The 59,737-nt window shown below is 47.7% G+C and overlaps 1 protein-coding gene across 3 annotated transcripts; it reads left to right on the top strand.

Moving 5' to 3' along the window:
* The first annotated feature begins 10,819 nt into the window (after positions 1-10,819).
* Positions 10,820-36,353, top strand: LRIG2 (leucine rich repeats and immunoglobulin like domains 2). 3 transcript variants are annotated; one of them, XR_008966515.1, is made up of 22 exons: positions 10,820-11,001; positions 12,493-12,564; positions 13,043-13,117; positions 13,574-13,708; positions 14,228-14,371; positions 14,501-14,644; positions 15,415-15,558; positions 15,792-15,935; positions 18,533-18,613; positions 19,429-19,500; positions 19,640-19,708; positions 21,100-21,263; positions 22,505-22,825; positions 23,868-24,149; positions 25,386-25,835; positions 26,311-26,460; positions 27,335-27,616; positions 28,498-29,112; positions 31,791-32,048; positions 33,874-34,066; positions 34,679-35,096; positions 35,378-36,353. XR_008966515.1 is itself a non-coding variant. In XM_057384653.1 (18 exons), exons 3-18 carry the CDS (start codon positions 13,047-13,049, stop codon positions 28,722-28,724), a joined length of 2,880 nt encoding a protein of 959 aa, XP_057240636.1. In that variant the 5' UTR covers positions 10,820-11,001; positions 12,493-12,564; positions 13,043-13,046; the 3' UTR covers positions 28,725-30,592. The 3 variants fall into 3 exon arrangements, 1 of the variants encoding a protein (XP_057240636.1); XR_008966514.1 differs by lacking the exons at positions 31,791-32,048; positions 33,874-34,066; positions 34,679-35,096; positions 35,378-36,353 and adding an exon at positions 30,626-31,762; XM_057384653.1 differs by lacking the exons at positions 31,791-32,048; positions 33,874-34,066; positions 34,679-35,096; positions 35,378-36,353 and having other exon boundaries at positions 28,498-30,592.
* The last annotated feature ends 23,384 nt before the right edge of the window (positions 36,354-59,737 follow it).

Here is a 59,737-nt window from a genome sequence, read left to right as displayed (position 1 = left end):
AAAAACACTCAAAAAGCTTGTTTTTGATTAAGCCTGTTGCTGCCGGGTAAAAATGCTTATTTTTTTAGTGGAAGTTCATTAGGGCACAAGCACCAAACATGATTAATCACACAGTGCCCAGTGTCATGGCTTGGGTGGTGGCAGCTCTCAATGCTGCCCTGTGATTTTCACTTCCCATCCTGAACTGGAGGGATGAGGGAGGAGGAAGAGGATGATCCCACCCTCTGTCTCGGGAGATTCAGGCACCAGCCCGGGCGGGCTGAGGTCTCAGACCCCTGCACTGGCTGCTCTTCTCTCCTGGCTGCACCAGCCCTGAGTCCCTGAGCCATCCCAGGGCAGGGACACAGGAATGATCTCCTTCATCTTCATCTTGTTGGGGATGCGGCAGGAAGCTGCGGTCAAGGCTGTTTGTCTGCCCTGGCTCATCTGCTATTCTTACACACCTCACGGGGGTGAGCTGTTTTCACTGCCTCAGAGACAGGATTTGTTTCTGTTATGCCTTGGAAAAGCAGCCAACTGTGGTGCAGGGAGTGGGAGGGGGAGGCACGTGGTCTGGGCTCGCAGGAGATATTTGTCACAGGGCTAGCAGCAGCTACAGACCCAGCATCCCAGCCCCCTCTGCCCTGTGGGATGCCCTGACCATGCTCCTCTAAGATGCCCAGAGCTCAGGTCTTCCAGGGTGGAGAACCTCCCTCTGCGGGTCTGAGCTCTGTCAGAGCCAGCCCAGCACCTCTGCAGCATTCCGAGCTGCGGGGCTGCCTCTTGCCTCTGCCCCAGGAGCCCGTGCCAGGGGCAAGACCCCAGAAATGGCCACGCTGTCCCCTGTCAGTGATCCTCTTGCACCCAGGGCTCTGTCACAAAGCCAAGGCACCATGTCCCAGCCTCTTGAGTGCCTTGGATAACACCAGGTCCCAGCTGTCACCAGCCACCCTTGACTAACTGACCCCTCCTCTGCAGCCTGGTCTCAGACCAAGCGTCAGCAAAGGTACATCCTGGGCAGGTCCTCATGTGTCAACAGCCATGGGCACAATAGGGCTGCGTGTGCACATGGCTGTGTAATGTCCTAACGAGATTACACTGCGACATGATGGCTGTGAAATAATCCACAGTATCATTCAGTAAATCCTGGGATCCAATTACCATTCCACATGACACCCCTTCCTGGGCATGGGGAGGCMGAAAGGCAGCAGTCCAATGCCCTGCCCCTCCAACAACCTCCTGCTCAGCTCCTCCACTCCCCTRCACCTCTCTGCCTCTGTGTCATTTAAGATTATCGAAGTTTGTGTTTCTCTGCAGGAGCTCCAACCCTCTGCCAGGCACTTTTCCATTTTCTCAGCTGGCTGTTTGCTCCTCAGCACCRCGCAAACCCCCCTACCCAGCCAGCTGCGGCTCCCTCACCACCCCACCAGCACCCATCCCGGCTGAGCTGCTGCTCAGCTGCCTCAGGCACTGATACCAGCCTGCTCAAGGGCCAGTCTGGCTGGCTGCAGTCCAGGGGAGGCAGGAATGCTGAGCACACAGAGTTGTTGCACCCAGAGAGCTCCAGCATCCACCCTGCTTTCCACAGCAGTAGTGTTGTTTGCAAACATGTCTTTTCCAGGCCACTTTCCATGTCCTGGCATAGCTGCTCCTGGGAGACAGAAGATCCCTTCCTGTGAGAATAAAGCTTGGGGCACAGGTACAGCCACACTCGGTGGCCTGGCAGCGGTGCCAGGGCATGCACGATGCCCCGCGGCCAGCTCGGCRCGCTCTGTTGCGGGCGCCACAGTCGCTCCTGGCCCTGGCAGGTGTTCAGACACCAGTGCTGCTGCCAAGTCAGGCAGGGAGTGTGGCCAGCTGCAAATTTCGSCTTGGTTTTTGGAGCCTTTGAATCACTGGCCAGCTGCCAGGGTTGTTATTTGTTAGTCTAAGTATTTTTTTCCCAAGTGAATATCAAGTTGGCGAGTGGAGTCAGGCAGCAGGAACTTGACAGGGGGGCCCTCAGTATCCTCAGTGCAGGGGGAGCTATGACAAAGGCAAGATACTGTGGAGTGGTCCGCCCTGCCTAAAAGACCCCAGGCAGCAGGAYAGTGGGCTGCATCAGTGCTGGCAGAGCCTTCACACCAGGAAACCTTCACTTACCTTATGGGGGGAATTCAGATGCAACTCCCACTTRCAGGGCAGAATCCATGGAGCAGCCTGTTTGGAGCAGAGTCTGCGTCCCTGTACATCCCTAAGACTGCATGGGTCTTGGTGAGGTGTCAGCGGCTGTGACCCCAGACACGGACCCCTGGGATGAGCARGGGATTCATATCACCCATTTCTGCCTAAAAAAACAGAATCCAACCTGAGCCAAGGCTGAGGCCATGCTGAGGCTGGGGCTGTGTCCCATRTGGATACTGGAGCCCAGGAGCCCCAACCCTGGCCCTGCTCTCTGCTCCAATGCTGTACACCCGCCCTCTGGCATGGGGGGCTGCTCTGAGCTGCAGCAGCATCCTTGGCCAGCTTGCACTTGCTGAGCCCAGGGGTGCAGGTAGCTCCCTGGGAAGGGCACCCAGCTCCCGCACCCATCCATGCAAAGGTTTGGACAGAGCTCACGGGGCACTCACACTTGCTGAGGTGGCCCAGAGGGACCCATCACAGCACCTGTGCTGCCCCAGGGACAGCAGCCCCAGCTTCCAAGGCTATGTGAAGAGGGTCAGGAAACAAGACAGGGGCAATTTTCAGGGGAAGAAATTGCCTTTCCACCTTGGAAACCTGAGCCTCAGATCCAATGGCTTCCTGAGAAGGCAAACAAAGACTTTGAGAGGGAAGGGCTGGCGGCTCCTTGGGAGAACAGAGTGGTGGAGCAGGGAGCTGTGGGACGGGGAGCTGTGGCACAGGGATGAGACTGTGACCAGAGGCAAGCGCCAGCAGGAGGGAGCCTGCTGGGCTATGGCAGGGGCAGGGTACAGGCAACTGGAGTGTGTCCTATTACTCCCCCCCACACTTCCCATCTCCCCTCCACCTTCCCAGCCATTGTTCAGCAGCCTCAGGTTTGAAACACAGCATGGAGAGAGGCTACCTTTTCTCCCTTACTGCCCCTCCACTTCTGCTCCCACCACCTTGCAGGTGATGTCTGAGCCCTTCTACCAGGCCCCATGCCACCAGCTCCTCCAGAATGTGGGTCTGGGGCACCCTCTGCTCTTTCTGCTCCGACACCCCACCACTGTGGGCAACAGCAGCTGGCTTATTCCAGTGTGGCAGCAACCAGCACCTTGCAAGGAGCCAGTGCCTGGCCAGAATCCAGCTGTACACAGCCAGGGACACCCACAGCAGTTAGAGGCCTCTCTGGTTAGATGGATGAATCTTCTAGGATTCCACCTACAGGCAAAGCCATTTCTGTCATGCTGCCTCATTCTCCTGACATTACCGTGGGGGATTTTTTTAAGGGACCTTTCTGCCGAGTAGTCTGAATGTCTTTTCTGTGGCTCAGCAGCGGCTGCTCGCTGGCCACTGCAGCCACATCAACTCATCTCTCCCAATGGCAATCCCAGCCCACCTGATGGTAGACTCAAAGGCTATTCCTGCTGATGGAGTGGACAAATGTCAGTGCCCACCCAGTATAAGGCACAATGTCTGGCAGCTCTGTGCTGTGGCAACAGTCCAGACCCCTGGAGATCCGTCCGTGTGCAGGGACCCCACTGACTCTTCCCAGCACAGAGCTGGCAGCCCACAAAGCCTTCTGCAGCCGACAGCACTGGGGGCACATGAGAGCCCCCAGTGCCACAGCTGCAAGTCCCACACGAGCCTGAAAGATCAATGACCTTTTTCCAGTGTTTACTTTAGGCAGAGGCTCGTGCTCCAGGGCTTTGCTCAGATAAGGGTCTGGTATGAGAATAAGCTCCCCTGGTGAGGTGCAATTTGGAGAACTTGAATGGGGGCACCAAAACTAGTTGCAAATAAAGAGATTAAGATCAGTATTTGTCCTTTTCTTTTCCTTTTTCCTTTGTAGGGGAACAAAAATATTCCTGTTTATTGCTATAAACCCTTGGGGGCTGTGTGGTAAACTCCCAGCGGGAATTACTGTCTCAAGAGATCAGAGATCCCGAGAACATCCCCTTGCCAAATTTACAGTTACCACTAGATCTAATTAGCCTTGTTTATTTCTCCCTGCAGTGTATTTGGGGAACTAGCTTAGGTCAAACACAGGGCASTTCCCTTAATGTTACCAGATATCCCAAATCTTCCTTCAGGCTACACCAAATCGTCACAGTGTGGACACCTTTCTCAGGCCTTTCCTGGAGCCTGGCTCTGGGCTCCTGCATGTCTGAGAAAAGGAGTAAATGGCTACTGGGAAAAGGCCAGGGGTGAAGGAGACCCCATTATCCCAACCCCAGCACAGCTCCCGCAGTCCCCAGCCACCCCAGCCGCTCAGCTGCGATGCCTGTGTGCTCACACCCTCCCTGCTCTATATTCTTCCTAAGAAAATAAAGCATCACTGTCCTATTAATTATGTGAGTTCTGGAGCAATATTTTTCCCAGAGTCACCTACTGGTTCACATATTCATTTTCCAGGCAGCTTAGCCAGTAGCCTGGCAACACAGTGACCTTATGCTCTGCTCAGCTATGAGCGTTTTATTAGCCACACTGGACTCTCTCCACTGCTCCATATTGCCGAGCCCCTCATTAGTACAATTAATAAGCTGCTTCTGTCAATGCAATCAAATGCCAGGCTCGACAGCAGGAGAAAGCTTTGGCAGATCAAGTAGGGGAGACTCTGGGTAGCACTGGGAAATTGTAGGAAACCTTTCATCTCCCCCAAGGAGCTGAACAAGAATGGAATTGTGGGATTGGGATTCTCTCAGGTCATGTTTATTTATCGCTGGCTCGTTAGTATAATAAATCAGGTCCCCTGTCACTTTGAATGAAGTCATAGGTTTGCTGGAAGGAACTTGGCAGAACACCTTGATATTATTAGTGATGGTGTGGACAAAGCCCCATGAAAGGCGATGCCCTGGCTGGGGTGCACAGGCACCTCACACGCACCCAACTGGGCCCCGCAGCCCACCAGGGCCTGGCACGGTCATCCCAGGAGACTGGGATTGTCTTGGGACACACCACGCAGTATGTCCCAGGTACCCGATAGCCCAGGAATGAGTGCTTCTCCCTACTCCTGTGCCTGCTTCAGGAGACATGCATGGTGGGATACATCCCTGTCCTGGCCCCATGTGTGTTGCCAGTGCAGAGCACTGGGCAGACAGTGTGGGCGGCATCCTGCACTGGCAGTCACGTGGATCAGGCACATGTGACAGCACTTTATCTTTCACACCTCTCCATGTCCTGCCAGACTTTGTCCTGGCTCTGCTGTCGGTGTGCTCTTTGGATCCCACGCTGGCTCCACGAGCTCCTGCCACAGCAGTGCAGCGCAAGATGGGTGGCAGGCGAGGGCCTGGTGCTCACCCCAGTGCTCACTGGCTGCATGCTTGTGGCTCCTGAGCCTGACCCCTGTGTCCTCTAAGTGGGACCCACCAGCTTTGAGCAACCAGGACGTGGCTTTTGCATTTCACCTCCACCTGAGCTGGGCACGTCGAGTGGTCTGCTGGAGATGCTGTAGAAGTTACAGTCTCCTTGCCTGGTTCCAGATTTTCCACACCAGAGAATAGATGTGCAGGCTGGTTCCTGCATTGGAAATAATGCTGAGTGACAAGAAAGAAGAGTTGTGGCTGGTGTCATGGTCTGAATGCCCCAAATAGAGCAGCATGGCAGGTCTATGTACCAAAAACATTCATCAAGTAAATTCCCCAAGAAATCCTTTTACAATGGTCTGAAAGTGAGATCATAAATCTGAACAAAGTCAGATTTTTTTAAGATTAATTTGCATTTAGTTTAAACATAGCTTAAAGATTACAAAACATTATTATTTCACTGTTTAATATAACAGAGTGTTTGGCCTCCATGCTGAAATAAATATGAAATTGTTCCTAATTTTCTTTTCATAGACCTTCACTATGAAGACCTTCACCATTCACTTTCACCATGAGTCAATTCCATCATTTCTGAACTGGACCTGCACCAGCCTTGAAATGCAGGGATTCCCAAATCAGCTGTGTGCTGTTGGAGTATTCCTTATCCAACCCCATCCCATAATGGCCTGGGAAGTGCCTGGGGCCATGCTCCTGCTCATTAGCTCTCTTGACTCCAGCTGACCTATAAATGTTGAAAGGAAACAAAACAAACTGCGGGGAGGAAGGGCTGTAGGTGTTGGCCTCATGTCAGTGGAGCCAAGCTGGGCTCCATCTGTAGATGCTATTGTGTTGCAGCGATTTCCCTGGAAAAACAGTCCTGGAAATCTCCTTACTGTTCCTGGGAAGCACTTGATGACCARGAGGGTGTAGATTTGAGGCACCTGGAAGGCTGTGGAGATGTTTTGTGTTTTGACAACATTGCGAATGTGGCCCTGAGCAGACATGACTGCAAACCTGCAGCCCTGGATGGATGAGGCACCAATGCCCAGCTCCAGCACACATGGCTGGCAGTGCTAAGGCTTGGCTCCAGCTCCCTACCAGACAAAGGGTGTCTGCAAAGACGTGCAATTGCTGCACTAGGAGAACTCCAGGACACTGGCACAGCAACTTCTCGGCTGCTGCCCATCAGCAGATAGCAGAGTGGTGGTCTACTGGCCACCAAACCAATGGACTAGGAGCCAGGAAGGAGATTGTGGCAGTGGGGTGCCTCCCAYGTGTGCTCCAAGCAAAATCTGTGAGCCCTGGCCAGGCCAGCAAAGGCTGCTGTTCTTTGGACTCCGTCACCCCTTTGAAGTTCAAAGTCCGAAGTCCAATCCTGGTTTGTTGGCAGAGTGGATGTGGGGAGTTTAGCGTCCCGTGCCTGGAGCAGGTGCACAGCAGACTGCTGCATCACAGTGGTGCCTGGGGCAGACAGCAGTGCCACCAGTTCCCTGGCACTCATCCCTTCCTCCCAGACAAGTGTAGAGCCCTAGATACAGGGACCATGGGCAGACACCACAAGGACGGTCCATTTGTATCCCACCCCTTGGGACTGGGATGGTGCAGACACCCTGGGAATGGACTGGAGGAGACAGGGACATTCCAAGAACCCCAGCCAGAGCTCAGCCAGCTCTGTGCCATGAGGAGGGTCTGTGGGTGATAGAATTCTCCCCACAGTGCCAGGCATCTCCAAAGCTTCTCAGGCAAATCACTTCCATCTTTTTCAACATCTGGCCTAAACCATCACCTGAGCACCCCATGCATCCCCAGTCACAGCCCACGCTCAGCATGGTGCATGAAAGGCTGTCTGGGGACACAATGTTGTCCCCCTCTTGCACCACGGGGGAACCTCCTGCATCCGCCACCCCTGAACAGCTTGTAAATGCCCCCTCCCTCCTTATCTTTCCTTGAGCAGCAGGGGTCCTGGCATCTCCTTAGCCCCGATTTCCTCTTCCAGCTCCTGTTGACACAGTGGCCGTGGGAGAACAATGGGGCCAAGGGCAGCAGAGAGACAACCTGTCCCTTCCTTTGGCTGCYTGCTCACCTTTCTAGGCACAGCCAGGCCACAGGGACCTCATAGCTGATGAGGTGGCAGCACCAGGGGGGAAGCCAGAGCAGGGTGACCCCACAGGGGAGCCGCAGCCTGGGCAGTCTAGCACTGTGCCAATCCCAGCACCACAGCACTGGGCATCCCACAGCATAAGGCCACCCTGCACTGCCTGCATGCTGGTGCAGACATCCCGGTGAGGAAWGGAATGCAGAGGTGCCTCTGTGCTGATGAGTGTACAGGGCTGAGAGGGTGACAGGGACAGATAGAAAAGGGGCTCATCAGGGATTTTGGGGAGCGAGTAGTTTTTATTGTGAGTCATTTGCCAGGCTGGCAGCCTCTGCCTTCCAGCAGAGTCGTTGGCACAAAGGACAATACTAAATAAAGAGCTCGTTTCAGTTCGTGCTGGTCAAGGCCAGCAGGTTTAAAAACCTCCCTGAATTTCCAGCCTGTGAGGAGCAGGGAGGTAAGCTCACTCTTATCTGGAGGGAGTGCTGATCAGGAAGAAAATTTGCGTGCTCTGGAGGAGCAGCTGGACACCCAGCCAAAGGTGCAGCCGATACTGTTCAGCCAAGGTCAGAGTCCCACTCCAGTCCAGTCAGCAGTAGTCCCGAGGGTGGCATGGAGGCAGCAGAGCCGAGGGGCTGAGAGCCCAGCACCTGGTTCACTTGCTGGCACCCCCGCAGCCCTCAGCACCCCCGACACCGCCAGCCCGCAGCCCACAGCGCTTTGGTCAGCACCCCGAGACCAGCCAGGCTCCTCTGCTGGGGCTCGTGTGCCATCCAGTGGCGAAGACCCGGCTCCAGCACAGCCCGAGCCTTCCCACGCTGCGACTCAGTCCCGCAAGGAGGGAACTGTGCTGGGCTGGAGCCTCGCCGGGAAGGACCCACAGTGGAAGCTGCAGACAGCAATGGGATGCGCTGAGTCTCCATTGTGACTCAGCCAAGGAGACGTGCCCAGACCAGGGGTGCTTCTGGCAAGGGCGGGGGCCTGCTGCTGTAGCAGGATCCCAGGTTTTCCCTCGGCATTCTCAGGGAAGCAGTCCAGGTGTTGGGAGACGAGAGTGGCTAGAGGAGCAGGGCTGGGCTGCAGCAAAGCCTCCTGCCCCTGCCCTGCGATGCAGGATCGACCTGTGCTGGGGAGAGGGGAGACTCCTCATCTCAGGGAGGTGTTCAAGTCCTTTGGTGGCGAGTCCCTGACCAGTCCATCCCTCTGGTCCCAGCCAGAGACAGGAACGGGATCGAGTGCCTCCTCTATGTTAAACCACACTGGTGCAGCTGGCTGGGCTGGAATTATCTCCAGTAGGGTCGTTTCAGTTGTAACCCTGAGTGTGCCACTGCTTCATGCTCTGCAAGTGCTTGTGCCCATTTTAGCACAGTCAGTGGAACYGGGATTTGAAGCATCTGGAGGGAATTGTGGGCAAGCCTGGGCAGACAGGAGGTGTTCTGTGTATAGCACTAGCCCTCCATGGGCAAATGGATCCCAGAGGCATCATCCCAGAGGAACCCCAGAGGGATGTCACATCTAAATGGATACTGGGGGCAACTGCACAGATCTTGGAGCTGCGCTGGCCTGGGACTGGCAGAAGGAGGAGAGAGAGCTTTAAGGAATTGACTGAGAAGGCAGGGCCCCTGCAGTGGCAGCTGTAGCTCGGTGAATCACAGCAGGCTCCTTTCTGCCCCAAGATATTAGAAGCAGCTCAGCAACTAAGAAGGTCTACTATTAATATGCAAATTTCTGCTGCCATGGCAATAATCTTATAAATGCAAATTGCATTGGGAACTATTGTTGGAGAGACCTGTGCTGAGCCCTGGATTCCTAATTCTCCTAACTGAGCTCCCTCTGARCCTGTGGCCCAGGTCAGCTGGGGAAAGCACTGCCAGAGGCCACCCTGATGCAAGCAGCAGATTCCCACCTGGCAACATCCCTGTCCTTGCTTGGGCCTTTTTGCACAGATTGTAAAGAATATCCTGAGTTGGAAGGGAGCCACAATGGAAGGATCATTGAGTCCAACTCCTGCTTTGCACAAACACCCCAGCAATCCCACCCTTTGCCTGACAGCGTTGTCCAAACACTCTTTGAGCTCTGGCAGCCTTGGTGACCACTGCCCTGGAGAGCCCATTCCAGTGCCCAACCACCCTCTTGGGGGAAGAACCTTTTCCCAATATCCAGCCTAACCTTCCCCTGACAAAGCTCCATACATTCCCTTGGTTCCTGTCACTGGTCGCATAGAGCAGAGATTGGAGTTACGCCTCTGCTTGGTCTCACGGGGGAAGCTGCAGACCCCAGAGATCTGACTTCAAGCTCTTCTTTTCTGGGCTGAACAAACCAAGTGATCTCAGCCAGTCGTCATATGGCCCCTCCAGATCTTGCATCGTCTTCATAGCCCTCCTTTGGACACTCACTAATGGTTTTATATCCTTGCCAATGTACGAGCAGCAACAGGCTGCAGTTCCACATCCCTGCTCCAGCAGGATCCTCCCAGAGCACATGGCATAGGACTGAGTCCAGACGGTTCTGGATATCTCCAGTGCGGAAGATTCCACACCCGCTCTGGGCAATCTGTTCCCATATAGCAGAGAAGTTCTTCCTCACGTTCGGGGCGATTTTGTTGTGCATCAATTTCTGCCCGGGGCCTCTGTTCCCATTGCCGGGCACCACAGACCAGAGCCAGCTCCATCCTCTGACTTCTCCCGGAGATACCGGCACCCATTGACAGAACGGACGTTGCTAACGCATGAAGCGAAGGTCCCAATAACCCCCACCTTCACCCTCTGTAAGCTAAGGTTGTCATCGGGGCCAGGTGGAGCTTGTGCTCACCCCATCCTCTCCCGGCCCCGCCGCTCGCCCTTTCGAACTGCAGTTGTGGGCGGGGCAGGGCTGCTGGTGGCCCCGCCCACTGTTGGTTCCGCCCCTCGCCGCCCGCCAGCCGAGGGGCGATCGGGGTGGGGCGGGGCTGCGGCGACTCCGCCCCCTCGCTCGCGGTGACCCCGCCCCTTTCCCCGCCCCCGAGAGGGCTCCGCCTTGCGGGTGCGGTCGGTGCTGGGCGGGGCTTGAGGTGGCCTCGCGTTCTCCTGGCCCCGCCCCCCGCTGGCTGCAAGGCCGACTGACCGCCGCGAATCGGGCGTGGCCCGCGATGGCTCCTCCCCCTTGGCCCCGCCCCCACGTCCATTGGCGTGGCCCCGCCCCTCGCCGCCTGCGCGCTGCGGTGGCTCCGGGCGGGGCGGCGCGGCCGGGCCTGGCCGGGCCGGGCCGGGGGATGCGGGGAGCGGGGCCGGCCGCGCGGGCCGGCCGCTGGGCGCTGCCCCGGGTACTGCCGCTGGCGTTGCTGCTAGCGGCGGCAACGCTGTGTGCTCGGCCAGGCGCCGCCGAGCCCTGCGCCGCGCCCTGCTCGTGCCGCCGCGGCCTGCTGGACTGCAGCCGGCAGCGCCTGCCCAGCGGGCCGGGCCCACGGAGGATCCCGCCGCTGCCCGCCGGCACCACGGGGCTGTGAGTGAGCGCGGCGGGGTTGCGGGGCCGAACGGGCGGCGGGCTGTGCGGACGTCTCGGCCTGGCGCGGACGAGGGTGCGGGATCGGGCCCGGCGGCGGGGGCGGTGCGAGGCCCGGGCTGAACGGGCCGGCGGGGCTGGGGCTCGGTGTCCTTATGCCTCTAACAGCCTGACAGGAGAGTGCAGYCAGGTGGGGGTCGGGCTCTGCTCCCAGATAACAAACGACAAAAGGACGAGAGGACATAATGGTAAATTGCGCCAGGGGAGATTCAGGTTAGACATCTAATTTCTTCACAGAAAGGATGATTAGACATTGGACGGGACTGCCCAGGGAGGTGGTGGAGTCCCAGTCCCAGGAGGTGTTCAAGAAACTGGACGTGGCACTCAGTGCCATGGTCTGATTGACAAGTCATTGTTTGGTCATCGGTTGGACTCAATTATCTCGGAGGTCTTTTCCACTCTRATTGATTTGGTCCGCGGGACATTGCACGGAGCCTCGAGCGCTGCGGGCAGAGCAGCCCCGGCAGTGGCGTTTGGCTCGTTCAGGTGCAGCGGCCGGGSCGAAGCGGCTGCAGCGGCACCACGGAGAGAAAGAGGGTTTGGCCCTGCCGGCTCCGTGTGCCGGGGTCCCAGGCGCAGTTTCACATTTGTCTTGCCCTACTTTGTGATGGCAACAAGTGAGAGAAAACACGGGCAGGTTGCGGTTAATAAGTCACTTACTAATGCCATTCAATCCAGGACTTAACGTTATTTGAAGTCGGGCTTTAGAACATGGTCCTKTAGGATTGTGCTTCGAAGTGTTCCTTCAAGCACCAACCTCAGCTGTATTGTGGTACTTCCTGTTGCTTCTGGTTTCCTCAGCATCCCACTGCTGCCGTGCAACTCAGTGACACTCTCCTTTTCCCTCAGTTAAATCACTGTGGACTCCCCGTGACATTTGCTGTCATTGTTTATCCATAAAAACCTCACAAAGCAATTGAAAGCCGGAGACCCTTAGTCTCTGCTCCCAAGTGTTTAATAAGACAATGTGCTAAATAGTGTTCRCACAGGTCTCTGACACAGCTCCAGCTATTCCCTTGGATCTTGTCACTGTTCAGAGAGAGCAGAGATCAGAGCTGCCCCTTGGGGCAGCATTTTTGTAAGAAATTGCTCTCATGTCTCTGCAAAGTTTTTTCATCTTGTAAAGGACAAGTGTTGTTTATAAAGCTCTGGGTTAAAGGAAAAATTTTCTGGCTAAGTACAATCTTCCTTTCAAGAAGCTTTAACAAAAAGCTTTTTGGTTCAAACAGAAATAGAACTATGTAGGTTTTTATTGTGAGTGGCCACTGCCACTAGAGCAAGCTCTTTTCTGTAGTGAAGGAGCAATTGTGTAACATACATAAATACAGTTTTAAAGTTCAGATTGTATAAAGCATACTTGGTTTAAGCTTGTTGGTTTTGTTTTTTTTTTATTATTCCAGGAGCTAAACAACTTTTTTCTCTGTTATCTAGAGATTTAAGTCATAATCATTTGTTATCATCTAACTGGAGCATTGGTTTGTCTGTCCATACTCTGCAAGAAGTGTAAGTTGTTCATGCGGATAAAGTCAAAAGATATTCTACCTAATTCTAATTAGAATGTTTCATTGCATGTCAAGATAGTTGGTCTGACTTGCAGAAATATTCTGTGCAAGTTAATTAAAAATAGATGTTGACAGCAGATTTTATATATAAAACTGTTGCGTTGTGAGCAGTAATCTTTTTCATGAAAGATCAAATGACGGATATTTTTAAAGAGAAATAAGATGTGTTTGTTTTGGCTATAGCTGATTTTATTGAAAGAGAAGTAACAGTATCCATGAAAATGACAGAAGCACATTTCACTGTTTATATTGTTCAAAGTATTAGTATTTAAGTTCTTGGGAAATCTGTTATGTCTGCTACTAAGTGTTATTAATACAGTAAAATTGTTAAATGCATTAATATCRATTATTTCTACTGTGTATAGAAGGGGTTTTCTTCTCTTTGAAGTGTCAGTAATTTTCTTTCCCCTCTATTTAAGGAAAATGAATTACAATGAGCTAAGTGAAATTCCGTATTTTGGAGAAACAACTTCCAATATAACCCTTCTCTCATTGTAAGTAATACAATCTGCCTTTTTCTTGTTTAACAAATGGGAGAGCTGTGAGATCCAATTGTAAGAAAACATCTCTTTTCTTGAAATACTGCTCATGTAAAGTGCATCAGGGAATATGTAAGCACTCTTCAAAGAAATACAGATCAGTTATACAATCAAATCACCCTAACTTACTAATAAAATGCACRGAGGTTGCTTTGAAGGGGAGGGATTCAGTCTGGAAAAGACACTTCCAACRAAAATCCACTCAGTTGTAGGCCTCAGAATTTCAATCTATTCATATGTCAAAGTGCCAAATAGCTCTTGGATTTGCACTATTGCTTTAGGAGTTAGCACTTTTGAAAGTGTGTTGTGTATGTCCTATTCAGGAGGCTCACTGATACTGTTGCTGTTTCAGCTGTGCAACTGGAAGGATGACATGTTTTGATTATCATGTTTATTGCTGATCTTTTTCAGGGTGCACAATACCATTCCAGAAATAAATGCTGAGCAACTCCAGGTCTACCTTTCATTGGAAAATCTAGATCTTAGTTCTAATCTTATCTCAGAAATTAAAGCCTCTTCTTTTCCACGAATGCAACTGAAGTACCTGTAAGTATGAGTGGGCTACTGGTCTGGCATTCCTGGCTCTATAATGATAATGTTGGAGACCTCATCTGCTCTTAAGTTAGTGTCTTAAAGTTGGCGTCCTTACACAGCTTTGAACTGGTAGCAGTGCATAATGGAGCTACAGATGTCCTTGAAATAAAATACTTTTCAATCTGTATTGTATTTTCCCAAATAACATAGAAAATAACAACTGCTGTTGTCAAAGTGCAGGTGCATAAGCCATCAGTGATGGGATAATTTCTGCCCCGTTTGAGTAGATCACTCTGGACATTGTGTTAGCCATATCTTAAGTGAAACATGGGCGTGCAGTAAAAATCAGCTCCTCACACTGATTCCTTAGGGAAAAAGGATTTCACTTGGTATCCCAGAATTCACGTTTCTCATGTGACTATGCAAGGACCTTGGGTTCTGTTAGTCAGTGGTTCCTCTGAGCTGCTTGTGCTATTGTGTTCATCGAATGCTCTATGTTCTGAATGGCCTCTTTCTCTCTTCCTTCCTTAGGAATCTGAGTAACAACAGAATAACTACTCTGGAAGCAGGTTGCCTTGATAATTTATCTAGCTCACTAATGGTGATAAAACTGAACAGAAATAGGATTAGTGTGATTCCACCAAAGATCTTCAGATTGCCTCATGTGCAGTTTCTGTAAGTAACAGTCTTGAAAATGTCAAAACATCATTTACAGCTGAGCTGTTAATCTCACAAGTTCTTGACTTTCACACAGTGGTGCTTGTTGCAAGGTGTCTTAATATTTGAATGTTATCTTTATAAAAGGGAATTGAAAAGGAACCGGATTAAAATAGTGGAAAGTCTTACATTCCAAGGACTGGAATCCTTAAAATCCTTGAAAATGCAGCGCAATGGGATTAGCAGACTAATGGATGGAGCATTCTTTGGCCTGGGTAATATAGAGGAATTGTGAGTATGCCTAGTTGTGGAATTTGTTTAGCAAAAAGAAAATGGCTCTGGAGGGTTGTGTCCTGTATGGCTTCCCTTACATCGAGTCTATGCTTAGATTTTTGTGAAACCATGGGAAAAGAGTATTTTCCTACTATTTTTATGTCATGTCTGGTTACTTCAAAAGTTGAAAGATACAATTCCCCATTCCTGGAAGTGTTCAAGGCCGGGTTCAATGAGGCTTAGAGCAACCTGGTCTAGTGAAAGGTGTCCCTACCCATGGCAGGGAGTTGGATAATCTTTGAGGTCCATTTCCACACAGACCAGTCTTGGCATTCCATTATATTGGTCCTTTTTTTCCCAGCTTCTTCCCACTTAGTGATCAAGAATGTTTGCCTCTGCAGTCATTTTTTGCTAGTTTTCGTTTGCAGTCCCCATAACATGGGATTGTTCTTTCCTTTGTGACTTTGACAGAATGAGCACAAGTAGGTTATGCAGTGTTAGCAAAGTACTTAATTTTAAAAAAGTTATTTTTGAGACTAGAGATTATAGTTTTGTTTCTGCCAGTGGATCTGTGCAGCTGGTGCTGTGTTACCCAGTTCTTCATATACTTTAATTCACTATTTTATTTCAGTGGGATTGAAAGAATCACGATTTTGTATGATTTGTATGTATTGCCTAAGGCTTAAAGTTAGTAAATCGTTTTGAGATCCATGGGGTGAAATTTTGTATTTACGAAGATGTTTCATTGATTATCTATTTGACAAATGTCTTTGCTTCTAATTCATTAGAGAACTGGAACATAATAACTTAACAGAAGTTAACAAGGGCTGGTTGTATGGGCTGCGGACATTGCAACAACTCTATGTTAGCCAGAATTCCATCACCAGGATCAGTCCAGATGCATGGGAATTCTGCCAAAGCCTTGCTGAGCTGTAAGTCCTGGGCTGCTATTCAYTGGGGATTTTTGAAATATTGCAATTATAGATTGGCAAGAATTAAGTGCCAAAGGAAGTACTCCATTTCCTTACTAGGCCCATGGTAATGCTGTATTTTACTTGTAAGTATTCTGTTAGAGAAATTAAAACACAATAGTTAATCAAGTCAGATAGTATCTTAATAATTTATCGCCCTACTTGCCTTTAAAGTGTGTGTTGAATATTTCCAGAGACTTGTCGTACAATCAGCTCACTCGCCTCAAGGAATCTGCCTTTGTGGGACTTGGCTTACTGGAGAAACTAAACCTGGGTGACAATCGTATCAGTCACATTGCCGATGGTGTCTTTAGAAGTCTGACAAATCTTCAAACCTTGTAAGTACGGAAAACTGCAAATGGAAAATTCAGTTTAAGTGGAGCTTTTGGAAGTAGAGACAATGGATATTGCACTGTGGAAGCCTGGAGATCATTGTTRATGCTGTCCTGCGTGCAGGTGTAGTAGGTCTTATAACCTTTTGGCTTGCCAAGGCAGCAGAATTCCAGCCCAGCTAAAACAAACCAACCACTGAATTTTAGAGGCAGTAAGAAACAGTGACTTGCTGACCTTGAGTGCTCAGATGTGTGTCCTGCTGGTTGTGAGAGGTGTGGATAGCTTGTGTAAATGCCCAGTGGGGAGCAAATAGCCTGGAGCTCTTTATTCCAGAGGGTTTCCTTAGGTTTGTAACCTCAGAAACCAAGTGCTGAACCCTTTGGTGTTGCAGAAAGTGTGGTTTAGCCCGCCCTGCTCATGTGCTGACCTCACAAACATAACAGGAGGTGTAGAGTTGCTTCTTGCTGTTGAAGGCACAGCTTTGCACTTGCCAGGACCTTTCGTTGCAGCTGTTGAATATTTCTGAGAAGACCCAGTCCCGTCCTAAGTAGATTTGAACAGGTGTAATTATCCTAAGCAACGGTACTTGAGAAAGGAGTGAAAGTTTAAAACCCCTCTGTCACTTCATTAAATAAATGCTTAAATAAACAAACTCACCAGAGAGATTTATGTAAGCAGTCATATTCTGTTAACCCTAATGCAGCCTTTTAATGAAATAATTAAACCTAATTTCTTAGATGTAGAGTAGCATGAAAAAGAACAAGAGCAGATTAATTAATAGATTTTTTTGGCCTCTCAGGGGCATCTACAGCTGAGGGCCTGGCCCTTTGCTTTGGGGCTGGAATGTGCAGGATGGAGGGCAGTGGTGATTAACAGGGCTCTGGACATTAGTGCCCAGCCAGGCGTGAGGAACCAACTCCTCACTCACACAATGGCAGGCTTTTCTTTTGGGCTGCTGACTCGTTTTGCTGAGTGGTCTGAGTAGTGGAGTGTAAAAATACTTCAAAAAACAAGAGATGCTGTGTGGTTCTGAGATTAGTTCCATTGTTGGTTGTGTGGTGGTTGTTCAGTGCTATGGCTGGTGCAAATATTTCTGTATGTTCAGTCCCTGCCACTCTGCAATGTAGAAGAATAAATTATAAACTATACATTAGCTGCAAATTAAGATTACAGATGTATCTGAGAATAAGCACTGAAGTTCTGAAGCTTTGCATATTACTACGTTATTCACTTCATAATATTGTGAGCAGTTTGGCATTTATATTCTCCAGCACTCACGGTCTAACATCTGGAAGCAGACTTTGAGATAATTATAGAAATGTGTTTTAAATCACAAGAATTAGCAACTTGGAAATAAATTTGGCATACTATTCTTCTTCTTCTAGTCATTATTAGCTCAGCTCAATGTTGGGTACCTTAGCTTGAATAATTTTCAAAGAGGAAATGATTTAATTTGAGCAAGTTTCAAGGCCATATTTGTTCAGACCTTGCGATGCATGGAGTAGAAAATTCTTTTCTTTTTATCCTGAACTTGCAAGTGCATAAATGTAAATTGTGGAAATGACTGTTGTGTGTGGCTTTAACAAGACTTCTGTATATCAAAGTAAGAAAAATAAGAAAATAGTGTGCTACCACTGATGGTATCCTGGAGGTTGATCCCAGTCTCTTCCACCRTGGTGTTCTACGCAGTTTACAATCTCGCATAAGTGAAAATACGTACTTAATTTTTCCCCTATTAACACAGGAAAAGAGGTGTTTATATGAGTGATATGTACAGTTAGTTGCCTGTATATGCAGCTAGTTTTTTGTCAGTTGGCTCATTTGGAAGCTTCATCTAGCTATTGCATAGAATATCTAGCAAAACACAGTGCAAACTGTTCTTTGTTACTGTGATTTTCTTTAAACAYGCTCCTGTCTGTGCGCGGTGGTATCAAAACAAATGCTCTTGGCTCAGTCTGTGCCATTCAGGCTGAAAATACAAGTGAATTTCATCTTCTCTCTAAAAAGCATTTAACTCTCTCCAGACCATATTGCTTTATTGTTTTTGCTGTTTAGATGTCTCTTCTCCATGAGGGGCTGAAGTGCTGTGCTGAGGTCAATCAGAAATCCCATTAGCTGATAACAAGATTTGTGAGCAGAATATCAACTTCATTTTGAAAATCCACCACCTTGGCAGGCCTGCACTGTAACCTGTGCATAATCCCTTAATATGCTAATGCTGGTATAAGCCTGTTACTCGTGAAGATTGATGCTGTTTGTGTATTGGTTACATGAACCAACTTGATTCTAGAGACTCTCCCAGCTGCTGGCAAATAGTCCATCACATGACAAATGCTGGTTAGACCGGGACTTTCCTTAAATGCCACATCAAGAAGTTGTTCTGCAGAATTTGTTTGTGGTTCTGGTTGCAGCACTGATYGTGAACAGTTTTCCCTTTTTTACCTCTGAAGTGAAATATTCATCTCCTGACAAGCTTTATTTTGTAGAAGATTTGAGACCTTCCAGGTGGGCCCCATACCTGGCTTGTCTTCCCCAGCTCACCACTAGCCCTGGTCATGATGATGTTCTGAGGATTCTTTCTAAGAAGTGTCTTCTCCTGCAGGGACTTGCGGAACAATGAGATCTCCTGGGCCATAGAAGATGCAAATGAAGCTTTTGTGGGACTCGGCAGGCTGGATAAACTGTATGTATTACAAACTAGGGGAATGACAGCACTCCCAGGCATGCACAGGCGGAGAGTGCAAAAGATGAAGTAAATCAATGACATGAGGCAGAAAGCCTTTCTCACAGTGTTTCCACTTGCGTGCCACAACCTCTTGATATAGGCCTGGGTTTTCCTTGTTCAGGAGTGTTGGATCCATGTAACACTGGATTCCTGTACAKCACCAATTTGATGAGATCAAGCATAATGCATTTGACTGCACTTATTGAATACCTCACTCCCTCTGTGTGATGTTTATCGCTTTTTGTGCTTCTTTAGTTTTGGTAAAAATTACTGCTTGTCAAAAAAACAGCCCAAAGTATTTCTGGGCAAATGTGAAACACTATTGCATTAACAAACTTTTCAGTACTTAGACTGTGAACTTTTCATCCAGTGCCACGTGCTTTGTAGGAAGTTCCATCCTGTGTAGCCAGAGATGTTGCTTATAACAAATAGCCTGGTGTCAGGATGCAGTCCAGGAATTTGCRTGGTGGTAGCAGGTTGGTATTAGGAAGTTATCGCTTCACTTGCAAGTTCTGCATATTGCTGTTTCATCCTCCTGACTTAAATTATCTTCTGACACATGTCTAGCCCAAATCTCTTAAGCTGAAAATAGGAAAAAAACCCCTGTTCTTGGGAAAATTAGTTGGGCCTTTAGGCTAAAAAAATATACTTAATTCTTTATCTCAGCTGGAATTAGAAAAAAAATGTAGTTAAGCATCACACAGAACTTCTTTTGTGTCTTGTTTGTGAACTCATATCGACATTCAGACTGGTTTCTTGGCCTTTGTTTTCAGGATCTTGCAAGGAAACCAAATCAAGTCAATTACCAAAAAAGCATTCTCTGGTCTTGAAGGACTTGAATATCTGTAAGTACTCTAATTTGTAGAATTTCTAATTATTTGTCAACTTCAGTGTTGTGTTCTCTGTCGGATTTTCAAGAATTTGACTGAAGGCATTGTATGAAATCACACTGACTCATTACTGTGCTCCTTGCTTAACTTACAGAGATTTAAGCAACAATGCAGTAATGTCCATACAAGAAAATGCCTTTGCCCAGGCTGAGCTGAAGGAGCTGTAAGTACATGACATTATTTAGAGATTCTTTACAAGCCCTACCTTGGAAAAAATTCTTTAGCCATTGTAGGGTTGGCCGAAATTGTCTGAGGAGTATCTTCCCTCATCATGAAATGTTTGCAACAACACTGGTAAATTATCAACTCAAAGTGTGTCACAGTATATTTAACCTTAGATTTAAGGTTTGATAAAATCATCACCTGCATTTCCTTAGTTGCAATTAGTAGGAGTTAATTTTTTCCTGCGATTCCATTTGGTTTTTTCATATCCTGTGGTTTTGCAGCAAGCTCAGCACTGCATGTAGGCAGTGAACTAAAGAAATAATTTATCAGGAATCTCAGGGGGATTAGCAAATTCTGAGTTTTTTCTTCCTATTTTGAGGGCTGGCGAAAGGGTTTAAAATTCACAGCGAGACAATATTTTTCATGTGCTCAATAGATGTTTAAGCTGATAGAGACTCTTGTGGTCCTCAGACATCTGAAGTATTGTAATGTGAATGTTGTAACGAGGAATACCAAGACTAATCCTACTGTAATGTAGTCCTTTCTGTGAGATAAAGTCTCTGACTGCTGTGTGATCTGGTCTAAAATGGTTACTCCATTAGTTAACCATGGCCAGGTGGATTTAGTCTGCCAGTGTAAGGAGACAATTTCATGTGTTCAAGACTTTTGTTGCCATCTCTGATGTATTTTAAAAGTGAGGAATCACTGATATGTAAAGGCAAAGAGCAGGATGGAATCCTGGCTTGTTAGGTGCCTCTCTCCCCATTACTGGCTTCAGCTTAGGGCAGATCACTTCTTGTTAAATGCTGGACTGTCTTAAGTCACTCATTCATACACAGTATTTAGGAAACTTTGAAAGCAGGTGGTAGGAAAGAAGAGATCCATCATTGTTTCCTGTTGGCATTTTTTCTGTGAAGCGGAGAACGTGAGCTACAGTTGATACCTGTATGAAACAAATCACTTTTGGCCTATTTATTAGCTGGCATTAAAATGCAAATTGAGGCTTCTGCTAGTTTCATAATGGCAACTGTGTTTACCTTGAAACATGACACTGTTCTGCAGTGTTATATTCATTTTAATTACTTTAAAGAGGGATGAGATAATTGTAAAGATAGGCTTCGTGTTTTTGGGATTTTTTTTTAAGAAGTTGAAACTCCAAGGTTATATTCTCCAGCATTGAAATGAAATGTAAGGTTTTAATGCTGACGTAGAGGGACTGATTGTAGCATAAATAGCTAAGATTCTATAATAATACCCATGCATTTAAAATAATACTGTAAATCTGATGTTTCTGTATGTATATGCTTTAAGTTGTTTTGCTGTGTGAAATCGCATGTAAGCATGTGAAACAAACTTCACTCACCCTTTTGTTTTCCCCTGTTTCTGCAGAGTGTTGAACACGAGCAGTTTGCTCTGTGATTGCCAGTTGAAGTGGCTGCCCCAGTGGCTCAGTGAGAGCCATTTGCTGCAGGCTGTAAATGTCAGCTGTGCTCACCCTGAGTGGCTGGCAGGACAAAGCCTTCTCAGTGTGGACCCTGATGACTTTGTCTGTGGTTTGTATTTTAAGTGACTTTCGATATGAAAATGCAGTAACGCAAATCAAGCTGTAGTGCTGGGGAGGTACTTGGTCCTGGCCATACTGCCCACCTGTGTGGGTCCATGTACATCCCTGAGAGCTGTGAGTTTGGGGTTTAATTCTGCTTCTCTTCACTCTGTTTTGTGATGTTTAACAGTGAAGTTAACTCGAGGGAGTAGTGCTGAGACCACATTGTTTTTTATTTAGCTCTCTGTTCAAAATGGGTTCAATTGCTTCAATTCTCCCTGCTTATGACTACCTTTAGCTTTCTAAGGTCTGTTTGACACTTTCTCCCTGGTTCTTGTCCATACCAGCAGAATATCATAGAGTCATAAAATGATTTGTATTGGAAGGGACCTTAAAGATGACCCAGTTCCACCCTCCGCCATAGACAGGGACACTTTCCATGAGACCAGGTTGCTCCAAGCCCTGTCCATCTTGCCCTTGAGCACYTCCAGGGATGGTGTAGCCACAGCTTCTCTGGGCAAAAATTCGAGTAGTTCAAGCTCTGGCACATTTTCTGGTTCTCCATATGTATGATGTTTATGGTGGTTTGAGACTCTACCCAGAGTCTGGGCAGAGTGGGTGAAGTCTGTGGTGGGCCTGGAATTGTTCCCTTTTTCTGGTGAGCAATCTCRTAACAGTTATTTGTGTATGTGCAATTCCTTCATTGTTTTGGTGGCAAAGGCTGCAGCAGTAATCATGTAGGTGTAAGCACCTGCTTTTCCATCCAGTACCACCACGGTGGTGTCTGACAGAGCTCTTTGTGTGTCTTTGCTGAAATAATGGATATGGAAGTCACTCTGATCAAGTGGGTTGAGATAGTGAGCTGCCAGCTTGTTATGCTTTGTACTTGTAGAACTTAAGGGCTCTTCAGGATATTTAAACTATTTGAAAGTAAGTCTCAGTCGTTCATAAAATGGCCTAACTCTTCAGCTGAGCAGGGCTTTTGAGTGTGATCTAAATACAGCAAGTTTCGGACAGCTGGAACAGAGGCACGGCTGCTCAGCACCACACTTCCACACTGGTTTCAATGCTGATTCTTCTGCCTTCTTCACAGCTTGGTTTCCAGCTCAAAAGAGCTGAATTTGTGCACCTCAAGCATGACATCTGTTCCCAAAGTTTTGGTTTTGGTTACATTGTCTTTTGAGTGAGTTTCCTTGCAATATTAATTCAAGTTAAGAGGAAAGTAGCTAATCTTGGTGCTTTGCTTTTCAGATMATTTCCCCAAACCGCAGATCAGAGTCCACCCAGAGACCACAGTGGCCCTGCGAGGCTCGAATGTGACCCTGATGTGCATTGCTGTGAGCAGCAGTGATTCACCCATGGCCACGGCCTGGCGCAAAGACAGCGAGGTTCTCTATGATGCAGAGGTTGAGAATTTTGCCAGGTACCAGCAGCAAAGTGGGGAGGTGCTGGAATATACCACTGTACTACACCTCTTCAATGTGAATTTCACTGATGAGGGGAAATACCAGTGCATTGTCACCAATCACTTCGGCTCCAATTATTCCAGCAAAGCCAAGCTGACTGTCAATGGTAAGTGATAATGGTAAAAAAGAACACCTTGAACCTAAAACTTCATTTAATTAGGTACAAGTTTATTTCGTACTAAAGCTGACCCAAAATACTCTTCCAAATCTCACTGGGATTTAGATGTATCACACATTTTTAAAAAAGCTGGAAAGAAGTAGTTTGATTTTTTTTATGGATGAAAAGTCTCTGTTCACTTTTTGAAAGTGGCAAGTATCTCCTGTGCTTTATTAGAACATAGTTAGTTGTTCATCTAGTTAATTGGTACTGGAATTCTTTAAACTAAAAGCTCCCTCTACTGTCTCCTCAGAACTCAGCACCTTTCCCACGTTTGTAAAAGCGGGGAAGACTCAACTGAAGATAACTGTTAAAAACTCTGAAAGGTCAAAAGCGTAGTCTTTTTACTTTTAGCTGTCATGATTCCATTTATTTTGAGGGAAGGGGAGGTAAAAAGATAGATCACTGACCCATTATCACAGTACCTCAGAGCAGAAGTGATGAAATGAAAACTTACCTTCCCTGTTAGCAGGGAAGAAAAATGTGGCAAAGACTTTTCCCTGGATTCTTACCATGAGAAATGTTCATCATGATAGATGAACTTAGTGGCTTTAAATGAAAAAAGAGTATGTTTGTATTGGAYATTAGGAAGAAATTCCGCCCTGTGACGGTGGGGAGACCCTGGCAGAGATTGCCCAGAGAAGCTCTGGCTGCCCCATCCCTGGAAGTGTTCAAGGCTGGGTTAGACAGGGCTTGGAGTCAACCTGGGACCGTGGAAGGTGTCCCTGCCACTGGGCATATATTACCTTTAGGGTCCTTTACAACGCAGAGCATTCCATGATTCTATGAACACTGTAGATACTGTATTTAAAATTTGGAAGAAAGGCTCTTAAAAATAACTACTGAAAAATTGTGCAGTTCTTCAGAAGTCTCTGTCCCTCTCTTTCACGGAGTGTTTCAGATGTGTTTTCAGATTTTCTCTCTGCTGTGGAGCTTTTGCTGCATTTTACGTGGTACTGTAAATGCTGAATCGATGTCCCCTTTGACCCAGAGCTCCCTTCTTTCCTGAAAACCCCCATGGATCTCACTATCCGCACCGGGGCAATGGCCCGGCTGGAGTGTGCTGCCGAGGGCCACCCCCCGCCACAGATCTCCTGGCAGAAGGATGGTGGCACAGACTTCCCTGCTGCAAGAGAGAGGAGGATGCATGTCATGCCTGAGGACGATGTGTTCTTCATTGCAAATGTGAAGATGGAAGACATGGGGATCTACAGCTGCATGGCCCAGAACATCGCAGGGGGACTCTCAGCAAATGCTACCCTCACTGTGCTGGGTAAGTGTGGCTGGCCTGTGCTGGCAGATGGATCCCTGCATCTCTGCAGTGGAAGTGTAGCTTAGCTGTAAGTAGCAAGTCGAAACCCTGGAGAATGAAGTTAAGATTAAAAGAGCAGCACTTGGTGTGATGTTTACACAGTGAAGCTTTAAAGCTRAGCTGCAGAGCTGCCCAGTGGAGTTGGAGTTAGTGTGCTCTTTGAAGCAAGCTGAGGGGCACATCAGTCTAGCTGTGTAGATTTGGCGGGTAATTTATGTTGCCCTAGAGCAAATTTTATCACAGGTAACAAACTTGCCACCAAGAAGACCAGTGGGATCTTGGGATGCATGAGGAAGAGCACTGCCAGCAGGTCAGAGAGGTGATCCTGCACATCTCCTCAGCCTTTGTGAGGCATATCTGGAGTACTGTTCTGGACTCCAGGACACAGAGCTCCTGGAGCAAGTCCAGCAGAGGCTATGGAGATGATGAAGGGACTCAAGCGTCACTCTTATTAGGAAATGGTGAATGGTTGGAGTTCAAAATCTTAGAGGCCTTTTCCAACCTAAATGATTCCCTGATTCTATGAAAGGCTGAGGAAACTGGGGCTATTCAACATCAAGGAAAGGAGCCTTCATCAATGCCTGTCCGTGTTTGCAGAGAAGGGTCAGAGGATGGACCTGGCTGTGCTTGATGGTGCTCGGCAATGATTAAGGGACAAGAGGCCATGGGCAAAAGCTGATGCATGGCAAGTCCTACAAGAATGTGAGGAAGAACTTTACTGTGCAGGAATAGGCTGCACAGAGAGGAAGGTGTGCCGTCTCCCTCACTGGAGATGTTCCAGAGTCCAGAATTGTCTGGATGCAATCCTGTGCCATGTGTTCTGGGATGACCGTGCTGGAGCAGGGAAGTGGGACCAGGTGACCCTCTGTGGTCCCTTCCAAGCATCCTGTGAACTATGCTGAGTAATAGTGGAAGGTGAGTTCCTTCCAGAGTGCAGCACTTTATGAAGATGCTGACTTTTAACATTTTGGCCAAATTTAGAATTGGACTGGCACAGGTTTCCTGGAGCTGCTGTGGTTGTCCCATCCCTGGAAGTGCTCAAGGCCAGGTTGGACAGAGCTTGGAGCAATCTGGTCTAGTGGAAGGTGTCCCTGTCTGTGGCAGGGTGTGGGACAGGATAATCTATCTTCCAACCCAAACTGTTATAGGATTCCATGATTCTTTGAAATTGTCTTACAGTTTCACTTTTTGTCCCAGAAACGCCTTCCTTCATGAGGCCCCTGGAGGACAGGACAGTGACTCGAGGTGAAACTGCTGTCCTGCAGTGCATAGCTGGTGGCAGTCCTGCCCCTCGCCTCAACTGGACCAAGGACGATGGTCCTTTGACAGTCACCGAGAGGCATTTCTTCGCTGCTGCAAATCAGCTCCTCATCATTGTGGATACAGGGTTGGAGGATGCTGGGAAGTACACGTGCATCATGTCCAACACTCTGGGGACTGAGCGTGGCCACATTTACCTAAATGTCCTGGCTTCCCCCAACTGTGATTCTTCCCAGAGTGGCATTGTGCATGAGGAGGATGGCTGGACAACCATAGGGATCGTGATTATTGTTGTCGTGTGTTGTGTGGTGGGAACGTCCTTGGTGTGGGTTATTGTCATTTATCACATGAGGAGGAAGAACGAAGACTACAGCATCACTAACACAGGTACTAAGTGTCAAATCAACACTCTCTGGTCCTGTTTTTAATCCAAAACACTTGAAATTTCTGGCTTCATTACAAATGGATAAGATTAAAGAACTGAAGATTTCCTTCCAAAATCCCTTCAGGGATTTACTCAAATTCTTCCATTTTAGAGGTTCTTTTAAACACCAGAGGTGTGCTAATTCTATTCTTTATACACTAGATTTGTCCCGCATTGAGTGAAAACAGTAAAGCTCAGAAATAAGTATTTGAAGAAACTTAGAAATATTTACAGGACCTGGAATAATAGGTGTAAGTTTTCCTTCTGGTCCTGTCAGCTTTGAACTGGCCATCTGGATTTATAATTACTGAGGTAGAAAAAGGATACCTGCATGTAAGTTGAAATTCTGGATGTTCTTGTTAGTGCGAGGATTAGTGCTAGCAATACCCTGAAATGTTCATACTGTTTAACGTTGCCCATGTTAATTCTGCCTTGCAGAGGAAATGAACCTACCTGCTGACATTCCCAGCTACCTGTCCTCCCAAGGAACACTGTCTGAGCCTCAGGAAGGCTACAGTAACTTGGAGGCAGGGAGCCATCAGCAGCTGATGCCTCCATCGGGCAGCTACCTGCACAAAGGCTCTGATGGTAAGCCAAACCCTAAGGTGTGTTACCAGGATGCCAATGCACAGTCTCATCCTCACAGCTTAAGTGTCAAGGTAGATCTTTATCCTGTTTCTTTTCTTCTGCATCTCAAGAGCCCAGGCAGAAGAGATAGAAATAGAATTTGCTTGGAAGATAAGTAGCTGTGCCTTCTATCTTTGGTGTAAAATTCATCCTCTGCCAGACATCTGCTTGGCTTACATTTGTAACTAAGAGATCTGCACTGTTTTCCTACCTKGTTTGGACACTTTGCTGGATGTTTGTGTCATTGAGCTTACAGAGATGCTTTTTTTTTTTCATCAAAATGCTGAGGACTCATTATGCATTGTATAGGCTGGCTTGAAATTGATCCTCAGTGTAAGTTTTTCACACCTGTCTACCATCCCTCCAGTCCTGTCCTACTGCACTAGAGACTGGATCAGGAAGGAGTTGAGAAGGAGCACATCTCAGTGACTAGTTTATCATCAGCTCGGAGGTGTGTGGGCATGCAGGGACAAGTCAGGTCCAAGATGGATGTGGGCAGGTATCCCGGTTTGATCCCAAGGCTGTTTCAGCCTGGTTCTCAAGCTGGCTGGACCTTCATGGAACTCCTTTGCCCCTGAAAGTAGGGGAACATGTCGATGGTTCCCCTGGTCAGCCTCCGAAGGGTGCTGCTTTGGAGAATTTGGGTGGGGGGAATCTGGGGCGTTACTCATGTGACCTTTCAAGCCGAGTACTCTGTTACCCCCTTAACTGTATAAAGGCCCTTCAGATTGTGCTGCTGTAATAATGCCCTGATCATATCAGGGCATAAAGCCTATGGAAACCTGGCATCCTCATCCTTTTTGAGAGTATGTTATTCTTCCACTGTGTTCATCAGGTGGTGCAGCGCCATTAGTGATCTGCTCAGATTGTTATGACAATGCCAACATCTACTCCCGGGCCCGACAGTACTGTCCCTATGCCTTCATCACTGAGGAGGATCCCCTGGATCAAACACTCCCAAGTCTCATGGTGCAGATGCCCAAGGAAACGTACACAGCATGCACTCAGAATGAAACCAGTGCTCTGGATAATCTTCTAGTAGACAGAGACATACCTGTCTTCCTTACCAACCATGACAAAAAAAGTGATAAGAAAATCTCCTCCCAGCAGATGAATGGTGAGTGTCCTCTTTCGTTTCTTTGTAGTCCCTGATAACTTCGGCTTTCATTTTGCTGCCCTTCACTATTGACACACAGCTAATCCTTCAGGTGCCCATCGTTTGTGGAGCAGCTGATGTTTATTTACTAGTTCTTCAAATGCCCTTGTTGCATCAGCAGACAACAGCTTGCATCCAGTACCAGAGATTGAAGAGGGTGATGTTAAAAAGATGGATTTTCTTAATTTGCAGGTTTAAGTTCGTGGAATATATTATTGCTTATGTTTCAAGGACATCTATTAAACAAAAGTTGAAGCTTCACATAGAAAATTCAAATAACCTTTCTGCTTGAGCTGGCCTGAAGTTCAAAGAATTCCCTAAATTGGTTGTTTTTCTGTTGACTTTCTTTCAGAACACCTTTTTAAAAATTCACATTGGAACTGTGTGTGTTTCTGGTTACTGGGAGAGATTGCTGGAACAGGAGGGCATCCAGTAAAATATACTCTCAAAACCAGAGAAAGTCAGCTCAGAACAATTGTTGCTGCTGAGTCACAGAACTCAAATCTGAGTGTGACTGATCTCTGCTCTCTGTGAGCAGTGACAGCACCCATGGGAACAACTGGAGTTGTATTGGGGCGGTTTGAGTTGGGTATCGGGAAAAGTTCTTTCTCCAGAGGATGGTCAGGCACTGAACAGACTCCCCGGGGAATGGTCCTGACCCCAAGCCTGCCAGAGCTCAAAGGATGTTTGGACAACACTCTCAGGCACAGGGTGGAATTTGTTGGGTTGTCTGTGCAGGGCCAGGAGTTGGACTCAGTGGTCCTTTAGGGCGCCTTCCAGCTCAGGATATTCCTTGATTCTATGAACTTGCTCCTGTTCATCTTCTAATTTTTCTCCCTCAGAGCCCTTCCAGGTTCCTCTGTGGGGAGGCAGCAAAGACTTGGCTTGCTCTCACCCCCAATTCCTGCGCCATCCATTGGCCCGTGAAGCCCCACAGCCACTCCAAAGCGATGRTATCGCCAGCAGTGACCGGGACCAGGCGTCACCCAGAGCCTGTCCCAGGCTTCAGGAGCAGAATTTTGATTATAACAGGACACAGAACATTCATGACCAGAGTGAAGCCACGTAAAACACTCACAAAGCCTTGAAAGCAAATCCAGATTGACTGACTGTGTTTACTACCTCAGGACTAACCCCACAGCCAAAGACACTCGCGTATGTGTCTGCAGTGTATGTGTCTGCAGTTACTAAACAGTCGGGCTCTCTTGGAGGAGGTGGCACATGCCCTTTTTTCTGCGATTTCTCCATGGGAAAATGGGAACATGCACCAGAGAACATGTGGATAATTAATGCCATCTACAAAAACAGCATTAAAACATGATTGTGTGATGCTGGAAGCAGCCTTTGTGGTGGTGCATGCTTTGGAAAGCTCCCAAGAGAATTTGCAGTTCAAGAACAGTGATTTGCCTTCTTTGAAGCAAACCATCAGGACCTCCTCATGGAATTCCCCAGGAACTGTAAGCATAAAACCCTTGGCCAGCTTTTCCTTCCTTGGACTGCTGGCAGGTGTCTGTTACCAGTCTAAGTTTGGGGCTTGTTTTCTCCTATGAATAATGGACTCTAGTTGTAAACAAATTTGCATTTATAAGTATTTTGTATACACTAAACATATGAATGTGTTGGCTGTAATGTAAATTATTTTTTATTATGCCAAAGTATGTATCATACTGTTACTCTTGACAGCTGCATATCAAGCCATATTGGGGGACTTGGGGGGACCAAAAGCTTATTTGTGAGGAAACAGAGCTGTCTTCATTCTGAAAAGGAGTGCATTTACTTGTGTGGTAGAACTGTGATATTGATGAATTTCATTGTTGCCTACAGCTATGCACCTGGCTGACCTGGCTGCAAGCTGATCCGTTTCATGATATTAGCAGAATTTCAAGGTTTATCTAAGCTTTTATCTTTTTAAAACAGCTTCATATTGTGTCTGTTGAGAGGATCTCCATATTTTTCCTAGCTGACAGTTCAGTGAATTTCTAAAAAGAATGTGATAATGAAAAGCATGAGGTAAATCAGGAGAGCACTTGATAAAGACTTAGTGAACTGTACTGTGGATTTTCTACTTCTGCATAGCCAAAGGCGTATGGAGTTTGAAACACTTGTCCTTTTCTGTTGTAAAATGTCAGGCTAAATTGTTGAACTAATGGTTCCCTAAATCTTGGTGTGGTCAAAATGTTTAAATATTTGACAGGTGAGAAATGATACAATGCAGGGAAACCCTCACTACTGAAAATCTTGCTGAGACTGAGGAAGCTCAGACTTGGTAGTTCCAGTGAGATGTGCCTGACAAGATGAGGAAGAACAATGACATTCATAAAGACTTCCTGAAAAGTTCTTTCTTTTGGGAAAATGCCCCTTTTTGTAGAAGGGGTTAAAAGACTCCTGGGTTTTCAGTGAGTATGTTGTGCTCTGTGTTCACACCTTTAGAATGAGGTGCTTCCTTCCTGGTCACTGCTGCCTGCTTTGGAGCTGTAGGATCTGCACCCAAGTAAAACCATCTGTGTGGTATTTTTATAAAGATATAAACCACTTTTTGGCCCAGCTCAGTGGAGGTATGTGAGAATTCCCATTGATCCATTCCTAGGCTGAAGGGTTTGTGACTCAAGTGTCAGGTGTAGTCGTGCAGAATRGCAACTGAATTTAGAGACTGGTGAAGTATTTGAGTAAATGAGTGAGGAAACACTGGGAATAATGATGTTCTTCCCACAGCTCTTTGGACATGAATAGTAGTCAGATCTGTTGCAAATGAGCAAATTGTTTCAAGGGCTCTTCCCATGCTCTCAAAGCCAGTGTGGCTGCTTTGCTAGCCAGCACTTGAGTGGGAAGAGGATCCAGTTGTCCTTGACCTTTGAGTAAAGCAGAGAGAAACACAGGTGTGTAAATTCTTGGATTCTGACAGGTGAAATGTTTTAATACAATTTTTTAAAAAACCCCTGAAGTTAATTTCTCTCTTTTTATTTCCTCCAGGCTTTTTCTTCCCAGTCAGCATTTAAGATACACTGCTTATTCTGAATCCAAAGTGATCCCTGCTGCAGGGACCCAACACTGTCAATTTAAATCCAGATGAGAAAGGTCATGTCATGAAACTACAGCAGCAGCAAAGCAGCAGCAAAGCCCTTTGGGCTGCTTTCTCAGCCAGTCACTCAGGCTACTGGGACACGGAGTTGCTGGCATGTATGATTCCCCGGAGCAGGAAAACAGCATCCCTGCTCCTGCTGCTTTGTCTCCCATCACCATTTGGCAAACAGTTGTTCTTTTTTCTTTCATTCCCTCTCTCTTCAGAGAAGCTGAGCTCAAACAGATCCATCACAGTGCAGCTGCAGGGGTCCAGACCCTGAAAGTATTTGGGGTTCAACTCCTTGGAGTAAGGGAATTTCCATTAGGTAGATGAGGCCTGCTTGGCCTGGACCAGGGCTTTAAAATCTCTGCTGTCTGCACTGGGACTGTGCTGGCAGTCAGAGACTGCAGCTAAAGCTGCTCTGATTTCTGTGAGAGAGCGGCCTATAAAAGCTGCCATCCTGAACTAAGACATTTACATCCTTCCATGAGCATTTAAAGTCCATAAGCTGGTTGTAAATAGCTGATGCTTGTAAGCAGGTGATACTTTGCTGCAGTGTGGAAAAAACTTGTTTGGTAGACCTGGAGAAAAAAATCACGTGCATCTTCTTTCCCCATTGCTCCAGGGGTGCAGAGGGGACAAAGTGGCTTTTCTTTTTTTCAGTAAAAAAAGGCAATTTCCTCAATCAATGCCAAAGCACTACCAGTACAGGAACTGAGGGTTCAGAAGGCAGCAAGAGCAAAGCTGCTTCTGTTCCCTCTTGCTATTTCCTAGTGTCTATTTATATTTTTTTCACATGAGAATGTATATTTTGTATAGCATATGTAATATGTTTGTCTATTGTAACATATGTCCAGTCAATAAAATGCTGTATACATTGAGCATTCAATGTAACTGTTCATTTGCAGATTGAATACTTATATTTTGTCCTATGATATTTAATTTGCATAGGAGGAAGAAATAGAGTTAACTTTGCCAACTGGACATGTTCCTGGGACTCTGAAGCTGGACAAAATGACCTCCAGAGGGTGTTTCCATCTCAACCATTCTCTGATTCTGTGACTCTCATTTCAGTTTTCCTGCAGGAAGCACCTGGACCCTTTTTGGAAGATGGTTGGGGTACTTCTTCCATGCTGCTGTTGACTCTGGACCAGAAGCCTTGTGTTCYCCACAGTTTTCTCCTGCTATTCCAGTGCTGCCCACCTGCACTTTGGATCCTCTGAAAAGGAGATTTGCTTTCCAACAACAAACTGCGCGAGTTGGTGGGGGTATCCCCCACATACTTACTGACTGTGGGACGTGCTGCCAGCTACATCCCTCCTGAAAACCATTGTGAGCTTTTTATTCCTTTGAATTGCTCCCTCTCTTTCTCTCGCTGCATTCTTCTGCTGGTTCATGTTCTGATAATTAATCACCTTTGTTCTCCTGCGCTCTGTCCTGTGTTCTTCACGCTTGCAGCTGTCCCTGGATCTCAGCACTGCGTAGCGTTTCCCCAGTTAACTGGAGCTCCTGCAGCTGCTTCATCCCCTACTCTTGCTGACAGAGATGTTTACCCCTAGGGAAAGGGCTCTCAAGAGCCTTGTGTGCCTTGCTCCCCTCACCTTAGACACCCTGACTTCCATGCTTATTCTGGGGAGGGGCTTTGTACAAGGGCATGTAGTGACAGGACAAGGGGGAAAGACCTTAAGCTGATGAGGGAAGGCTTAGGTTAGGTACTAGGAAGAAATTCTTCCCTGTAAGGGTGCTGAGGCCCTGGCACAGATTTTCCAGAGCAGCTGAGGCTGCCCCTTCCCTGGCAGTGTCCAAGGCCAGGTTGAATGGGGTTTAGAGCAACCTGGTCCACTGGAAGATGTCCTAGCCCATGGGTAGGGGGTTGAATGAGATGAGCTCTTCAGTCCCTTCCAACCTAAAACATTCCATGAATCTGTGATTTATCAGCTCACATTCCTGATTACTGGGGATTTCTCCAGCTTCTGCCTAGACAGTATCTGGTTGGGCAGGGGACAACAGTCATCTACCACCTTCGGAGGTTCCCCTCATRAACCATAGTGAAGTTCCCCTGAAGCTCAAGAATTCAGTGTCCACAGCATTCCCCAGATCCCAGCATTTTGTGTGCTCTTAAGTATTTTCCAACCACCTCAATTGCAGGAGAGTGGCCTCAATGATCCTAACCCACCCCACAAGCCTTGATTTATCCAGGGGTGTTGTGGAACTCCACCCCTGTGATCATTTCAACAAGATGCTCAGGAAAAACCAGCCTACTGCCTTCCCTGGCCAGTTCAGCTCTCCCTGGCACAGTGTCAAAGCCAGCAGCTATTGCAGATAAGATCATGAATAGTTAATGTTCTCAGTTACCCAAGCATATTTAAAAATTAACACAAGCTTAGTGCTGATGAGAGTTAAAAACTGGGTCATCAAAGACAGGAAAAAACAGAAAACAATTGCATTTACCCTCGGGCTTCACTAATGATTGAGGTTTTGTGGAGCATCCTAGTCCTGCCTCACTTTAATCCTTCAGTAATTTAGTACTGGATGCTTCATGAAAGCACCTTCCCTCCTGCCTGCCAGGTTCTCCCCTCCTTCCCTCCCACAGTTTGTGTCCCCTTTGGGTGAGTCTCCAGGCTCAGGAGTGATGGTTGGTGCTGTGAGCCCGAGCCTGGGCACCGTGGAGCGATGGAGTGCATGACCACGGTGTGGTGGGCAGGGGTGGGTGACACGGGGAGGTGAGCAGGGGCAGTGGGGCTGGATGCAGCCCCCTCTGGGAGCAGGCCTGTGTGTCCCTGGGATTCCTTCAGACTCCCATTTCGAAAAGTTACCCCTCATTTGTGAGTTCACAGCTTTACCTTCTGCCAAATTGAGTCCCAAGTTCCTCACGTCTGGGCTTAGTGCGGGAATAGCAAATAGCTGAGATGGAAGGAGAAGACAGTCCTTGGGTCCATGGCACCCCAGTGTTGGGGGCTTTGGATTCCAATCCCAAGGCAGCCATGGCTGTCACCTGCACTGGGAGCCCCCTGAAATCCAGGCTGCTGTTCCCATAGGAAGCAGGAAGATACATGGGATCCTTTTTCAGAATGAGCCCATGTATTCACATAGGAGGACAGGAGTATAGGGGAACAAATAAACTCCAAATCCTAATTCTATGGCTTTGGCCCTGAAGTGGTTTACTGGGAACACCAAGATGGAGATCATCACCCCAGAGAGCATCAGCTGCCTCCAGCCAGACATTGACAGCATAGGAGCACCGAGTCCCAGCAGCACGGAGTAGATGATGGCAGAGATCACACAGGGATGTCTGTTGTTGCAGGCAGTGATGGGCACGTGAATGTGACTGTTCACCTGGGCTTCCTCAGGTGAGAAAAGGAGTGGTTAGCTCCTGTTGTGCATTGGAGATGAGATTTCTGACACCCTTTAGGAGGGCAAGCTCATGCTCTCTWGGTTATGGACACTAGGGAGGAAGGGAAAAGCCCCCCAGAGACGTGGCACACACCAGGCCCTGGGCTCCCACCCAGTGCTTCTTCTTTCCATGTCTGACTTGGCTGGTTCTGGATCTGGTCCGAGCTGACCAGGATGAAAATGAGCTGAAGCAGAGCACAGCAGAGACAGGACAAGCTCAGAACATGTCCTTTAATCCAAGGGCCTTTTCCTGCTGTGCCCAGAGGCAGCCCTGGCTGGGGTTGCTGTTTGGAGAGCAATGGAGCGCTATTAAGGCCACTGTTTATCTCATTTTCTCCCAATGCATTGCCATCGATCTGCCTGATGAGGCACATGCACCGATTGAACCCCGTGCGGTTACTGACAGGGATGCAGCCGCACCGTTGCTCCTGCTCTGCCCCCTCCATCTCCTGGTGATGTTTCATGTCAGGATTTCTCTAACGTGAGGCAGAGCTGGTCTGAGGGAAGGGTTAAAGTTCTGCTTCTGGAGCCCTGAGCAGAGATCAGAGCTCTCATCTTTCTTATTTCAGGGCTCTGGATTCCAGCTCATCGCTTGTGGATTGGGGCTCTCATTCCAGCACRTCTGTCTTGCCAAAGGCAGGCCTTCTCTGAACAAGATCCTCCTGCGCGTAACTTGCGTGTAACACAGGATAACCGCTCTGCTCATCACTTGGAAGGTTTAATAGGTCTTCTGAAGGCTTACCAATGTAATTCAGCCCAGCAGCTGGAAACATCTCTGCTGTCCTTGCACAGATTTATCACTGACACCATTTGCCTGACACTGGATATTGCAGGAACATTTATTGAGCAGAGGGCTGTGATTTGTGACTTGCCAGAGGGGATTTTGGGATGCAGAAATAAATGTGTCCTGCTCCATTAATAGCTAACAGGCTGCTGAGAGGACCCTGGCAGCATGCGCGTGGCTTGGGAAAGATCTGGCTGAACTGGGTGAGGAGATGTTCTATACCGCAGGACCGATCCCGTCCCGAAAAAATTTAATTAAAATAAATGCCCAGGAAAAGGCCAACCTTTTGTGCTGTTGCTTCTTGTGCCTCATTCCTGCTAATTAAGCAGTGTGTCAGTGCAAGTGACCTACAGCCGATACAGCACCCAATTTGCATTTAAATTAAAACCCATATTTTTAAAATAAAGGTTTCATTAAGTCCTGTTTGTTTGTCTGTCCACACATACATATTATCAAACCCTTTTTTTTTTTTTTTTTTTCACAGCAACTCGAGGAGCCTGGATAGCACAGAAGGTGTCCTCTCTCCCTTGGATGCTCCAACATGGCCTGATCCAGAGAAGAAGTTTTGGCTGAGCCTCTGCTTGCTGAGCTCTGGTATCCCTGTCCAGGCTGTTCAACCTCAGGACAGTGCTTCTGACAACGAGGGGCTCTCGGTGTCCTTCCAAGTGGGATGTCACTCTTGCATCTGGTGTTTCTCCTGCCTGTGTTGGCACTACYCACAGCTGCAGAGCTCTGCGGTTCCTTGGCAGTGCTGGGCTGGGGCTCTGCCAGTGACTTTCTGGAGAGGTTTTCCCTCTGCTGCTTTCCAAGGCAGCACCCACCAGGCCAGTCGGGCTGCCCAAAGCTACTGCAATATTTGTGAGCAGGTTGCATAATGGSTGTCATGACCCTGCAGTGACTTATGCTAAACCAAGTGCCTGGAGGAAGCAGGGGCTTCCAGCCTGGAAAAGATGATTGTCAGGCTCTGCTGGGCCCTGGCTCAAGAGGGGACAGCTATGCCTGCTGTGGGCTCATGGTACTAGGTCGTGCCCTGATGGATGTGCAAGGTTACTTGTGTAACTCGTACTTGTGACCCTGGTGTACACTGCCCCTCCCCTGGGCTCTGTGGCTTTGGAGCTGGCAAGCTGCTGAGCTGGCTGAGGTGACTCCAGGGTCCTCTCATCCTCCCTGTGTCTACATCCCAAAGCTGAGATTCCATGGTAGCCAGGCTGCCCCATGGGCACTGGTACCTGGCTCCCTGCTGCAGTCCTGCCCTCGCTTTCAGCCTCTGCTCAGGCCTGACAGTTCTGTATTTCTTGCTCTTGGTTAGGGAACATGAGGTTTTTGACAGCTGCCTTTGCCATTATTCTTCCCTTAATGCTGTTGTTGTTTTGCGTTACTGTCAAATCGCATCTTAATAAAGTCCTTCCCCTACTKTCAGCAGCAGATGAGGCACACAAGGGATTGAGTAATCTCCTGGCTGTCTCTGGTGAAATTGCCTTTTATGATTGATAAGGCAGTGCTGCCTTTGGAGAGCGCAACTCCGCTGTGAGCTGGAGCAGGAGCCAGGGAATAACAGTCGGCCCTGCCGGTGCCAGCGGGTGCTCCCAGGGAGGTCAACCTGCCCCTGGCCTGAGTAGGTGGGAAAAAGAGCCAAGCAATGCTGCAGCAAGGTGGGCCTGAGGCTGGGAAGCCCCTTGTGGGCACCTCTCCTGGTGGAGAAGCCTGCTGCAGGAAAGGGGCTGATCTTGCTTGGAGCATCTCAGCTTTCCTCCTGTGCCTCGCAAGGGAGCAGGTCATCCACCTCCCCACTTTGTGTTTGTCCCCATTGCAGGTGGGGAGTGTGGCACCTGCAGGCATGTGTCCACCTTGGCTCAAAGACAAACCCTGYGAGGATGGGACAGTGGGCAGAGAAAATGTGCCATCCTGGCTGATTTGGTCTGCGTGCTGCTGTGGACACAGAGAGGGGCTGCACATGTCCACGCCTGAGCTCCTCTTGGGTCCTAGCAGGGCATCAAGGGAAAAGAAATCTGGATCATGGCAAAAACTCTCTTTCTGAACATTAAATATTTATGTGTGTTTACAGCATGTTCCCAGTCCTGGCTGCAAAGAGGGGCCATGGTGCCCAGAGTAGCAAGCGTCACAGAGCGAAAGCGTAGGTGTGATGAGATGGCCATGGGCCCCTCAGCTGTGGGTGACCCAGACATGACTGGCCCTGGCCCTGGCTCCTGTGCCCGTGGCACTGCTGCACTCTTAGGTGTGGACAATACCCTCAGGAGGGTCTTGGTTTGTTCCCACCCAAAACCGGCACTGTCTAATGGCCCAATGGGGTAACTGGCCCCAGGAGCTGGGGGCAGAGGAACAGGGTAGAGGGTACTGGCTGGGAAGGGAGCACGCAGGGGAAGGACACTGCTCCTCTGAGCGCTGGTGTCCCCTTTCAGGGTGGATCTTGAGCTGCTGAGGAGCTCTGACTACACTTCATTCCATGAACAGTTGCACCTTTGCATAGCGACTGACACTTCACACAGTTTGCCAAAAATTCCTTGGCACCAGAATGGTTCCTATGGTGTGGTTCAGCTGAAGCGAGCTGTTTCTACCCCCCGTACAACAGACCAGGCACTGCTGGACTGCTGCAGACCCCGCACCCGGGTGTGGGAAGTGGCACCTCAAATATCCGTCAGGTGTAGGGCAGGCGGTGCATTCCAGGATGCAGCTTTATAGCAACTGCCTGGATCTTCCCATAGACATTTATACCCTCTCTTGCCCTGTAAGAGTGTAGCCACTGCTCAGCTGTTCTTTTAGACTTTCTCCCAGGCAGCCACACAAGGATCTGTCAGCGGTGGGCACAGGGATGGCAGCCCTGGGTTGCCATTCTGGGACTGTCCACCAGGACCTGCTGCCACCACTGGCACATGCTACAAACTGTTCACTCTGCTTTGTGGATGCTGTGGAGCAGGACAGACTGATGAGCTCCCTTGAACTCAGCATCCAGCTGCTCAAACTGCATGCAGTTGTGGAACCAGGCTCTTGGCAGCACTGAGTTCACTGTGCTTCCATGAARGTTGTTCCCTTGGCATGGGCCTCCTCCTGCTTAGCTTGCTCGTGGAAGTCCAAAGTCCGAGGTGGTCTCTGTCCCAGTGGTGCTGTGAGCAGAGCCTCCAGGCTGGGAAGGGGCTGCGGGCTCTGTGCTTGCACTCTTTGGTGATTAATTGGACAGAAATCTGCCTAGACAACACAAGCCCAGCAAAGCACTCTTGTTGGAAGCTGCCACAGCAAGTGCTACTATTTTGCTGATAAATCTGATTTTTAAATGAGCTGCATGTCAGGCTGGTAAATAATGCATCTTGCAGATGAAGAGAGTTGTAACTAGGCTGGAATAAGCAGCCAGTGCTGCAGGTACAGCAAGTCCTGCACAGCCGGGAGAGCAGTGGCAGCAGTTCTTGGAAGCACATTCCCTGCACTGCTTCTCAACCTGCTTTTTAAAGTCTTCTGTTCCCACAGCACATTCCATGAGCTTTTCCCATTAGCATAAATCCAGGAGTAGCTTTGATGGGAACAAAAAGATTTTATATGTATGAACATCAGAGAACAGTAGGGAAAGCAGGAGGCTCTTGAGGCAAGAGCCCTTGGTGGGGAAGGTGGATCTTTCTCCTTTCGGGAGCATTTGCAGCCACATCAGAGCCATCCTGGTGGGTTTCTTGCTCCAGATCCTGACAGACAGCTTTCCCTAACCCCTTGCCACCAAGACTTGAGTAGAACAGATTGTTAATTACTATTAAAAGTCCCAGGAGCTGCACAGTACTGTGCACTTCCTGTCTGCCTGGAACAGATGGGGGCAGAAACTCCTTGAGCTCCCAGATGCATGTGGCTTTGCACTGGATCAAACTCCCTGTTACCTCCAGCTTTTTCATGGGGCAGCCCAGTCCTGAGTGCGCTGTGCTGGAAGGTCTGTCCTGGGTGCAGCCCTGAGCATAATGCTGTGATCTGAAGGGTGAGAGCATCAACTCGCCATGGCTGATCACCTGAAAATCCCTTCTGCTGAGGGCTGTCCTGGCTGCTCAGGGCACACCCCTGTGCTCATGCTAGCCATGAAGAGCCTCAAAGTTGTGCTCTTTGTATTCCAGCTCTTCCACAGATGCTTCAGTTTTCTTCTTCAGCAGAGGAGAGACCTGTGCAAGGGAAGGACTTGGAGTCAGAAAGTACTTGGACTGTGTAGCAACTGGAGCACTGCCTGATGAACAGGTTTCCTCGGGGCTGCAGGGGAGTAAACCTGGGGCAGATCCCAGTTTGTTTTGTGAGTGCTGTCACTGACTGGTGGGGACGTGGGACCTTCTGCAAAGCAGGAGCACTGGCTCAGAGCAGCACCATTGCAAACACCCTAGGGGAGGGGCTGGATCTTGGTGGTTTGGTGGCAAAGCTCTAGAGGAACCATGCCTTCCCAGGAAGGCTGCTGCCCATCTCTGGAACAGGCACTTGCACAGGGCTGCTGTGGCTAAGAGAAGCTCTGGCTGCCCCATCCCTAGAAGTACCCAAGGCCAAGTTGGACAGGGCTTGGAGCAACCTGGTCTAGCAGAAGGTGTCCCTTCTCATGCCAGAGTGCGGAATGGGATGATCTTGAAGGYCCTTCCAATGCAAACCATTCTGTGATTCTATGATCTTCGGGCAGGCTGCAAGGAGCAGTGTTGGTCGGTGACGAATTGTGTTATCGGAAGCAATTACTGATCAACAAAGTGTTGTGAGGCAGCGTAAGGAGCCAGCGGGATGGATGTGAAACCAGTACTATTGTCTCCCTGAATACTGCTGGATGTGTAGGGAATAGTTAATATCTTTGTAAAACTCTAGATGGTTTCCAGGAACAAACTAAAGAGGATAGTCAAGTTGCTTGTGAACTGGTGTTAAAAGACAAATTCTTCATTGTGGGTGTTGAGCTGGTGCAGCTGCAGCTGTCCAGCATCCTGCCCACTGCCCCTCATCCCAAAGTAGTGCCAGCAGGGGCTCCAGACCAAGACCATGACTAAAGGGTGATGTGGATGGATGTAGACCCCCTGCAGGGCCYGTGGTCTTGCCTGGATGGCTCAGGGATTGATGGCTTGGCTGGAAGCAGGGAGGAACAGAAGCAGAGCTGAACCTCTCAACACCAATCCAGCCACCATCCTTGTTCAGTTAAACTCTGCAGCATATCTCGCACAAAGGTAATTTTCTACTTCTCTGGCTTAATTTATTCATCTTTTAGAGGGTAATTAGCATCACTTTGTTGTTCTTTTATGCCCAACTAATTGCACCTTGTTTCAGGAGTGAAAGTTAATGCCTCTCCATGTAAGTTAGTGTGGCAATTTATGGTGAGGGCTGGGGCCAGGCAGAGGTGGGGATCAGGGGCACCACTATTGCTGCTTCTGTGGCTGCTGTGGCTGGTGCGGCTAGGAGCCTGGTGCTTGCTCCAGTGCAAAGATTCCCCAGTTTTGATTTGATCTGTTCCAGGGTGCTGTGGCTGGCAGCAGTGAGCCCGCAGTTCAGCAGCCTCTGCTACTCAGCAATGGTCAGAGGTGTGCAGGACAGACCTGACTGTGCCAGGCAGTGTGTGGGAGCAGGAGGGTGCCAAGGGCACACCATGGTCACACATGGTTTCAGAGTCATAGGGGATGATGACAGGGCTGTCACCTGCCACATAGCCTGAAGGGCTCAGCCATGATCAGGTCTGGTGCCACTGGAGAGGCAGAAGGGGTTGCATGTGGCTGTGGGGCAGTGGGGTGACACCTACAAGGAAATCCTCCTTTAGAATACTCACTTTGTGGTGATATCTTTAGGTCAGGACTCCTGTTACAGCAGTATTTATCAAATTGCTCATGACTCAGTTGTGTCTTGCTGTGGCTGCCTCTGAAGGATTATGGAATCACAGAATGGTTTGAGTTGGAAGTGATTTTAAAGTTCATCTCATTCCACCCCTGCCATGGGCAGGAACACCTTCCACTGCTCAACCTTGCACAAGGCCTGGATGCTTCACCTTGGCCTTGAATACCTCCAGGATGGCTGTTTGGCTTCTTTCCCTGCAGTGGCAAAGGCCTTTTCTGTGGCTCCTGTGCTGAAATCACACCCTGACCAAACCCTACACTGAAGCCTCTGGGGCAAAGCTCTGGGCTTGTGCCAGACTGCCATTGGCAGGGTTCAGCCTGCAAACAGTGCCCAGCAAGTGCCAACCAGACATTTTGTTTGRAGGACTCATTTATGGAGCTGCTGATGAGGCATCAGTGACTCTGATAACGTCAAGGACTAGAAAGTAAATGCTTCCACTGTAAATCTTGTCTGCTTTAAAAGTAGGTTATACTTTCAAAGCGCTTTAGTTCTTAGGACTTTAATACTTCAATGTCAATTGTAAGACAAGTAATTGGATGGGGAGAAGGTTGTTACTGGAACCTGAGATTAAAGGCAGAATTTCATGTTGTGTGGGGGTGGGTGTTTTTGTTCACTGCAAGTGTGACTCTGGAGGTTTTGCAGGCACTATTTGTCTTTGAAAACATGGACGCAGAGCATATCCTGAGCTGGAAGGGACCTGCATACATCAGCTTCTGATCCTGCACAGGACAAGCCCAAAGTCCCACCCTGTGCCTGAGAGCATTGTCAAAATGCTCCTTGAGCTCTGGCAGACTTGGAGCCATGACCATTCCCTGGAGAGTCTGTTCCAGTGCTCAACCACCCTCTGGGGGAAGAACCTTTACCTGATCTCCAGCCTAAACCTCTCTGCACCCATGGAATGGTCCTGGCAGGAAATCACTTTCCTAGCATCTGCCGTGCCCAACATACTTATCCATAGAGTGGTGTGCTCATGGAGGGAGCAGCTCCAGACCTGGGCCTAATCCTCCCCATGAGTGCATTGTTTTAATCTCACTGAGCAGTTTTTATTGAGGTTATCAAAAGCTCTCTTTGCCCACGCTGGGAGACACTTGGACTGCTCCTAGCAAAGCTTCTGCCTCCCCTTGCCCTCAACTCACCCCTTCCTGCCTAGGGATGGAATTTCCCACATCTCTTGAGCAATATTTCCCTGGTCTGCCCCTTTCCAAATCTCAAGGTGCACTAGTGCAAGCTGGCATCAAATCTGTGAGGTGAGTGTGAGCTGGCAGAACCCAAGCCCCTCCCTGTGTGGCCACACCCTGAGTGCCCCTGGACATGGAGCATAATTGCAAACCCCCTGGCTACAGATTTCCTTCAAGGGATGAAGCGGCACTGGTGGAAGTCCTGGGGCACTGAGAATCACTCTCCCTGTGCCATGCTGTCACCTGAGAGGTGCCAAAATCCTACAGCCCTGTTCCAGAGCCCTATGCGGAGCTTGGCTGAGCTGAGAGGAAAATGCGCTTGATTTAATGACAAGACTTTGATATTCCAGACCTAACCTTTCTGTAAACCAGTGGCTGCCAGACAGGTGAGCTGGACTCCTGTGCCTAATGTAGACTGATAGCAGATCAGCTTTTCTGTCCTAATTTGCTTATGACCTAGAGAATTAGTTGAGAGGATCTGTTATCCTGCCTGTGCACTGATGACTCTGGCAAGAGAAGGGCTCCTCAGGGAAGCAGTGGTATTTGCTAACCTTTCCTTGGCTCACTTTACATAATAGCACACTCCTCCAAATGTCCTCGGCATGACTGGCCATTCCCCTTTGCCAGCACACGCTTCGGTATTTCACTTTTTAAATTTCAAGACTATTGCACAGTGAGAAAAGGTATTGAATGCCTCATGTCATTCATCTTGTCTCCTTCGCTTCAGAGGCTATTCTTAGCCACATCATCAGTTTAGCAATTCAAAGGGAGGCACTTTCCCTTTTCAAGGTCTCTAAAGATTTCCTGTATCCATATGTCCAGCTAGAAAAGAAAAACAACCTGAATGTGCCTGCTAGTCTGCCCTGATAATAAAAAATGACTTCTGGCTTTACTTGTAAAAGGAAATGTGAAAATTCTCTGTGATATTTCAGACCTTGCATTTAGTCATGTTGAGGACAAAATCAGTGGCTCCCCAGGCTATGAGTGTTGCATTATTTTTCAACGCTATTTGTTTCGGTTGGGGTTTTTTGGGCTTTGGGTTTATTTTTTTTTTTAATTTTATTTTTAATAATAGCCTTAACCTTTTGCATGTTTGATTTCCTGCACTGCTGAAATACCGTGCCAGGAAGAAGAATGTCCCTGTTCATCTGAGAGCAAACAGGTAGTGCTGAGTTCTTCTGCATTATGCTAAGTACTTCTGGTAATTCAAGAATAAACTTAAGTTGGGCCAGGAGAGCAGGTTACCCAGCAAATGATGGAAAAGAAGTGGAGTCTTCCATAATCTGCAGCCATGAGACCAGGAATTCAATCAGGAATTGTACCATTGTAATTCTCTGAATATGATTTCCTGTTCCCAGGCTATGCAGGTCAGTGCAGAGCTGGAGAGCAAAAGCTGTCACACCTGCATAAATCTGGAAGTAAATAAAACTTGGTTCTGGTCTATTTTTGATTTTTCCTTTGTAGAAGCCATACTGATAGCATCACAGGTTACGGCAGGAGCCAGCAGCCCCCGTGTGCTCCCAGGTGCACTGGGGGATGGGGTTGCTCCCCCAGCCCCCTCACCTTTCCTTGTGTGGCTAYTCATTCACTTCATTACATTAATGAAGTTCGTTTTGTGTCTCCCCATGTGTGCGGCCTCACTTGCTGCCTGTGCCTGGATCCTGCATGGCATCCATCAGACACCTGCTATGTCCTGGTGTGGGAGCCTGGAGGATAGAGGAGCCACACTGCTGACGGTGGTCCACCGGCATCAACCTCAGCTCAAACTTCCACTGTTGCATTTTTAACCACTAATCAGCCAGATATTATTCTCAGTGAGTTCCATCCCATCTCTCCGAGAGAGCTGTGAGGCATCTAGCTATGGAACAAAGTGGGTGATTCCTTTTAGTGCTCGCAGAGATAAGAAAGAGCCTGTGAGCAGCACAGAGCCTCGCTTAAAAAGGTTGAAACCATTCACAGAAATTAAAAGAGTGTGAAGAAAGATAAGAAGCTAAAATGAGAATAAAATAAAAGTAGGAGACGCAGCACAGATGAATAATCAGTGTAAATTCATTCATTTTTCAGGCACAGGCAATGGGACTGGAGGCAGGAGCCTAAAAGGTGGAATGTAATCACTAGTGGTGAACCAGAGAAAATGAAAATTAATTCTCCTTCTCCATGTGTCATTGCAGAGGGGGAATTCTCTGCTGAGAAGCAGAGAGCGTCATTGCTCCTCTGCTCAGAAACAGCCCTGCCCAATGTCCCAGTGCCCATGGATTGAGCTCAGTGCCCCTGAGGAGGCACGTGCGGTGGAATGCCGCTGGTTGGAGCCTGTGGCTGTGGGATCCTCTGCCCCAGCACTGTCGGAATCATTGATGGAAGGGGCACAGCAGATGGGCCTCCCTCGGAGCTGGTCCATGGCAAACCCTCCCCCAGGGATGCAGCACTCACAGCTGTGTTCCACTCAGGTAGAACAAAATAATGAGAAATGAATCAACTAATTAAATTAATTAACTAATTACAAATGCACCAGCCCAGGCTCCCCCTCCCCACTCCCAAGCAGCCACTCTCCCCCATGCTCAGTACCCAGGGGTGGAAGCTGGACTAATGGGGGTGCTGAATGGAGTTTGTCCAAGCTGCCACCATCCCTTCGTGTGACAGGTGTGTGTGGAAGAATTCTCAGCCCTACAGCCTCCCTGCACACCCACCACCTACCTTGCCCCTCCCCAGGAATCAGTGCATTCTTCACCCTGACAATCCAGTCCAAGCGCCAGCAGACGCAGCTATTGCTGTTACATGCCGCCATTTACGTGTGCTTTTATTTCTACAGGTTCTTGACATTAAAATCCCGTAGTTAAGATAACTGCAACAAGGACATTTGCCTTGTAATCAGCATATATTTTGATAAGATGTTTGAATTTACAGGCAAAAGTTCTGAACTTATTATTTAAATAATATTATCTATTCTGACAGCACACTATATAGATCGGACTTATTTAGGGTATTTGTGATACTTGTTTCTTTTTTAATTCCTTTCAATTTGATGAACACRCTTCAAACCTCCAGGAATGACAGTGTAGCTCCTCAGGGAAGCCAGGACTGAGCTGTGGTCATGGCCGAGCCATGGTKGTGGTGGCTGGAATTGCTGTGGGGAGGCTCTTCAACAGGCAAACAGTGTGACATAGCTACAACTTGATTGAGGCACTGCAGTGATCATAGAATCATAGAATACTGAACTGGAAGGGTCCACGAGCATCATCAAGTTCAACTCCTGGCCCTGCACAGGACAATCCCAAAATCCCACCATCTGCCTGAGGTTTGTCAGGCTTGGGGCTGTGACTGCTTCCCTAGGAAGCCTGTTCCAGTGTCCAAGATACTCTACAGCATGAGTTTGGGTGGTCTCAGATCTCTCCAAAATGGTCTCCAAAACCCCTGGCTCTGGGAAAAGATTTCTCATGTCGCTGTGTCAAGGGCTGTTCAAAATAGATGCTGTCAGCACCCCAAAGTTCTGGTGTGCCAGCAATGTGGTGGGGGGTTGGAAGAGGCTGTCTACTCATCCCACTGAAGGCGCTGGAGTATCTCCCATGTTCTCTACATTGCTCTCCATCCCTGGCCCCTGGGGCAGCCTCACAGGCAGTTATCTTGGCCCTGCTCCAGCAGGTGCAGGATTCTCCTGCCTGCTTGTGCCTCCATCCCATCTGTGCATCTATCCTGCTCGCACCTTCATCCTGCCTGTGCCTTCATCCCCCCCATGACATCATCCTGCCAGACATGGTCTTATGGAACAGGCAGCAGCAACAGCAAACCTTGCTCCTCCTCTAAATCCAGAGACTGTCTTCCCCCCCAGCAGTATCTTTGGGAAGGTTTTTTGCAGTGACATTGTCCCTGTGAATGTTGGTGTCAGCCCAGTAGCGGGTGAATGGTGCCACAGTGCCTGCAGCTGGGCTTCTGCTGAGGACAGGAATGGGGAGGGTGCTGTCACCGATGTCCCCGTGCTGGCTGCCGGGTAACAAGTGTCTGCTCTGCTTCACCTGACAGTGCTCCAGAACACAATGCGCCTTCCCTCAAGAGCTGGCTGCAGCTGGCAGCCCTTCATTTCTCAGGCTTAAAAATAGTCACGGGCATTATAAACAACTTTGCACGGAACACAAATGAAAACTTGTTTTTCATCCTTTCTGTGTTCCTTGTGGGAAAAAATGCTCTTATCTCATTTCTGTACTTGTTTGACTGCTCTGTGCAGGAGAGAGATATGAACAATACAATGCATCCAGCACCCAGCCTAGTGTAAAGGAAATTATCTATTTATTAATTTCTGCTTCTGTGATGCTCGAAATTCTTCAGGGGCACCAGGATGAAGCAGCAACTCAGCAGCCACTGAAGAATTGGTGCCCACGAGGCTCTCAAAAGGAGAGAGTTTTCAAAAGGAATCTGCTTACAGAAGACAGACTTTGGCTTTTTCTCAAGAGTGCCTTCCAAATCCAAGGGCTGTCTGGCAGACCCATATTAATAAACACTTGCACATTAACAGTTTGAAGTTTTTATCTTCTGCTAAAAAGGTGTGAATTATGCAGCAAGGAAGTACATGAGCTAGTGGTGTGTAAAGCACCCAGAACGGCCCATCGATCCACCCTGTGGAGGTGCTGCTGACCCTTTGGTGCTCCTGTCTCTGCCAGCCCATTCCACCCATTGGCAAGTTGGTGCAGGGTCTCCTGTCCCAGTTTGGTGCATGCTGGTTTCCAGGCTGGCCCGGGAAGTCTGTGAGCATGTCTGGCTCTGCTCTCCCTGAGAAGGGCACAGCTGCTGGTGCTGGCCCTGCCCTTGCCATGACACCAACCTTGCCACGTCAGGCTTTGCCCACGGAGTGGAGATGAAGAAACCCAGAGCCACATTACTTTGCTGGAATAAGGCATATTCCATAATCCTTCGGAGCCTTCCCTTCACTGCCACGGGGGAAAGCTCTTAGTGGTGGCTTTAAGCCTGGCAGTGTGTCTGGTTTATGGGGCTGGGTGGTTCAACCCACCGACATGCTGCAGCTATGGCAATATTGCCTTCCCGACCTGGTTCCCTAAATCAGCTGCTATTTAGGCTTTGTTTAAAGCTGTGCTTAATATACTGAGTGCTGCAGTGTAAAGGTTCTTATTTATTATTTGGGAGACAGGAGTCTGTTAAATTCCAGTTGAAAATGAGTTGTGGGAAGATCAGGCTCTTTTCAGAAGCTTCCTCCTAAAACAATGGGACAGGAGCAGAGAGAGAGAACTCATGCACCCCATGGTAGTGCCCTGGGAATGACTGACAGCATTTAATGACATTAACTTCACAGAATCATGGAATGGTTTGGATTGGAAGGGCCTTTAAAGCTCATTTTCCCACCCCAGCCTTTGGGCAGGGACTCCTTTCCCAGACCAGGCTGCTCAGCACAATACAGGACTCTRTGCCGCTGCTCCCAGGTCCTGCTGTGCCACTCACGCCCTTGCTGGTCTCCTGCTTTATGTGCCCAGCAAATCCTGAAAGATTTCCTGTCTTTTATCTCTTCCTTCTTTCCATACACAGCCTCTGAATACACAGCCCCTGAAAAACCACCTGTCTGCCTGCTGCTCTGTGTTTTTACTGGTGTAACATATATTTTGACAAGGTCTGTGAAGGCCTAAGGGTGATGAAGGTACTAATTGCCACACTAAATTTTCCTCTTATTACTAGGACCAATCTTCCTATAAAGTAATTCACAATTGGAAGGGATGCTGAGAAAACTACTACAGAGTATTCTCCAGGCTCCGGTGAGCTGAAGAGAGTTACAAAAGAGCAACAGGCAAACGGTTTGACATAACTTCATTTTCTCCCAGCACCAGTATGATCTACGAGTCATAACAGGCAAATCTCTCCAAAGAAGCTATAAGATCTCATTAATATTCATGGTGTTTAATCATGAGGCAGCAGAGGTGCAGCAATGATAATATCCAATGAGTTTTGATGCACTGAGCTTACATCCCTAGAGGCTCCCAACCTGTCAGCAGGGCTGCTGGATGATGGACAAGATGTTCTGCTCCTCTCATCTCTCTCGGGCTTGTCTCCCACCAATCCAACCACCACTGCTTTCCATCAGTCTGTGTAGGGAATGCTGTTGAGGAATGGTTATTCAGTAAAGGAGGACATGAGGAAATTCAGCTGATTGAGCTAGAATTGAGCTAGACGTGAGGGAGGATTGAGAAGGACAAAAACGGCACAAGAATGAGGAAGCTGTAACCGCAAGTGCATACACCAGGGAGTTTTTGTAAGTGTATACATGAGGGTGCTTTTGCAATATGGGAGGCTGACTGTTATTGCAATATGGGGGGCTGACCGTTTTATTATTAGATAAGGCAAGATCAGCAGAGGTATGAAGAAATGTAACCGCAAGTGGACACATAGAGGTGGGATTGACTATTATTACTTTGTCCAATGATGAGCTATGCTTTTGCAATATGTATGAGCTTATTATCTTGATTATAAAAGGGCAGAGGTCCCAAAATAAACTCGAGACTTGCTGATCATCATCGGATGTGCTTGTCTCCCTTCGATTCTTACAACAAGTCTGCATCTCCCAGCCAGAGTTGTGCTCTGGTAAAAACCCTGCTGCTGTGTTTTCCCATGCAAGCCAATCCTCGGAACCTGCTTCATGACACCAGGCAGCATTCAGCATGAACCTGCAGTTAATTACATGCTCTCACTAAAATAATTGAATAGTCTACATTCTGATCTCAGTAAATGCATCCTAATGAATTTATGTGTCAGCTTGTTACATGCAACTTTGGCACGTTCTGTAAATACCAAATTAAGTTCACTGTTCAGTCTTGACATGCCTGAGGCATACCTGCTGTACTCCACAGCCAGCCTCCTGAGTGGAGGCCGCTGGACTTGATGCTGTTGGAGGTCTTTTCCAAATTTTATGATTCTATTCTATAGGTATTCCAGGAGCTCAGCTGGGKGAGGGCTCAGTACTAGGCCTTGCCAGGGATGAATCTGGTCTCTCCTGGGCAAATAGTGGGATGTGGCTCCAGTGCCAGACTGGTGCTGGGCACCCTCTGACACCTGCCCTAGCTGTTGGAGAGCTGCTGATATTCTGCCAGTCCATTGAAAGGGTTCCTGGAGAGTCAGAGAAGAAACTACAAAACCGTAAATTAACCCGGAGAACAGAAAAGTGTAATCCTATTGACATCAGCAAGAATTATAAGTAAACAGTTCTGCTAAGTATTAAATGTTATGATTGAATAACATCAGAAGCCCAACTAGTGCTTTTTGCAGAAAACAGAAACTTCAGCAGAAGTTACCAAAATGATGCCACGCTTCTGTAATGGCTCTTTACAGAACATTACTTACTGTCATTGTTTTTCATGTTTGCTACCAAAGTACCAACAGTTGCCTGCAAAACGGTGCATGTTAGTTAACCTCATTAAATCCTAAAGGATTACTCAGCTGTTCCTCAACCACAGAACTGTTAGGAAACATATAAATCTCAATGTTATATGGCTTGGAAAGTGATTTTCTAATATGAAAACTTCAAAGGAATTTTGAAATCCTGCAGCATAAGCAAAACAGACAAATGTTCATCCACTGGAGTGCTGCTAATGGCCTGTTTAATTTTTATTTTGCTTGGTCTCTGTAAGTAGCTGGGTATGAAGGCTGCCTGGGACAAGCAAAGGTTCAGCTTCCTCTTGTACCACCCCACTCACTGAACACAGATTCTTCTTCCACGTGGATGACAGTGCATGCAGGTACCCATGGCCATGTTCCTATGTCCTTTCCCTGCACTACAGCTAAGCACAGACACAAACCCCCTGAGGGAGGGACTCCTGAGACTCACTGATGGGTGGTCACAGACTTCTAGAATGGTTTGGGTTGGAAGGGACCTTCAAACTCATCTCATTCCAAACCCCCTGCCAAGGGCAGGAACACCTACCACTGTCTCAGGTTGCTCCAAGCCATGTGCAGCCTGGCCTTTGACACTGCCAGGGATGGGGCAGCCACAGCTTCTCAGGGCCACCTGTGCCAGGTCCTCAGCACCCTCACATGGACGAATTTCTTCCTAATATCTAACCTAAATGTCTCCTGTTTTAGTTAGTATTAGGGAGCAGCAGAAGGAGTCTGTGCCTGCCCAATGTATCATGTGGAACTGGGAACCCACCTTTGCACAGGCTTGGTGGGGACCACCCTGACTCAAATTAATAATGCTAGYCACTGTGAACAAATGAAGGAATGAAACACACTGCATTTTGAGAGCACAAAGAACTGAAATGCACAATTTAATTAAGATTCACAGGTCCCCTGTGAGATGCAGATGTAATTGTTCAGTTCACGGTTCATGTGGGAAAAGAGGGAAAGGGATGTGGCATGGTGGTAGCAGGTCTGTACTGTAATAGAAGAAGCACTAGTGACACTCCAGCCCCAAGAAGCTTCTCCTGCCTCCCCTGCATCTCCTAGGGCTTACAGTGGGCTGGAGGAGCTGGGGTTGTGCACTGTGGTGCTGCGTTGTCTGAACAGAGATCCCTGGCTCTGGTGCCATCCCACTGCCACTTCTCACTGAGCCCTGCAGCATCAGCCACATTCTGCCAGGACACTTAACGAATCTTGGGATCCCCACTCGTAAGTGTTGGAGGATGTCGCTGTAATGGAGACAGCCAGCAGTGAAGTCAGCGAGCCAGGCTGAATAATGTATTCACTGCTGTGTTAGCTGGGGAACCTGTTAGCAATAGAAATACATGAGAAGAAGCAAGAGCGCATACAAGTTTAAAGGGATGAGGGCATCCTCGAGGATGACAGTTAGGCAGGCCCAGCATGAGGCTCCGTGGGTGTCAGGCATGTCAAGAGGCAATATGGAAGCATTTCAGTATGTCTGATGTCCAGGGAGCACAGTTTTGCCTCAGGGATCTTATTTCATTCACCTAAAAATGAAAAGCATCACATTGTACTCTGGAGACCAGTGCAAGATCCTGACATTGGACTGAAGGATCTCAGAAGTTTTTTCCAACCTAAATGATTCTGTCTTCTCCCAAGTAAGCAGCAGGGTGAGAGGAAATGGCTGCAAGTTGCACCGGGGGAGGTTTACATGAGATATTAGAGAAAATATCTTCACCAAAGGGTTGTCCATCATTGGAACAGGCTGCCCAGGGCAGTGGTAGAGTAATCATCCCTGGGATTGTAAATATGTGCAGATGTGGCGCTTGAGGACATGGATTAATGGTGGCCTTGGCAGTCCTGGGTTACTGGTTGGACTTGATGTCTTAAATGTTTTTTTCTGACCTAAATGATTCCCTGATTCTATGATTCCTGCCCCTTATGTCAATAACAGATAGTGTCCAAACCCACGGGAGCCATCTAGCAAGAGAATATGCTCCTTKTTTCTTTTTTCTTACAGAACTGGTTTGGGGGGCTGACAGTGAAAGATGAAGCACTGTGTACTCCCGCCTCCATCCTTCTCTGTGAGGTTGAGTCCAGCAGTGGGAGTTGAGAAGTGATACCTGTAAAACAGACACATCAGCAAAGAAAGAAAAGTCCCTGCTTTGTGAGAGGAAAATTAACTTTGACATCTTAATTGTAAGTCAGAGGAAAGGCTGGTGCTGGAATGGTGAGCTTTGAAGATTATCATATTGTCGTTATTCATTAATGACTACAAAAGAAGTTACCTCTAAATGATAATGGTGGAGTCTAATGGAAAACTATGAAGCTTCTGTTAGATCCCATTTACTCCCAAGCAGTCCTTTGCTAATAACTTATTAACAAAACCCAGCAATACCAATCAGGTTTCTTCTATAGTGACATGTGTTGCTGTACAGACACTGCCAGTAGAAATAAGAATCTAGAGAAGTTCTATCCCCATATTTAGAACAATAATTTTAAAACTGAATTAAAATAGAACAGGAGTTCCAGAATTACATATGTTGTAACATAGTGGGATGGGTTTTGGCTGATATGGGAGGAAAAAAATAACGAAGAAATAACATAGAGAAAGGTGTCTCATCGGTGCTCTTGGAGGAACACTGACACTGGTACATGAGCTCTAGTTCTGAGATTGCCTCTGCGACTTGCTGAAAACCATGAGGGAATGGAGGAACCGATCTAGAACAGGACACAATACAGTGGGAAGACAACAATTTATTTTCACAGCGGACACTCAGCTGCAGCACCTCTCAGCAAGAGTGTTGTAGAAGCCATGGAAAATAAGGAGACTTTTACATCTCAAGCATGGAGAGCTCTGTGTGAGTTGCAGCCATGTACAGCCCTGATCTGAGGTGGCTCTGAACCCCACCTATGCATTTTTTCTGAAGCTTTGTCTCTACTATAGCCACATCTGGGTGACTTCTGATGTCACTTTGAGGTGAACTTTCTTCTGTCAGAGAGCATTATTACACTTCTTGTACTAAAATGTAAATTAACTGAAAGCCTTTTTAAGCAGCTTATTCAACATGAGCTGTAATTACAGCTGGGGCTGTAAAAAATGCTCTCTGTAAAACTTGTATCAAAGTTATTTTGTATTAGTATTGCTTTCTGTGTCTGGATTTTCCAAACAGCAAATAATTCTGCGCTTATATTGGCTCCTTTGATAGTATTTTTATGACAGACCTACTGAGACTCTAGCAACATTATTAACACTCAAAAAAAAAGGAATGGGGACAGTCTTTTCTGAGTAAGTCTATAAAATCCCTCGCATGTTGCTGCTTAAAGACTAATCATGGAAAGACAAGGAATGTATAAATCATATAGATTTATACAAGCAATGTAACCAGATTTGCATGAGCTGTTGCTCATACTAATGAAAGCAGTCATCCTTCAGTGGGCTAGGCTGCTGATCTGCTCAAATGAGGCTTTCTGCAAGGTTCGAGCAGTTGGAAGACTGACAAAGTGACAAAGCCAGTGGTGTCATCAATAGCAGTGAAAGAGAGGCTGGCTGTGTCAGTCTGAAATCACACCTGGAACACCAGGAAGCGACCCGAGGAGAAGTCTGATGCCCATATAGCTAACCCTAGTGCTCCCTCCAAATGTAGAGGGAGAAGGAGACTTGGTTTTCACTTCCTAACACCCCGCTGGTCCTCCTTCTGTCAGTAGGGCTGGTGGAACTGGAGAGGTCGGACAACACCTCAGCTCTCTGGTTACTGGTTACTGGTTACTGGTTACTGGTTACCAGTTACTGGTTACCGGTTACTGGTTCCAGTCCATTGAAATATTTCCAGGTGTCTATGAAAGACAAGCTCAGACCTCATGTGCAGGACTCAGGCTGGGAGGTGGGCATCAACTCTCAAGAAAATGGATTTTCCTTCTGTGTTCTCCAGGGAAGTTTGTGCATGGACGCAGAGGGCTGGTAGTGCTGCTCCATGAGCTTTAATTGGTCCTCCTTGTTTCCCCAGCTGCTCAAGCAGCTGACATTCAGTGAGGAGAGAGAAAGTAACTGGTGAAAAGCAGCAGGAACCAGAGAGGAGCTGGGGATTACTTTTATCAGACAGAGACTGGGAGAGGCTTTTGGACCATACCAGCTATCCCAAATCCCTGTGAACAGGGTTGTAAAACTTGACAAGGGTGCTATAGATAAATCAGATCCTTTTAAAGATGTAAAACTGTTGACAGAGCTGAACTGCTTACAGATGCTAACTTGCTGCTGGTGAAGGAGGCTGACATCAAGGGGGAGGTCAAACTAAGGATTTTAGGGGGTGATGATCAGAAACACACCCAAGCGTGGAGAAATGCTTGAATGGATGAACATGGTAAAACATCACCAAACCAACAGCTTCCACCATTCCTAATATATGGATGAAATAGTGTACTTTGCCAGTCAGTCCCGCGTGCGAAGTAGAGTTGGCCTGTGACACCCATTAGCCAGGGGTTTATCCCAGCACAGACCATTCCCAATCAGTGAATTTAGATCTACAAACCTGATCAAAAGATTGGAGCATCTGTCTCATGAGGAAAGGCTGAGGCAGCTGGGTCTATTCAGCCTTGAGAAGGGGTGACAGAGAGGGTTAGAGTAATCAGAGACCTAATACATGTCTGTAAGTATGTAAAGGAGGGTTGCCAAGAAGGTGGACTGCTTGGTGGTGCCCAACAATAGGACAAGAGGCAACAGGCGGAAACCAAAACACAGGAAGTTCCACTTGAATATGAGGAAGAACTTTAATGTGTGAGCAATGCAGTACTGGAACAGATTGCCCAGAGAGGGTGTGGAGTCTCTTGTACTGGAGATACTCAAGAATAGTCTGTACACAATTCTGTGCCATATGATCTGGGATGACCTTGCTGGAGCAGGGAGGGTGGACCACATGATCCACTCTGGTCCCTTTCAACCTTACCCATTCTGTGACCCGTGATTTTGTAATTCAGTAGCAGTGGYTCTGCCACTGCAGCTCCCTGCCAACGGTCCCCTGTTCCCATCATGCTCGGTCCTTGCTTGCCAAACACCTCAGTCCTGCTTGCCTCTCTCAGCCACGCCAGAGCATTTTACTGCTTTTCTCCAGCCTTGTTTTTCTGCAAAGCATAAAGCTCTAGATCTAGATTTAAGCACTCCATTACTACATTTAGGCTCTAAATCCAATATGTAGATTTCAAACCTATGCCATAAATCTCTACAACTGCATGACTCTCCACTCACAGTTTGACTGGGCCTTTATCCCCACTTTGCATTCATTGGTGGCAGCAATGCTTGATCACATTGTGCACATCCCAGAGTGAACAGCTGAGAGGTTTTTGCATAGACTACTTCTTTATTCACTTTGACAAGTCCTCTTAGCTCATCTCATTAACTCTACTTCAGCATCTAATCGTACTTGGAGGAGGCAAATGTGGAGCAATCTCTGTTAGTTACTTTTTAAATTTATTCTACAAGTTTTGACTCTTGTGGATAAGAAACAGAGGAAACAGTAAAGTAGATGAAAAGTGCTTGACAATATATGACTGTATGTCCTGTACATCCCTGCATGACAGTTGCTCTCCGACATTATTCCCTCTATTACAGAGGTGCCTTGTTTGTTGTTGTCTTCTCCCTTCTGTTTTTTTTGATTTTTTTTTTTTTTTTTTTTTTTTTTTTTTTTTCTTCCATCTTGAGTTTAGCTGAACACTGCTGTCATTGTACAAAGCAGTACAACACAGGTCAGGAGAAGACTCATCCCTTGCCCAGGCTTTTACCCTGTTTGTCAGTGGTTTGTGTCAAACAAACAAACAAACATACAAACCATTTGGTGTCTGGTTTTTTTTCCCATATTCTCCATTGCAGGGTTACACGGCTTCCTTCCATGGAGGTGTCTTTCATTTCATGAGTGTTCGTTTAAAAGGTTTTGTGATATTTCAGGTGCAAAATGTTGTTGAATGTGCAGCTGGAAAGTTGAGGCATATAGAGGATCTGTACTCTTGTTGTTTGAAAATTTTACAGGATTACTAAGGAGACGTTCAACACCAATCTCGACTCTGGTGACCAGTGACAGAACTGGAGGAACAATATGGAGTTCTGCCGGGGATGTTTAGGCTGGAAATTGGGAGAAGATTCTTTCCCCAGAGGGTGGTTGGGAACTGAAAAGGCTCCCCTGGTCACAGCCCCAAGGCTGCCAGAGCTCAAGGAGTGTTTGGGCAACAGTCTCCGACACTGGTAGGATTGGTAGGATTTTGAGGTTGGTAGGATTTTGAGGTTGTCCTGTGCAGGGCCAAGAGTTGGACTTGATCATAATATTCTATGATTCTCCGATTCCATCATATGCAATGATCAATAATTAATATCTGCATTGCTCAAGAATGGTTATTAATTTGTGACAGAGGAGCAAAGAAGGACATACCACTGTGTGAATGTTATTCCTGCTGATACTGCCTCTCATTTGCCTGCTGTGCTGATGTGTTTATAAAATACAGGCAAATTTATGGAGGAGCTTTGCATCAGTGAAACATCCATTGATCCCCATCTACAGCCTGTTGGGCTGATACATTTCCCATTCCCAGGGGAGGAGCAGACACCAGGGATTAGTCAGCCCAGGGTGACACAGATCTCTCTTAAGGCTTGGGTTTATTCTCTAAGCTTTAAGAAATTCCCTGGTAAGATCTGGTTCCACGGCAGCTTTTGCTCCTGTACGAGTTACTTTGTGATGTTTAAAAGTTTGTCTTCAGATAAATGTATCTTAGTGTCACACAATTTTCAAATAGTCAGTCCTGGATATGACTCTCAACAGAACAGCAAGTCACTATCTTTGAACCACTCTTATCAAACYATGATTTGTTTGTGCTTCCTCAGAAGCGCGAAGCTTCCTGAATAATTTGTTACCCCGTGTTTAGGATGAGGGCTTTCTTGGAGAACAACACTGTGCCCACTGCTTCTTCCCAGCAACGTTTTTGTTTTCAGTTAATGCAGTAGAGTCAGCCACCACTGTTGGTTCTCCCAAAAGCTGTAACAGCATTGTGGTCAGGTTGTGGTGTTGAGAGATAGTCAGAGCTCCTGTGTGCCCAGTCACCAGGAAGATAGGAAATAACACACTTCTGCACAAACAAATGCCTGCACACTGCTCTGCATTGGTGCAACTGTCTTTCATGTCATCCTTGCTGAGGATGGAGATGCTCTTCTTTTGTGTTTGTGCATGTTGTGTGAATATTTTGCCTCTGGCCGGGTCTCTACCCTGTAAGCACAGGACTGCTGACCTACGCATCACACCAAGATTTTCATGGAAAGCATTGGACATGAGCAAAAGGACTTCAGAGGAATCCAAACACAACACCATAATTCCTTTTCTCCTCTCTGAGAAAGTGTGTCTTTCTGTTCTGATTAAACAGCAGTTTGACATGTTTTTGCTATTTTGATTGCCTTTGAACTTTGGCAGTTTGATAAACAAACTTTGCTTCCCTGCCTACCAAAAGTTGTGCTACCCTGAAGCAGTTTATATCCTTCATTCTGATGTGGCAGAGCTCAGCACCCTCTTCCCATTTCATTCCACATGTGCTGATGCCAAGAGCAGAGTGTAATGGCAGCTGCCACAGTATGATGGGCAATGAAACAGGGATGCTGGAGCTCTGATGTTTCTTTGATGCCCCTTTTAGCTCAGTGAGAGCTCCAAACACCAGTGCTCAGTAAACACRCTATTCCCCATCCCTCCGCAGGCTGGGGCTGGTGGGTGTGCAGGGYTCCCTTCTGATCACACCAAAGCTGCACAGACACTTTACGTGTCTGGGATCTGCGATGAGTGTTCTGGAAGGAAGAATGAAAGCAGGACAGATGGACTAAAACTGTCAGCCAGTTTCCAAGCAGCCCATACAATGTTTCAGAGTTTATTTGTGGAGAATAATACAGCAGTTCCCATGGGGTGAGATGGGCTGTGTGGGGTGGGCTATCTTAAAATCATGCTGTGACCTGGGKGGGTCACATCCCCACGCCAGGTGCTGAAGAGGAGATGGGGGATCTGCAAGTGATACAGAGAAAATAAATACATTCAACAGCACTATTTACTCTCTCAGAATACAACGAGACTGGCAGGTAGACGTGTAGCTCCAGAAGAGGATTATGGTTCATGTGTTGTACAATGAACCTGCCCAATTTAGTGGCATCATAATATTTGTAAGGATTAGGCAGCTTTTTTTTTGGCTTTTCTATGGAAGCATACTGTTAAAGACAACAGTACTTTCACTGTAGAACAGCAGCTTCGTGACTTGCTTTTTTTTAACAGTGTTATTGTTAACTGGCACATCTCAGCATTTCTGGAGCTGTTCCTCATATCAGGTGTGTGAATGCAGTGGGCATTTCACTCCAAGGTTTGAAGTCTTGGCCAGTGAAAAGACTGAGCTGTGTTTTCCTAAGATGAGGGGTGAACAAAACTCCTCTTAGGGGAATGGACAAACTGCCAACCCTGGAGGCAAAAGGACACTCATCTCCTCCTTGAGATGTCCACAATTTCTACACAGGACCCACTGTGTTCTCTGGAACATCTGGAACAGGCTACTGTCAGCAGCTCATAAATTACGGCTCATGCCTAATATCACAATTCCCATGTGAAAATTTGAAGGCTGGTTTCAAACAATGTGACAGTGTTCTTTTTAATGTCCACTTCACAAGCACCACAAAGCTTTCATCCTTCTTGTTTTCATTCTGCACGTGAAAGAAAATTAATCTATGGCAGTTTTTTCCATGCCTGTTGGCAGGTGGCCCAATGCGCCTCAAATTGCAGTGAACACGATGAGCTGAACCTATGCTTGTTGCAACTCCATTAGTGCCAGAGCCACTATACTTCAGATGCATCGGGAGCATTTGGTAAATGTCCTCAAACAAGTTTGGATTACATTATTTTACCCCAGCAAGCATGTTTTTATTATAAGATTGGTGTTCTTCTGGCCTCTTTGGAAGCATTCTTGCTTTTTTTGTTATAAGCCACAGAGTAACAGGCCTTAAGGGTAGACGTGTCTCTAAGAGCTGGAAAATACCTGGTTGCAGAAGTTACTGGTATTTGTTACAAGAAGGTTTCTTTGTGGTTTCACTTGCTGCTATTTACCATTGCAAAATTCGGTGTTGAAATCTGATACTTTTAACATACTGTTTTGTCCAGACTGAGGTGAACACAGGGACACACCAATGGGAACAAAAAGCCATTGTTTTACGACTCAGCAAACATTCTTTAGACTCTGCAGGTACTGGCTTCTTAACTTCCTCCTGCAGAAAGTTAAGAAGTATTTGAGTCATGCCTCTTTATTTGCAAACAGTGGCAAGGCTATACCTTCTCTGGACTCAGATTTTACTGCAACTCCACTGCTCCTTAAGGACTTCATCCCACTGGGCACAGCTGGAACCTTCAAGACACTCCTAAAACATTGTACATGTCAAGAGATTTGCGGTGGAAATTCAGCCTCTGATTAGGAGAAAAACAAATTGAGGACTGGACAGAGAAATTTGCAATTTGAACCAGAAAGGATTAATTTCCAGCTTTTATGGCAGTGGCATTGATTTTGAATGAACTTTCCTGTGCTTTGTCCTTTTTAATGTGTCATTTGTTCAGCAGCTGCACTGTGCTCCCGAATGCTGGGATGTGCATGGCACATACCTGGCATGATCTAATTGCTATGCTGAGATCTGTGAATCACAGCTAATAAACAGGCTCACGTGAAGAGAAAACCCACTGCATTTGTGTTTTCCAGTTGAAAAAGTATCTGAATGTTTATATCTAAATTGTACCCACTCTTCCGAGCTCTGCTTTGGCCTGAGGTGCTCGAGCCACTTTGAAGTAACTGGTTCCAGTGGCAGTGGCCCTAGGAATGGTGGGAATACATAGGATTGGTGTCTCTGCCTGTCTGGTTGTGCAGGCACTAATTAGTGCAAACATGAGAGTGGAGCATGAACAGCCCATCTCAACTGTCACATCCACCTCAAACCCAGCTGCCCAGAGGGGCTCCTGGCTGAGGGGAGATCCTCTGTGAGAGGCAAGCCTGGCTGAAGATAAACCCTTCCTTAGGTGGAAGCTGACTGGGCTCTCTTAGGTGAGTGAAGGTCCTGGCTGAGGGGGGCTCCTGGCTGAGGAGAAATCCCGATAGAGTTCCTGACTGACACGAGGGCACTCATTGAGGGGCTCCTGGCTCAGGAGAGAACCTTCCCAAGGCAAGCCCTGGATGAGAGGGGACCCTATCGCAACGGGCACTGGCTGGGGGGCTCCTGGCTGAGGTGGCACCACGGCCTAGGGAGGCCTTGGCTAAGGGGCTCTTCCCGGGCGAGGGGGCCACATCCGGGACGTGCCACGGCTCTTCCGGGACCCTAGCGGGGCCAGGTCCGAGGTCCACTACGCGCGCCGGGCAATCCCGGCCCCAGAGAGCTGGACCGGCAGCCCCGCTCAGCGGCGGGCCCAGGGCGCGGTGGGGGCGTGGCAGGAGCGGAGGGGCGCGGCCAGTGC

Source organism: Malurus melanocephalus, unplaced genomic scaffold, assembly GCF_030028575.1.
Source record: "Malurus melanocephalus ecotype Western Australia unplaced genomic scaffold, MMel_1.1 scaffold_727, whole genome shotgun sequence".
In the NCBI taxonomy this organism is placed as follows: Eukaryota; Metazoa; Chordata; class Aves; order Passeriformes; family Maluridae; genus Malurus; species Malurus melanocephalus.
The sequence above is the reverse complement of the archived record's forward strand: the minus strand, read 5'-3'. Positions and strand labels throughout refer to the sequence as shown.